General features: G+C 37.7%; 1 protein-coding gene and 1 pseudogene across 1 annotated transcript; one reads left to right on the forward strand and one right to left on the reverse strand.

Moving 5' to 3' along the window:
- Positions 1–24,831: 24,831 nt before the first annotated feature.
- On the forward strand, positions 24,832–25,866 carry LOC111522527 (annotated as a pseudogene).
- A 14,877-nt stretch (positions 25,867–40,743) lies between these two features.
- On the reverse strand, positions 40,744–42,511 carry LOC111522532 (olfactory receptor 4F3/4F16/4F29). The gene has a single exon (XM_023186626.1). The coding sequence runs from the start codon at positions 41,707–41,709 to the stop codon at positions 40,774–40,776; it is 936 nt and encodes a 311-aa protein (XP_023042394.1). The 5' UTR covers positions 41,710–42,511; the 3' UTR covers positions 40,744–40,773.
- Between the last annotated feature and the right edge of the window lie 29,578 nt (positions 42,512–72,089).

A 72,089-nucleotide genomic window follows, 5' to 3' on the forward strand; every position in this document is an offset into this window, starting at 1 on the left:
GGGTGTCCTTTCTGTTTGTTAGTTTTCCTTCTAACAGTCAGGACCCTCAGCTCTAGGTCCATTGGAGTTTGTTTGAAGTCCACTCCAGACCCTGTGTGCCTGAGTATCAGCAGCAGAAGCTGCAGAAGAGAGAATATTGCTGAACAGCAAGTGTTGCTGTCTGATTCTTGCTCTGGAAGCTTCGTCTCAGAGGTGTACCCAGCTGTGTGAGGTGTGAGGTGTCGGTCTGCACCTAGTGGGGGATGTCTCCCAGTTAGGCTACTCAGGGGTCTGGGACCCATGTGAGCAGGCAGTCTGTCCGTTCTCAGATCTCAACTTCCATGCTGGGAGAACCACTGCTCTCTTCAAAGCTGTCAGACAGGGACATTTACATCTGCAGAGGTTTCTGCTGCTTTTGGTTTAGCTATGCCCTGTCCCCAGAGGAGGAGTCTACAGAGGCAGGCAGGCCTCCTTGAGCTGCGGTGGGCTCCACCCAATTCAATCCTCCAGGCAGCTTTGTTTACCTACTTAATCCTCAGCAATTGCAGGAGCCCCTCCCCAGCCTTGCTGCTGCCTTGCAGTTAGATCTCAGACTGCTGTGCTAGCAATGAGGGAGGCTCCATGGGCATGGGACCCTCCAGGCCAAGTGTGGGATATAATCTCCTGGTATGCCATTTGCTAAGACCCTTGGTAAAGCGCAGTATTAAGGCGGAAGTTACCCGATTTTCCAGGCGTTGTGTGTCTCAGTTTCCCTCGGCTAGGAAAAGGAATTCCCTTCCCCCTTGCACTTCCCAGGTGAGGCAATGCCTCGCCCTGCTTCAGTTCTCGCTGGTTGGGCTGCACCTGCTGACCATCACTGACTGTCCGACATGCCCCAGTAAGATGAACCCGGTACCTCAGTTGAAAATGCAGAAATCACCCGTCTTCTGTGTCGCTCATGCTGGGAGCTGGAGGCTGGAGCTGTTCCTATTCAGTCATCTTGGGCGCCCCCTCAAAAATACTTTTTCATAAGGTAATAACACTAGCAGTTAAAAGAAAAGGAATTGGGAACCACAGGGCCCTTTCATTCGGAAATTTTTCAACTTGCTTTTAAGTAACACAAGGATGATAGTGGAAGTACAAAACTGAGACATAAATATTCTGAATGGTGATAATAAAACAGTGCATACCAGAATACAAACTGTTTCCAAGTTACAATGGTTCAACCATTTTTCAGTTTTATGATGATGTGAAAGTGATATGCATGCATTAGAAACCATGCTCCAGGATGGGTGCAGTGGCTCACGCCTGTAATCCCAGCACTTTGGGAGGCCGTGGGAGGCAGATAACAAGGTCAAGAGATCAAGACCATCCTGGCCAACATGGTGAAACATCATCTCTACTAAAAACACAAAAATTAGCTGGGCATTGTAGCGCGTGTCTGTAATCCCAGCTACTCAGGAAGCTGTGGCAGGAGAATCACTTGAACCAGGGAGTTGGAGTCGAAGGTGTTGCAGTGAGCCAAGATCGCACCACTGCCTCCAGCCTGGCAACAGAGACAGACTCCATCTCAAAACAAAAGAAAGAAACCCTAATCCAAATTCTGAATTTTGTGAATGCTCTCTCACAATGTTGTGCAACAGCGGTGAGCTGCAGCTTCCAGTCAGTCAAATGATAACAAAGGCAGATAATCCAATTTGATATCTTCCTGAAGAACATAATGCTAACTAACCATCAACAAGCATCAGTAGTTTCTACCAGCTATTCTCAACCCTCATCACTGGAAGAGAGAGAAACTGACTGTGTCAAAGTATTAGTCCCATCTTTCAGCAATTAACTTTAGCTCAATGTTTCAAAAATTTTTCAGGCCCTGTGCGATTTCAGCTATGTACATTAATGGTGAGTACCCATAAAACCATTCTGTTTCTTATTTTCAGTACCATATTTAATAAATATCAGTTATTCAATACTTTATTATAAAATAGACATTTTGTTAGATTATTTTGATCAATTGAAGTCTAATCTAAATGTTCTGAGCATGTTCAAAGTAAGCCAGGCTAACCTATAATTTTAGGTATAGTAAGTGCATTTTTAACTTATGATATTTTCAGTTTACAGGGGTTTTATTGAGACATAACTTCATCATACATCAAGAGGCATCTGTGTATGGGATATAGTTAAAGCAGTGTTCAGAGGAAAATCTACAGCCTTAACACATTTATTAATAAAAGTGTAGGAATTAAATTGATTATCAACTCAAAACTGTAAAAGGTATCTAAAAGAGTAAGCAGAAAGTACAAGAAAGAACCCAAACTAAATAAAAGTGAAAATTAATAAAATAAGAAGCCAAAAAACAGTAGATCAAATCAGTAAACCAAAAATCTTGCTCTTTAAACAAATCAACAAAGTAGACAAACAATTAGTTCATTAATCATGAATTAAAAAAAAGAGAAAGCACAGAAATGAATAAGGAATGGTGAGAGAAATAACTATTGATAATCGGCAAATACAAAATCATTAGAAACAATGTTGTTCACATCTATGAAAAACATTTAAAGTTAGAGGGAATGGGTAATTTTCTAGAAAAATACAATTCACCACAATTAACTTAAAAAAAAAAAAGAAGTGCAGCACTTATGTGAACAATTTCCATAGAAAAATATAGTTGTCATGGAATTATAACACACACACGCACACACACACACTAGGTTTAGATGTTTTCATGGAGAATTCCACCAAACCTTTAGAAATCAGATCATCCAAAGGCAAATTAACAACCCTCAGCCATTTGAGGCAAAATATTACAATTGAGGCAAGATATACTGTACTGAAACCTTGAGGAAAAAGCAGGAGAGAAAGTTTCTTTGGGAAATTTGAACATTCAAAAGTGCTTACATATAATGAAAAATTTGGAAATCCATGAGCATGACCAAGGTGGGACAATGCTCAGAAAAGGCCTGAGAAGACACTAAAAATTTACCTTTAGTAATTCCTAGGCTGTGGCAAGAAAAAATAAAGGCTAAGGGAGATTTATATATTGCTTGGCTAAGTGTTGAAAGAGCCCCATTGCAGAGTCAGTCAGCAAAGTCTGGGAGAGGTTTTTCATATTTTTTTTCTTTTTTGGCTCCTTGCAGTCAAGGAAATCTTTTTTAAATCACTAAATGCTAAATGAACACAAGCTAAAGGAACTGAGCCTTCAAACATCAAACATAAAAAAGAATATAGATATTACAAAAGCAGTTTACAAAAGTTACTAAATAAAAACTACATTCCACAGTGAGTAACAAAAATAACCCTGAAAAAGGGGAAAATTTGGTTTCCTGAATAAACACATTATAATATCCAAAATGTCCAGTTTTCAACAAAAATTAAGAAGCATGCAAATAAACACAAAAGTATGGCCCATTTACAGAAGAAATAAATGATCTCCCTAAGCATAGATGTTGGAAATATTAGACAAAAACTTTATATAACTGTCTTAAATAAACTTAAAGAGCTAAAGAAACCCAAGAGAATGACAGATGAATAAATAAGAAATATGATTTTTTTAGAGCCCGCATTGCCAAGGCAATCCTAAGTCAAAAGGACAAAGCCGGAGGCGTCACGCTACCTGACTTCAAACTATACTACAAGGCTACAGTAACCAAAACAGCATGGTACTGGTACCAAAACAGAGATATAGACCAATGGAACAGAACGGAGTCCTCAGAAATAATACCACACATCTACAACCATCTGATCTTTGACAAACCTGACAAAAACAAGAAATGGGGAAGGGATTCCCTATTTAATAAATGGTGCTGGGAAAATTGGCTAGCCATAAGTAGAAAGCTGAAACTGGATCCTTTCCTTACTCCTTATACGAAGATTAATTCAAGATGGATTAGAGACTTAAATGTTAGACCTGATACCATCAAAACCCTAGAAGAAAATCTAGGTAGTACCATTCAGGACATAGGCATGGGCAAGGACTTCATGTCTAAAACACCAAAAGCAACGGCATCAAAAGCCAAAATTGACAAATGGGATCTCATTAAACTAAAGAGCTTCTGCACAGCAAAAGAAACTACCATCAGAGTGAACAGGCAACCTACAGAATGGGAGAAAATTTTGGCAATCTACTCATCTGACAAAGGGCTAATTTCCAGAATCTACAAAGAACTCAAACAAATATACAAGAAAAAAACAAACAACCCCATCAAAAAGTGGGGAAAGGATATGAACCAACATTTCTCAAAAGAAGACATTCATACAGCCAACAGACACATGAAAAAATGCTCATCATCACTGGCCATCAGAGAAATGCAAATCAAAACCACAATGAGATACCATCTCACACCAGTTAGAATGGCAATCATTAAAAAATCAGGAAACGACAGGTGTTGGAGAGGATGTGGAGAAATAGGAACACTTTTACACTGTTGGTGGGATTGTAAACTAGTTCAACCATTATGGAAAACAGTATGGCAATTCCTCAAGGATCTAGAACTAGATGTACCATATGACCCAGCCATCCCACTACTGGGTATATACCCAAAGGATTATAAATTATGCTACTACAAAGACACATGCACACGTATGTTTATTGCGGCACTATTCACAATAGCAAAGACTTGGAATCAACCCAAATGTCCATCTGTGACAGACTGGATTAAGAAAATGTGGCACATATACACCATGGAATACTATGCAGCCATAAAAAAGGATGAGTTTGCGTCCTTTGTAGGGACATGGATGCAGCTGGAAACCATCATTCTTAGCAAACTATCACAAGAAGAGAAAACCAAACACCGCATGTTCTCACTCATAGGTGGGAACTGAACAATGAGCTCACTTGGACTCGGGAAGGGGAACATCACACACTGGGGCCTATCATGGGGAGGGGGGAGGGGGGAGGGATTGCACTGGGGAGTTATACCTGATATAAATGATGAATTGATGGGTGCTGACAAGTTGATGGGTGCAGCACACCAACATGGCACATGTATACATATGTAACAAACCTGCACGTTATGCACATGTACCCTAGAACTTAAAGTATAATAATAAAAAAAAAAATATGATTTTTTTAAAGGTACAAATTCTGAGGCTGAGAAGTACAATAACTAAGTAAAAAGTTATTTTTTACTTAGGGTTCCAATAGAAGATTTGAGGAGGTGGAAAAAAGAATCAGTGAACTTGATATATCAAATGAAATGACTCAGTTTGAAGAGCAGGAAAACAAAAGAATGACAACAAAGAAGAATAGAGCCTAAAGACCTGTGTAACAACATCAAGAATGCCTACATAGAGAATCCTGGTGAGGAATGAGGGGCAGGAAGACTATTTGAAGAAATATGTTTGAAAACTTCCCAAATTTTACTAAAGACAAATATACACATTCAAAAAGCTCAGTGAACTTCATCAAGGAAATATACAAAGATATTCACACCAAGATACACTATGATTCAAATTGTCAAAAGGCAAAGTGAATGTTTGAAAGCAGCAAGAGAAAGGCAATTCATCATTTACAAGGGATCCTCAATAAGTTTGACAGTGGATAGCTCATTATAAACCATGGATGTCAGAAGAACTTAGGATGCATTTCAAAGTTCTGAAAGAAAAAAACACTGTCAACCAAAAATTCTATAACTTGGAATATTCCCTTCAAGTATTAAGGATAAATTACACATTCCCAAATTTAAAAAAAAAAAAAAGAAAGAAAGAAAGCTTTAAAAGTTCATGTTTGGTAAACTGTACTTCAAGATACACTTTTAAAACAAGACACCTTCAGATACAAACTAAAAAACAGTAGAAAGTAACTCAAAACCACATAAAGAAGTAACTCCAGTAAAGGTAACTACATAGGTAAATATAAAAGCAAGTATCACATTTTTGCAAGTCTTTTTTAATATTCTATGTAATTTTTAAAACAAATGCATAAAATAATGACTATAAATCTGTTAATGGGACATGATGTATAAAGATGTGGTTTGTGAAATTAACAACATAAAGAAATGAATAGGAAACTAAAAAATAATAGAGATTTTGTATACTATTGAAGTTGTTTCAATTTACACTAAGTTGTTCTAAATTAAGAATGTTAATTGTAATTCCCCATGGTAACCACTAAGTTAGTATCTTTTTAAAATACAGAAAAGGAAAACAGAGGGTAAACACAGTGATATGCTACAAAATAGCAACTAAACACAAAAGATGGTGATAATTCAGGAAACTAGAAACAAAGGAGATATAAGACATACAGAAAACAAAAGCAAAATGGTAGGAGTAAGCCCCTCTGTATCAGTAATTACATTAAATACAAATGAATTAAACTCTCCAATCCAAAGAAAGAGATTGGCAGAATGGACTTTTTTTTAAATGATCCAACTATATTGTTGGATCACTTTAGATCACAAGACACTCATTTCAGATCAAAATACACAATAAGTTGAAACTGAAAGGATGGGAGAAAACATTCCATGTAAGTAATAACCAAAGGAGATCTGAGGTAAATATACTTATATAAGACAAAACGGACTTTAAGTGAAAAACTGTTACAAAATAGAAAGAACAGTATACATTGATTTAAAAATTAAACAAGAAGATATAACAATTATAAATATATGTACACCAACCAACAGAGCTCCAAAATACATAATGCAACCACTGAGAGAACTAAAGGGAGACAATTCCACAAAAATTGTTGGGCATGTTAAAACCCAACTTTAAATAAAGGATAAAACATCTAGAGCAAATATCAAGGAAGGAAATAGAGGATTTGAACAAAAGTGTAAGCAAAAACTACAGAGAACTCTTCTCTCAAAAATTGCAGAATACACATTCTTCTCAAGTAAACACGGAACATTCTCCAGCATAGATGATATGTTAGTCCGTAAGATAGCTCAATAAACTTACAAAGATTGAAATCATGCAAAGTATCTTCACTGACCACAATGGAATGAAGTAAGATATCAGCAATAAAAATAACTAGAAATTTTACAAATATTTGGAAATTAAACAACACAGTATTTACCAACCAGTGAATCAAAGAACAAATCATGAGGAAAATTAGAAAATGTTTAGAGACGAATGAAAACAAAAAATATAACAAGATGGATGTGATATATCAACAGCAGTGCTCAGAGTTGTAACACATTTTAAAAAACAAATTTGTGAAATCAATAACCAAATTTTACTCAATAAACTATAAAAGGAAGAGCAAATAAAATCCAGAGCTAGCAGAAGGAAGGAAATAAAGATTAGAGCAGAGATAAATGAAATTGAGAATTAAAAATTTATACAGAGATCAACAAATCTAAAAGTTGGTTCTTCCAAAATATCAACAAAATTAATATACTTTCACATAGACTAAGGAAAACATCTCTATTCAGCTGATATTTTACAAGGGAGCCAACATTATTCAATGGGGAATAATAGCTTTTTCAACAAAAAGTGCTGGGAATGCTGAATATTCATATGCAAAAAATATGAAGTTGGACCCCTACCTCACATTATATACAAAATCTAGATTGGATCAATAATGTAAATATAAGAGTGAAAACCATACATACTTCGAAGAAAAACATGGAAATAAAACATTGCTGTGGATTGACAATGAGTTCTTAGATAATACACCAAAAATGCAAGCATGAAACAAACAGATGTAGCCAAAATGTACCCGAATCTGAAAACAAAGAATTAGAGGGGTTGTAATCCCAGCACTTTGGGAGGCCAAGATGGGCAGATCACGAGGTCAGGAGATCAAGACCATCCTGGCTAACATGGTGAAACCCCATCTCTACTAAAAAAATACAAAAAACTAGCCGGGCGAGGTGGCGGGTGCCTGTAGTCCCAGCTACTCCCTACTCGGGAGGCTGAGGCAGGAGAATGGCGTAAACCCGGGAGGCGGAGCTTGCAGTGAGCTGAGATCCAGCCACTGCACTCCAGCCCGGGTGACAGAGCAAGACTCTGTCTCAAAAAAAAAAAAAAAGAATTAGAGGGGAATCTGGTGAAAAAAATATGGGAGAATGGGACATTCCTCTATGAATGCTTTTGTGCATAATTGTACATTTTTAATTAAGTTAATCTTTTACACTTTCAAAGTGTGATATTAAGCAAACAGAGATAAGTTATTACAAGACTCTAAAACTGAATGCAATGAGAAACAAGTGAATCCAAATATATTTCAAATGAATGAATGATATAATCAAACTTAAGGGGAAAATAATAATCTGATGTTTTTTGACTGTTCTTTCTTTCATTTCAAATTGACTTTTGAACACACTTTGACTACATACCATCGCTTGAAAAAATAAAATATCTGCCAAAAATTATTAAATCTTCTTGATAGGCTTTTTTCTTTTTATATTAGTATAAATATAAGAGTTCTGAAACAAATGTATGTGCATTGTAAGATTAAGCTAATGAGTAAATATTAATATATTTATATTGCTAGAACCTCAGATTCTCACTGTGAAAGGACAGAGATACAGATATGGAATAAGATAAGGAAAGAGCCAGGCACGGTGGCTCACACCTGTAATCCCAGCACTTTGGGAGGCTGAGGTGGGCGGATCATGAGGTCAGGAGATCGAGACCAACCTGGCTAACACAGTGAAACCCCGTCTCTACTAAAAATACAAAAATTAGCCGGGCATGGTGGCAGGCACCTGTAGTCCCAGCTACTCGGGAGGCTGAGACAGGAGCATGGCATGAACCCGGGAGGCGGAACTTGCAGTGAGCCGAGTTGGCGCTACTGCACTCCAGCCTACTCCAGCCTGGGCGACAGAGCAAGACTCCGTCTCAAAAAACAAAAAAAGAGAAAGAAGAAGCCCACTGAGTTACATTAGTATCAGTATTATCAATATAAATATGCAATGTGCTCTCTCACATGCTCTTACCCTCTCTTAAAAATATATATATATATATAATGTGTGCATATTATATAATACATTATATGCATAGACACACGTGTGTCTATACATATACGTATATAATATCTATACATATTGAGGATTAACAGGTGCTAGTAGAAAATATTAGCTTTCTTTGTATTAACAGGTGTTAGTAGAAAGTAGTAGTAGGTGCTAGGATAAAAGTCATAATTAAACCATCCTGGTGAATGAACACACCATCACGTATAATCTTACTAAAAATAGAATCAAACACATGTCCTAGTCAAACCTCCGGATTCAACTATCATTTGGATAAAATGCAGAGGGTGGTGGAAATGTTGATCTTCACTGAGAGTCTAATCAACAAAATTCAGAGCGTGGAAATCAAGTGACAAAAATCCCAAATTTTTCAACAGATGTATGCAGAAGAAAACTTTGGAAAGAAACCTGTATGTTAGAAGAGATTTTGAAAACATGACAAATGAAGAAAATGGGCAAGACTAAATCATAGTGTCTTGTAATACGTACATGAAAGATAAAGCCGTGAAAATGCAAGGAAGTCTCTATTGTAACAGTCGTGATTATCGTTACTTTTCAGGAGAAAGGCGGCTGCAACTGAGGAGAGTCACATACAGGACTTCAGGACTGGCAAAGTTCTGTATCTTGACTTATGTGATGATTACAGGGATGTTAACAAAAATCAAACTATAAGTTTGTTTTGTGCCATGTTTTGTATTGTGTGTTTTGTTTTCAACTTAAAAATAAATAAAATCAAAATCAAGTCTTTATTATCAAGTAGCACAAAGTCTCCAATCTATAACCACCTTTGTCTGGAAACCTACATTTAACTACCATTGCCAGAATCAATACTGACAACGCATTCATATTTTTAACACTGAAACACAATAAACAGGGAAAATTTTGCTTCTCTAAAACAGGGCATCTTCAGGCAGTCAGAACTCAGAAAGTTTCTGTCAGTTGCATAAAACTCCCCTGTGCAAAGAGTTACACAAAATGCTGCCATAGGAAAGGTAGTTAACTAACGACACTAATTGTGCTTGGGCAGTGACCAAGTGGAACTTCAGAGACCTGGCATTGCCAGCCAGAAATCACTTGTCACGGGAATTGTCTCCTGGAATCACTTTGGTTTTCCCAGGGTAACTTAGGGGAAAAGTAGTTAATGGGTCACTTGGGGGTGGCATCTTCATCAGTAAATTACACTTACTTTCTCCTACTAAGAATTTTATTTTTGGCCATGAAGCCAAAAATCAGCTCTTAAATAACAAGGGAAGCAAATAATCATTGAATAAAAATAGCAAAAAGAAAAAGCAAAGAAATTTATGCTTTTAAAATTCATTCTACATTATGAATTCTACATTAGAAATATAAACCATAGCCTCGTCACAGGCACTTAAATACACTGAAGCTGCCAAAACAAACTCCTGTTTTGCCCATCTACTTATCAACTTCTTCATAGCAAACTGGGGGGAAAAAGGCAATGGAATGAATAAAGTGAAAGCCACAAAAATCTAGCTGGGAGAAATATTTATGACATGCCCATAAAAAATTTTAATTAATGCAAAGTATTAACACCAATGATTGCAGTAATACAGATCTTACAAATGATACTTTCAGTTTGAACAGGACTATCCAAAAATTAATTTTCTATAGTAACAGTTTTTAAATAAAATATCAGTTCCTGAAATACATAAAATGGTCCATGAGAATACAATGAGTGAAAAAAACAAATTCAGAGCAAACATAAATTAAGAAGTATCTAATATTCAAACATAGGCAAAGAGAGGCAGATTTCTGGATAATCACTTAAGCCCATGGTTAAAAATAAATGCGAATGTGTTAATGTTTACTGAATAATTTATCTGTGCCAAGCAGTGTATTAATGATTCATTTTTATTTTTCACTAAATCATTCCTCTAAACTATAAAGTTGGTGTTGCCTACAAGTGAATGCAGGAAATCTGACCTAGAACCTGCACTTCTTAACATTTTGCTCATATTTATTCCCTGTGCATTTTTGTAACATATATATGTTATATTTACAGAAAGAGAGAGAGGCAGAGATAGAAAGTATATAAAAATAATTTATGGAGTTTGATGTTATGTCAGGGTAATTACATGATTATATAATTAACAGAGGTTTCTTTTTAAATCAGCTATATCAAATAGAAAAATAAATGTAGGGATCAAGAGACTCATTCTGTCCATCTGTGATAGTTCCATCATGATACTGCATTCTCAAGTCATTGCCCCAAAAATATGGGTTAGCTCAACAAATGCTTATTGAGTGACACTGGGTGCTAAAGATGCGAAGATGAATAAGACATCATCTCTGCAGTCCAAAAGCTTACTATCTAGTGGGAGAGTTATATATGTAAAAACAGTAATCTAATAAGAGCTAATAAGTGAAAACTAAGATAAATTAATAATACAAGATTACAGGGAAGGTTTCCAAAGTCAATTAGGCCTCAAGTGAATCTTTGATTCATTATATTTAAATGAAAATTTAATTTCATATTTAAATGAAAATATAATTTCATTAAATTTAAATGAAATATAGTTTCATTATATTTAAATGAAATATAGTTTAGAGGAAAGTATGCAAGGATTAACCAAATGAAGACATGTGAAAGTTTTTCAAACAAAAAGGAACAGCAGGAGCAAATGCAAGGAGGCCTAAAATAAAGAGATGTGTAAAGAGGTATAAGCAGCTTTGTACTACTTCCTGATAATAAGAAGAATATTGGGAGCAACAAGAGCTAGAGAAAAGAGTCATAATCATGGGAAAATATTTATTAAATTATAAGAAATTTATAAAATAAGGAATAGGAAGACCATGAAATGTTTTAATAAAGATGATGCTTTAAATTGACCACTCTAGCTGCATTGTGGGGGGAGAAATTTGAGAACAAGACTAGAAACAAAGAGAATAATTAGAAAAATGCAACTACAACGCAGCTGAGTGATGATCAAGGTCTGAACTGAATGGTGGAAATAGAGATAAGGAGGCAAATTCAAGAAATGTGTGTGAAAGTAAAATTAACATGACCTGGTGTTTGATTGACTGTGTAAAGTGAAGGGAAAGGATGAATAATCAATGAATAATATTTATTCTACCAAATGCCTTCATGCCGCTCTGATGACAGGTTAATATGTAAGCTTTCCTATATTTCAGAACCTATATGACATGAGAAAAAGTAAAAAGGGGATGGGGGTAAGGAAGTATCCTGAATTGACTGAGAAATAAGGAAGTATTCCACAGATAATATAAAAAACATATATTTAGTGTTCACGGAATAATAACAAAGTAAACACCTATGTATCCACCACACAGGATATGAAATAGAACATTGGCCAGCCATGGTGGCTCACACCTATAATCGCAGCACTTTGGGAGGCCGCGGTAAGAGGATCACTTAAGCCTGGGACACAGGTTGCAGTGAGCTAAGATCACACCATTGTACTCCAGCCTGGGCCACAGAGTGAGACCGTGTTTCAGAAAAGAAAAATTAAAAAACTAGATGTCTTGGAGGATTGGAAAAAAATAGGACCTTACTAGTGCCTTACATGCCCATTGGGCGCTCCCTGCCAATTGTGTTCCCCTTTATTTCCTACTGGATATGACCACTATCCTTCCATTCCATTGTATTCTTTTTTTAATAGACTTTAATGGATCTCAAATGATGCGTTAGTTTTTTTCTTTGAAACTTATATAAATGAAATTATTTTATAGTTCTTTCACCTTTATCAGAAGGTACTTTCACCTTGATTCAAAAATAAGTTTGCATATTACAACCTTGTTGATGAATGTTGCTATAGTTCATCCATTCATGTTGCTAAATGATATTCTACTACATGAATATGTTGGACTTCATTCATCAAATCTATTGTTGATGAACACTTGAAATTTTTCCAGTTTTTAACCATTACAAACAATGCTGCTATGAACATTCTTTTGTATATCACCTGGTTCATATGTGCAAGATATCCTCTGGAGTATATATTTAAAAGTAAAATTATTGAGTTATTCAACATTACCACGAAATGCTATAGTATTTTTAAAAATAATCCTACAAATTTACACTTCTACCATGAACAGATAAGCATTACCATTGCTCTTCATCCTTAGGCATGATATTTGTCTTTTGTTCTGGGGCCTTTGTTTTGTTTTGCTTTGTTTTTTGCTTAGAAGTTCTTTGGCTATTTGGGATATTTTTTTGGCTCCATATGAACTTCAGGATTTTTTTTAATTTTGTGAAAAATAATGTTGGCAATTTGACGGGAATTGCATTAACTCTATAGATTGCTTTGGGTGATATGGTAATTTTAGCTATTGATTTTTCTAACCCATGAGCACGGGATGTTTTTCCATTTATTTATGGCATCTGTAATTTCTTTCATTAGTATTTTGTAGTTCTCCTTGTAGAGATCTTTCATTTATATAGTTATGTATTCCTAGGTATTTTTCATTGCTATTGTAAATTCAGTTGAGTTCTTAATTTTGTTCTCAACAAATTAATCTCAACAAACATTCAAACAGCTTGAATGTTTTTGGTGTATAGAAATACAACTGATTTTGGTGGCTTGATTTTTTATCCCGAGACTTTACTGAAGTCACTTATCAAGTCTGGGAGTCCTCTGCAAGTCTTTAGGGTTTTCTAGGCATACAATCACGTCATCAGTGAACAGAGATAATTTGACTTCTTTTTTTCTAATTGGTATACCTTTTATTTATTTCTCCTACCTGATAGTTCTGGCTAGCACTTCCAGCACTGTGTTGAATAGGAATGATGAAAGTAAACATCCTTGCTTTTTTCCAGTTTCTTGAAGCAACATTTCCAACTTTTGCCCATCCAGGATAATGTTGTCTGTGGCTTTGTCATAGAGGACTCATTTTTTGAGGTATATTCCATCTACACCTATATTGTAGAGGGTTTTTATCATAAACAGATGTTGAATTTTATCAAATGCTTATTCTGCATCTAATGAGTTGATCATAGGGTTTTTTGTTCTCAGTTCTGTTTATGTGGTGAATCATGCTTATTGATTTGTGTATTTTGAACCTTTCAAGCATCCCAGGAATAAAGCCCACTTGATCATGATGAATTATCTTTTTGATGTGCTGTTGGCTTCAGTTTGCTAGAATTTTGTTGAGTATTTTTATATCTGTGTTCATCAGGGATAAGGATTTGTAGTTTTCTTTTGTGTTTTTAAATGTTTCCTTGTTAATTTTACTGAACAGTATTATCATTTTAGTGATGAATAGTGTTGAGCTGGACATGTGTACCTTGTTGCTCATGTTAGAATGAAACTGTTTAATATGTCATGATTATTTATAATGTTGAGAGTAGTTTTTGTGTATATATATTGATATTTATATCAGTTCTATTCCTAGTTTATTATTACAAATAGTTTCAAATGTGAACAAATGTTTTTTCCACAGCTATTGAAATAACCATATTTTTTCTCTTATTCAGTTAATGTGGTTAATTTCATTGTTTGGTTTTTTAATTTTAAACCATACATTCTTGAAATTACTCCATTTAGTCACGATGTATTTTTCTTTGGAGTATATTGCTGGATTTCATTTGCAAACACTTTTGTTTAGAATTATTATGTAGTATATTAGTCTTTAATTTCATTTAATATCCTTGTATGGTTTTATTATCAGGGATGTACCACCATATAAAACAAGTTGAAAGTGTTATGTCTTCCCAATTCTCTAAAAATATTATGTAACATTGGCATAAATATTTGATAGAAATCATTATTGCATCCATCTGGCCCCGGAGTTCTTTCTACAGGAAAAAAAATTTTATAAATAAACTTTCTACAATGAAAAAAAAAAAAAAACTAATCATGTTTTCTAGTTTTTTTCCTGATCATTTCATAAAGATAGGTGTATTTCATAGGAACTTGATCATTCCTTATGACTTGTCAAATTTATTAATATAAAGTTTCATATTTTATATTTATCAGATAAAATTATACATATTTGTTTTGAAATGTATATGCATTTGAAATATATATTCATTCATACATATGCATTACCTTACATGCTTATCTTTTTTTATGAGAACACTTAAAAATCTACTCTTAGCAATTTTGAAGAATACAAGTACAACCCCTGTGGAGAACAGTTTGAAGACTCCTCAGAAAACTAAAAATAGAGCTACCATATGGTCCAGTAATCCCACTGCTGCATATACACTCCCCAAAAAAGAAATTAATATATCAAAAAGATATCTGCACTCCCATATTTGTTGCAGCACTATTCACAATAGCCAAGTTATGGAGTCAACCTAAGTGTCCATCAATAGATGAATGAATAAAGAAAATATGGTACTTATATACAATGGAGTGCTATTCAGCCATAAAAAAGAATGAGACTCTGTCATTTGCAACAACATGGATGAAACTGGAGGTCATTATGTTAAGTAAAATAAGCCAGGCATAAAAAAGACAAATACTACGTCTCATCACTTATTTGTGGAATCTAAAAAACAAACAATTGAACTCATGGAGATAGAGAGTAGAAGGAAGTTTACCAGAGGCTGTGAAGGGTAGTGGGGGTTGGGAGAGTGGAGATGGTTAATGGGTACAAAAAATAGAAAGATTTAATAAGACCTAGTATTTGATAGCACAACAGGAGGACTGGAGTCTAAAATTCTATTGTACATTTTAAAATAACTGAAAGAGTATAATTAGATTGTTTGTAACACAAAGAATAAATGCTTGAGGGGATGGATATCCAATTGTCCATGATGTACTTATTGTACATTGCATGCCTCTACCAAAATACTTCATGTACCCCATAAATGTATACACCTGCTACGTACCCACAAAAATTAAATGTAAAAATGTAACACATTGTTATCCACTACAGTCACCATATTGCACAATACATCTGTTGAATTCATTCCTTCTGTACAGTGCAATTTTATACCCTTTGACCAATATCTACCCAATCCTCTGGTAACCATCGTTCTACTCTGTACTTCTATGTGTTCAGCCTTCTTAGACCTCCACATGCAAGTGAGATTATGCAGTATTTGGCTTTCTGTGCCTGGATTATTTTACTCAGTATGATGCCCTCCCGGTTCATTCATGTTGTCACAAATGATACTTTTTTTATTTTTTAAGGCTGTATACTATTCTATTGCATATGTGTACATTTTCTTCATCCACTCATGTGTTGATGGATGCTTAATGCCACATCTTCGTTGTTGTGAATAATACTAGAATAAATATGGGAGTATGGATAACTCGTTGACACACTGATATCTTTTTAATAAATGCCCAGAAATAGCATTACTGGATCATATGGCAATTCTAGAGAAACACTTGTACTGTCTTTTACAACATCTGAAATAATTTACATTCTCAACAATTACAAGGTTTTCCTTTTCTCCACATCCTTTCCAACACTTGGTATCTTCTGCCTTTTTTGTAATAGCCATTCTAACAATTGTGAAGTGGCATTTTATTGTAGTCTTAATATGCATTTCTCTGATGATCAGTGATAATGAGCAATTTTTATATTTCTGTTGGCCATTCGTATGTCTTCTTTTGAGAAATGTCTATTTAGATCCTTTGTCAATTTTTCATTAGGATTACTTGTTTCCTTACTATTGAGTTGTTTGAGTTCCTAAGATATTTTAGATATTAACCTCTTATCAAATGTATAGTTTGCAGATAATTTCTCCCATTTTGTAGGTTATCACTCCACTCTGTTGACTTTCTTTTGCTGTGCAGAATCTTTTTAGGTTGATGCTATTCCATTTGTGTTTTGTTGCTTTTCTTACCTGTGCTTTAGAGTCATATCATAAAATATTATTGCCCAGACAAATGTCTTGGAGTTATTCCCCTGTTTTCTTCTAGGAGTTCTATAGCACTAGGTCTTACATTTAAGTCTTTAACTTATTTCAAGTTGATATTTTTGTATGGTATGAAATAAGGGCCTACTGTGAATCTTGTGGACATTCAGTTTTCTCAACACCATTTATTGAAGAGAGTATTCTTTCCCCATGTGCGTTCCTGGAACCTTTCTTGAAAGTCAATTGACTACAATATGTAGATTTATTTATGAGCTCTTTATTCTGTTTAATTAGTCTATGTGTCTGCGTTTATGCCAGTACCATGGTGTTTTGATTGCTATAGCTATGTAGTATAATTTGAAGTCAGGTCATGATATCTGCTGTCTTTTTTTTGATCAAGATTACTTTGACTTTTCAGAGTTTTTTGTGGTTCCATACAGATTTGAGAGTTGTTTTTCTATTTTTGTGGAAAAATGTCATAGGAATTTTGATAGAGATTGCATTCAATATGTACATCACTTTGGATCATATGAACATTTCAAGCATATTACTTTTTCCAATCCATGAACATGAAATATCTTTCCATTTATTTGTGGCTTCTTCAATTGCTTTCATCAATGTTTTATAGTTTTCAGTGTAAAGATCTTTTACCTCTTTGTTTAAATTTACATCTAAGTATTTTAATTTTTGTTGCTATTGTAAATAGGACTGTTTTCTTGATTTCTTTTTTGTATAGTTTGTTGTTGATGTGTAGAAACGCTACTGAGTTTTGTATGTTCACATTGTATCCTGCAACTTTACTACATTTATTTATGAATTCTAAATTTTTTGGCAGACTTATTGGTGTTTTCTATATATAAGATCATGTCAACTGCAAACAAACAATTTAACTTCTTCCTTTCCAATTTTCTCATGCCTTTTACTTCTTTCTCTTGCCTAATTGCTCTGGCTAGGACATCCAGTACTATGTTGGATAGAAATTCTGAGAGTGGACACCCTTGTATGAAATTTTCCATAACATCTCTTGTTATCTTTTTATTAGCCATATATTAATACAGATTTTTCTCTTTCATTAAGAGTTTGAAAAATATGTCTTTTCTCTATATTGTTAATCAGTCTTCCTAGAAGTATTTCAATGTCAAAAAATAACAACAACTGTGGGAGTTCAGTCAGGCTGGTGGGAAAAAAATTTGAAGATAGTTATAAGAAATAGACACAAACCTTCATGGAAGGCTGAGGGTGTTGCATAGCTTCAGTAATAGATCTGACTGAAGGCAGCCTAATCCTTACCTTGTGTAAACAGCTTAAAGTAGGTGTGAAGGAATGTAAGGGAGTTTATCTACATAACTTGTTTACTCACGTGGTCCTAAAACTAATCTTTGATCATTGACAGGCAGGATGGCTCTCTGGGGGGAGGGTGACCAGGTTAATTACCCTCCAGTGGTGTTGACTCGAAGTCTTTGTCATTTAATGTGTTTTAAATAAATGCTAGAGGGGCCATCTAGTCAGGGCTTGTGGCTGCCACAACTCTTTCTGCGCAAGGCCCAGCCCCCTAGCTGCTCTTTCACTGAATAATCAGCATCTGAGTACAACATTCATCCCTTGTGCAGCTGGGGTCTGCAGGACAGACCCCTACAAACAACAATTTGCAAAGGCAAACTTCCCGGTTTTTTTTTTTTTTTCCAAGATGGCAAATTAGAGGCTTTTAGTGCGCCTCAGCCACTTAGAAATAGCAAGAGAGTGCACAAAGATCAACTCTGTGAGCTCTAAGTCAAGAAGGAAAACGGGAATCTACCAGAATCAGGAAGGACATCATAGATCCCAAGGAGGAGAATGTGGGCAGTCAACAAGACAGCAACCAGTTTATAAAAGTAAGTGAAGTCCTAGTACATGAGACAGACAGAGAGCCTCCCTCTGTAACTGACATTTTCACTGTGATTCTGAGCAACCCCAGTCAAGTGAGAGCATTTTGCTTCTCCCAAGGCCTGGAGTCAACATGGGAAGAGGCTTGGAGATGCTGTGAAGCAAAGACACTGGGAACAGTTGCAGACATTTTCCCAGACCGGGAACTAAGAGCAAGATGCCATTTTTAATCTGAATGCATGCAAAGTCAGCTTTTTAAAATTTATTTTTTATTTTTATTTTTATTTTATTTTTTTTGTGACCCAGCAGAATGCCTGCACAGGCATTTTAGTCTCAGGTCAAAGATTGGAGCAACTGCTTCAGGGCTTGGTAGGGACCTTCACAGCCATATTGTGTAAAACACCTCAGCAGTATGTGCTGGAATTGTGCTTTCCCCCATCACAGTCATGGGGTGAGAAGAGCTGCTACAGCTGTAATTTCTCCTGGGTGATGAAACTTGCAGCCAGTGCCAGCTTGGAGACCTACAACCAGTCTATAGGTGTCACTGCTGGGTGCCCCAGCCTGTTCTCCTGAGATTGTGATACAGCAGGGCCTTCTCTGCTTCACTCCCTGGCAGAAATTCAGGCATTGGAGCACCTGTCTACCTGGACCAGCATCCTGAGCCACCCCACCATTTATAAACATAGGTTATAGTACCCACTTGACCGGCCAGATCAGCAGCCTGAGCTGCTGAGACACTTCTCAAAAGTAGACATTGTGATTATTAAAAACTCCAGAAACAACAGTTGCTGGTAAGGCTGTGAAGAAATAGGAATGCTTCTACACTGTTGGTGGGAGTGTAAATTAGTTCATTCACTGTGGAAGACAGTGTGGCAATTCCTCAAAGATCTAGAACCAGAAATACCATTTGACCCAGTAATTCCTTTACTGGGTATATACCCCAAGGAATATAAATCATTCTATTATAAAGATACATACACGCTGCTGGATGCAGTGGCTCACACCCGTAATCCCAGCACTTTCGGAGGCCAAGGCAGGTGGATCACCTGAGGGCAGGAGTTCAAGACCAGCCTAGCCAACATGGGGAAACTCCATCTCTACTAAAAATACAAAAATTAGCCGGGCATGGTTTTGCACACCTGTAATCCCAGCTACTTTGGAGACTGAGGCAAAAGTGAGCCAAGATAATATCATTGCACTCCAGCCTGGGCGACAAGAGCAAAACTCCATCTCAAAAAAAAAAAAAAAGTGTGTGTGTGTGTGTATATATATATATATATATATATATATATATGCACATACATGTTTATTGCAGCACTATTTACTATAGAAAAGACACGGAATCAACCCAAATGTCCATCAATGATAGATTGGATAAAGAAAATGTGATATATATTCACCATGGAAAACTATGCAGCCATTAAAATAAATGAGATCATGTTCTTTGTAGGGACATTGATGAATCTGGAAGCCATCATCCTCAGCAAACTGACACAGGAACAGAAAACCAAACACCACATGTTCTCGTTCGTAAGACGGAGTTGAACAATGAGAACAAACACAGGGACACATGGAGGGGTACAACACACACCGGGGCCTCTCGGGGGGACAGGGAGTAGGAGACCATCAGGACAAATAGCTAATGCATGCAGGGCCTCACACCTAGGTGATGGGGTTGATAGATGCAGCAAACCACCATGGCACACGCCTACCTATGTATCAAACCTGCACTTTCTGCACAAGTATCCCAGAACATAAAATAAAATTTAAAAAATATATAAACTGATTCATTATCTCCTTCCTCTCCTTCTGAAACACACTTTAAAATTTTTTAGTGTTTCCCCCTCTATCTTCCATGTCTCCTAACTACATGTTTCTTATTTTCCACTTCTTTATTCCTGTGTTCATTTTGGATAGCCCTTTCTGATCTATATTAGAGTTTACTAATTCACTTTTCAACTGCTTCTAACATACTAATATTCTGTTAAATCCATTCATTTGGGTTTAAATTTCAATTATGTTATTTTCTGTGGACATTCTATTTGTTTTTTTTTTTTTTTTTTTTTTAATCTTCTTGGCCATTATCTAGAGTTTCCTATTCCATTTAGATATTTTTAATGTTTTTGTTTTACTTTAAACATACTTAGTTATTTTATTTTCTGTATCTGATACTTTCAATAACTGCAGTCTTTGCTAATCTTTTTTCTGTTTTCTTGCTCACAGTTTTTGTTTGTTTGTTTTCATGATTAGAAAAACAGAGAGAGAGAAGAAGAGTAAAGGGAGGAAGAGGAGGAGGAGAAAAGAAGAAAGCGGAGAAGGGACAGAGATAAAAAGGAAGTTGGGTCTAATGTTTCTCTAACAACTGGCTTCAGTGAAACACTCCCACTTTGTGGATTTTTAGGTTATTGAAATTAACCTAATTCCTAGATTACCACCTCTTGATTCAAATGCTTTAAATCTAGGCTTTTCATCTGAACCTTTCTTTTTAGTTATTCTGTATATCTTCAAAACACTACTGCTTTGAATCATTCAAAATCTACCTCCCTCCCTCTGTTTGACTACCAGCAATTTTTTTGCTCATTCCGAATGCATTAATCTATTAGCTGTGAATATCCAAAAACCCTCATTTCACTGAATGTTTGACAGACCCCTTTGCATCCTCTTGTTCTTCTAATTCTTTCTTCAGAAACTTTATGTTCTCTTTTCTTTACAAGCATGTCATATTATATATATGTGTGTGTGTATTATGTTTTCATATATACCTATATAGAGCCTCTTTTTAAAAGCACTGTACACCATGCTTTGAAATATATTCTAAAATCAGGTAGTATGAAAATGGAAACAGAATATACTAAAACATATGGGATGCAATAAAAGAAGTTATAAGAGGAACATTTATGGCAATAAATGCCTGCATCAAAAAAGAAAAACAGATATCAAATAAGCAACCTATTATTATAACTAAAGGAGCAAGAAAATGAGAGAACAATCCAAGCCCAAAATTAGCAGAAGGAAACAAATAGCAAAAATCAGAGCAGAAATAAATATAATAGAAACTGAAAATTTCAATAAAAATAAGAATTGGTTTTTTGAAAAGATAAACAAAATGAATAAATTCTTACATAGACTAAGAAAAAAGAAAACAACTTCAGAAATGAAAGAAGAGACATTACAACCATTTCCACAGAAGTTAAAAATTGTAACATACTACTATAAACACTTATTCACCAGCAAATTAGATACCTAGAAGAAATTGATAAACTCATACCAAAACTGAATCATGAAGAATTCAAAATTTAGAATAAATAATAAATAAGGAAATTAAATCACCAATGAAAAGTCTCTCATAAAAGAAAAACCCAGGATTGAATGGCTTGGTGGCTAAATTCTAACAAACATTTAAATAACTAACACCAATCCTTCTCAAATGCTTCCAAAAAATTGAAGAAGAGGAATACTTCCAAATTCATTTTTCAAAGCCAGCATTACCCTGATACCAAAACCAGACAAGGACACTACAATAAAAATAAATTTCAATCATTAAAAAATCAGGAAACAACAGGTGTTGGAGAGGATGTGGAGAAATAGGAACACTTTTACACTGTTGGTGGGATTGTAAACTAGTTCAACCATTATGAAAAACAGTATGGCAATTCCTCAAGGATCTAGAACTAGATGTACCATATGACCCAGCCATCCCACTACTGGGTATATATCCAAAGGATTATAAATTATGCTACTACAAAGACACATGCACACGTATGTTTATTGCGGCACTATTCACAATAGCAAAGACTTGGAATCAACCCAAATGTCCATCTGTGACAGACTGGATTAAGAAAATGTGGCACATGTACACCATGGAATACTATGCAGCCATAAAAAAGGATGAGTTTGCGTCCTTTGTAGGGACATGGATGCAGCTGGAAACCATCATTCTTAGCAAACTATCACAAGAAGAGTAAACCAAACACCGCATGTTCTCACTCATAGGTGGGAACTGAACAATGAGATCACTTGGACTCGGGAAGGGGAACATCACACACTGGGGCCTATCATGGGGAGGGGGAGGGAGGAGGGATTGCATTGGGGAGTTATACATGATATAAATGACGAATTGATGGGTGCTGACGAGTTGATGGGTGCAGCACACCAACATGGCACAAGTATACATATGTAACAAACCTGCACGTTATGCACATGTACCCTAGAACTTAAAGTATAATAAAAAAAAAAAAAAAATCTGCTTGCAAAGTTACCAAGGAAGCTCTGCTAGTTAACTTTATTCTCATACTCTATTATTTTTCATTAATTAAAATGTGAACTTCTTTTAAAAAAAATAAAAATAAAAATAAAAATAAATTTCAGACCAATGCTCCTGATGAACATAGATGGAAAAATCCTCAGTCAAATATTAGCAAATATTATTTTTTAAAAAACACAGTAAAAAAAAATTCACCATGCTCAAGTGAAATTCATCCCTAGGAAGCTTATTAGTCTTACTTGATTTTTGTAATCAGAACATTTCTATGTCTAGTGAAGAGAAATGAGAATAGAGACCCATAGTACCTCAACAAATTTCCAGACTTGAGCCAGTTAACAAATACAGAGTCCTTCGAATACAAAAAAGACTGAGAAAGAAAATAGAACAGATCAATGAAACTGAGAATTTGTTCTTTGAAAAGATAAACAAAACTGACAAACCATTAGCTACATTAGATAAATGAGAGAATACTCAAAGCAATAAAATTAGAAATGAAAGAGGAAATACTGCAAACTAATACCACAGAAATACAAAGGATCACAAGAGGCCACTATAAACAATTACAAGCCAACAAATTGGATAACCTAGAAAAAGTAGATAAATTTCTAGAAAAATACTACTCACCTAGAGAAAATCAAGAAGAAAGATAAAATCTGAACAGAACAATACTGAGTACGGAGAGTACATCAATAATAAAACATCTCCCATCAAAGAACATCCCAGGACCAGAAAATTTCATTGCTGAATTCTAACGTTTTAAAAAATAATAATACCAATCCTTCTGAAATTCTTCCAAAATCTTGAAGGAGAAGGAATATTTCCAAACTTATTTTACAAGATCAGCATTTTTTTTTTTAAAGGCAGACAAGGACACTATAAGAAAAGTATGGGCCAACCAATATCCCTGATGAACACAGATACAAAAGTCCTCAAAAAAAAAGTACTAGTATACAGAATTTAACAACACATTAGGAGAACATTTACCATGATAAAGTAGATTTATCCTCCAGATGTTTCAACATACACAAATCAAATGTGATAAACCACATTACCAGAATAAAGGATAAAACACATAGTTATCTCTATATATGCAGAAAAAGCATTTGACAAAATTCAAAATCCTCTCATGACAAACCCTCTCAACAAATTGGGCATAAAAGGCATGTACCTTAACACAAAACAGGACATATATAACAAGCTCACAGCTCACATCATACCCCACAACGAAAAAGTGAAGCTTTTCCTCTAAGATCAATAACAAGACAAGGATATTTATTCTCGCCACTTCTATTCAACTTATTTCCGGAAGTCCTAGCCGAGCAATTAAGCCAAATAAAGAAATAAAAGATATTAAAATTGAAAAGGAAGAAGTAAAGTCATCTCTGTTTGATAACATATTATATATAGGAAACCCTAAAAACTCCACCAAAAAGCTATTAGAAATGATAAATGAATTCAATAAAATTGCGGAATTCAAAATCAACGTACAAAACTCAGTAGTTTCTTTATACTGACAACAAACTATATGACAAAAATAAAGAAATAAATCTCATTCATGATAGCATAAAAAAAAAACAGTATTGTTTGTTTAGGAGAACATTTAGGATTGTATTTAGGAGTACATTTAACCTAGGAGGTGACAGATCTGTATACTGAACACTATAAAACATTGATGAAAAAATGGTAGATGACACACATACACGGAGAGAGATTTTATGTTCATGGGTAGGAAGAATTAATATTCTTAAAATGTCCTTACTGCCCAAAGTGATTTATAGGTTTAATGCAATATTTATCAAAATTCCAATGTCATTCTTCACAGAAATAGAAAAAACAATTTAAAAGTTTACATGGAACCACAAAAGACCCTGAATAGCTAAAAGACTCTTGAGCAATAAGAACAAAGCCGAAGGCCTCACAATCTGACTTCAAAATGTATTTCAGGAAAAGAACAAAAGAAGGAAGAAGAGGGTAGAGGAGAAATGCAGCAAGGGTGGAGGGAGGTGCCCATGCTGTGTCAGAGGAACAGGAGGAGTATGGAGAGGAGGAACCTTCCGGGTGGCACGGAGCTCTTGCTCCTCTAGTCACTGCCAAGCCCCCTGAACCCCCACAGGATAAAGAAGCCTGTGTGTGTACCAACAATCAAAGCTACATTTGTGACACAACAGGACATTGCTGTGAGCAGTCTCAGTGTCATAACTACTGCTATGAACATTGGTGGTTCTGGCTGGTGTGGACCATCACCAGCATCCTGAGCTGCTGCCAGCACAGCCAAGCACAGCCCTCAAGTCCAGCAGTAGCAACATGAAATCAACCTGACTGCCTATTCAGAAGCCCACAATTACTCAGTGCTACCATTTTATTTCACCAAACTATTTATTACCTTCTTATGAGGAAGTGGTGAACTAACCTCCACCTCCTCCCCTCCCATACAGTGCCTTCCAGCTACAGGAGCAGCAGCAGCAGCTGCCTTCACAATGTGGCACTGTGGGTGACACTTGGAAGAGCAACCACTAGTCTGGGGCCAGCAGAAGCAGCACAAGACCCCAAGCATCACTGACCCTGACCCCTCTGACCTACCAGCTGACTGAGAAACAGCCAGCCACCAAAGCCCCAGGAGTAGAACCCAGTGGCTCTGTGGCCAGCCTGGGAAGCTGAACCCAGGGGTGTTCCTGGATAAGGATTCAGAATGTGAGGAGGAGCTGCTGAGAGATGACAGCTCTAAGCATGGCAGCACACCTTCTGACAGCAAAGACAAGACACCCGGGAGACATCACCACTTCACAGAGGACTCAGGCATCGAAATGTGTGGGTGCAGCCAGGGGCAACTTCACAATGACCTCAGAGTTCAGCACATTCATAGATGATGCTCTGGATGGGCCTCTGGACTTCTGTGACAGCTGCCATTTGCAGTCCCCTAGAGATGAAGTGTAAGTCCTCTACCCTATCTGAGGAGCAGGCTTGAGAGCCTGGGCATCCCCATCTGACATGGTCACCTGTGTGCCTGCTGGTGAACACAAATCAATGAGCAGGACTCTCCAAACTCCCAGAGCAGCAGTTCCTCCAGGTAGAGCAGGTCCTGTTAGCTCCCAAGAACTTGGCAAAGCAACCAGGATAGGGGAAAACCACGAGAAAATAATTAAATGACTTTCACAGAAAATAATACAGACACTTTGTTTTCTTTTTTTCCCCTCCTTAAGTCCTCTCCTGCATTTTCCTACATCTCCAGGTACGGTTCAAAGAGAGAAGCCCACTAAGGCTCAGGGTTTGTCATCTGTGGCTGCCAGTGTCTGCAGAGCCAGAATTAGGCTAATCCTATGGGAGGATGAGAGCTGATGGGCAGTTGTGTGGTAGGTTTGTAGGGAGCATGTTGCTCTCTCGAATTCCGGGTGAAAAGATCTATGCACCCTGTACATCAGGACAACCTAAAGCATCCTTGAAAGGTCCCTTCCCAGCAGGCTCTGGCTGGCTGCAGACTGGTTTGGGTGTGGATTATACTGCCTTCTCTTTGGTTTTTCTTTTAAAAACAAATAACAAAAGACAGCTAGAAAAAAGAACTTTACCAGTTGGCAGGTTTGGCTGTGTCCCCACCCAAATCTCATCTCAAATTGTAATTCCCATAATGCCCACGTGTCAAGGGTGGGACCCAGTGGAGGTGATTGGATCATGGGTGCAGTTTTCCCCATGATGTTCTCATGATAGTGAGTGCTCACAAGATCTTATGGTTTTATAAGTGTTTGACAGTTCCTTCTACACACACACACACACACACACACGCTTTTTCACCTGCCACCATGTAAGACATACCTGCTTCCCCTTCAACCATGACTGTAAGTTTCCTGAGGGCTCCCACCACAGCCATGTGAGTCATTTAAACCTATTTCCTTTGTAAATTACCCAGTCTCAGGCAGCGGTATCCTTATAGCAACGTGAAAATGGACTAATACAGTAAATGGGTACCACAAAGAGTAGGGTACTGCTATAAAGATACTTGAAAATGTGGAAGCGACTCTGAAACTGGGTAACAGGCAGAGGTTGGAACAGTTTGGGGGGCTCAAAAGAAGACAGGACTATGTGGGAAAGTTTGGAACTTCCTAGAGACTTGTTGAATGCTTTTGACCAAAATGATGTGGGCAATGAAGTCCAGGTTAAGTTGGTCCCAGTTGGAGATGAGGAACTTCTTGGGAACTGGAGCAAAGGCCACTCTAGCTATGCTTTAGCAAAGAGACTGGCAGTACTTTTCTGCCACCCTAGAGATCTGGAAATTTGACCTTGAAAGAGATTATCTGAAATTGGAACTTACGTGTGAAAGGAAAGCAGAGCATAAGTTTGGAAAATTTGCAGCCTGACAATGCAATAGAAAATAAAAACCCATTTTCTGGGGAGAAATTCAAGCAGCTACAGGAATTTAGATAAGCAACAAGGATCCAAATATAAATAGCCAAGACAATGGGGAAAATGTCTCTAGGACATGTCAGAGATCTTGACAGTAACCCCTCTCATCATAGGCCCTGAGACATAGGAGAAATGGTTTCATGGACTGGGCCCAGGGCCCCCCGCTCGTGCAGCCTCCTTGGGACTTGATCCCAATTACTCCAACCCCAGTAGTGTCTAAAAGCGGTCAAGGTACAGCTTGGGCCATTGCTTCAGAGGGTGCAAGCCCGAAGTCTTAGAGGTTTCCACATGGTGTTGGGCCTGTAGGTGCACCGAATTCAAGAACTGAGGTTTGGGAACCTCCACCTAGATTTCAGAGGATGTATAAAAATGCTTGGATGTTTAGGCAGAAGTCTACTGTAGGTGTGAAGCCCTCATGGACAACCTCTGCTAGGGCAGTGCAAAGGAGAAATGTGGGGTTGGAGCCACCATACAGAGTCCCCACCGGGGCACTCGCTAGTGGAGCTGTGGGAAGTGACCCATCATCCTCCAGACCCCAGAAATGTCGATCCACTGAAAGCCTGCACTGTGCCTGGGAAAGCTGCAGATACTCAATGCCAGCTGTGAAAGCAGCTGGGATTGGGGGCTGTACCCTGCAAAGCCAATGAAGTCAGGCTTCCCAAGGACATGGGAGCCCACCCTTTGCATTAGTGTTCCCTGGATGTGAGACCTGGAGTCAAAGAAGTTTTATTTTGGAGCTCTAATATTTAATGACTGCACTGCTAGATTTCAGACTTGCATGGGGCCTATACCCTCTTTATTTTGGTCAATTTCTCCCATTTTGAATGGGAGCATTTATCCAATGCTGTATCCCAATTGTGTCTTGGAAGGAAATAATTTGCTTTTGATTTTACAGGCTCCTAGGCAGAAGGGACTTGCCTTGTCTCCCATAAGACTTTGGACTTGGACTCTTGGGTTAATGCTGGAATTAGTTCAGACTTTGGGGGACTGTTGGGAAGGTATGAATGGTTTTGAAATGTGAGGACATGAGATTTGAGAGGGGCTAAGTGCTGAATGATATGGTTTGACTGTGTCCCCACCCAAATGTCATCTCGAATTGTAATCCCTGTAATCCCCGTGTATCTAAGGCAGGACCTAGTGGGAGGTGATTGGATCATGGGGGCGATGTTCCCCATACTGTTCTCATAATAGTGAGTTCTCATGAGATACGATGGTTTTATAAGTGTGTGACAGTTCCTCCTAGGCAGGAACACAGAGAGTTACAATACACACATGCTTTCTCGCCTGCCACCATCTAAGGCATGCCTGCTTCCCCTTCCGTCATGATTTTAAGTTTCCTGAGGCCTTCCCAGACATGTAGAACTGTGAGTCACTTAAACCTGCTTCCTTCATAAGTTACCCAGTCTCCGGTACCATCTTTATAGCAGTGTGAGAATGAATTATTATAGCAGGCAAGAATTCTCTTCTTGAAAAGGGATGTTTATGGCTTTTTCCCAAGTTGGGCTTTAAAGAGCCTGGCTGCAGTTGAACCAGAAGGAGATGTTTTGTGTGAAGGCTGGTGTGGGGGTTATCTTTGGAACCTCTGAGCAGGAGGTGCTAGGTCATACAATAGATACAGGTGCAGCTTTGTGCATCTCTGCTATTTGGTCTGTGCCTACAGGAGACCAGTGTCAGCCTCCACGCCAAGTACAATCTCTGCAGGCCTTTATGTCTTATTGTTCCATATGAGGAAATGGACTGAGGAAGCCCTGGGTCCTGAAAAGGGGCAACCCCATAGCCTGATGCTCACACAGTAATTTGTCTTTGATTCTGAATGAGTATTGTGTGTGTGTGTGTGTGTGTGTGTGTGTGTGTGTGTGTGTGTAGATGGGGGTGGGATCTTTGGTTGTTTAACAGTGACACCTTGGAAGAAATACCTTCAATGTCTATGGTTTTCATGCAGATATGCTCACAGAGGTAGATATCTCACCAAAACCAAACAAATCCAAGGTTGTGAAGTGAATTAATGTCTTCATTTGGATTCCACAAAACTAAATCCATGTTGAATAAAGTGAAGCCTATACACAATGATTGTTTGGGTAACCTTTGTCTGCTCTGAGCCCTGTTTTCCTGTGAAGATTCTTTGAATTGTGGCCATTCTATTCACATGAACTCACACATTTGGAGCACAGAGGTTCCTCTCAAGGTAACTTATTGTATGCATTTACTGTTTACCGAACAAATGTCTTACTATGTACTCAGGTATATTCAGCAGCATTGTTGACTGCGGTCCCCTGTGCTTGCCAGAGATACTGAGCTCAAAGTCGAGGTTTCACAGTCATGAGTAATCACAGCAATTTGAACATTGCTCCATGGACACTTGGAGGCCTGTGTTCTGTTCCCTGTAAATAGAGACGTACTCTGAACCTTTCTGCCTCCCTCAGCTGTTCCTGGTCCTCAGTATCAGCCCCTGGGGATATCCACAACCCCCCTTAGGACAAAAGGCAAAAGTGGAATTTCAGACAAAAGTTTGATTGGATCTTCAGTGATAAACTTGGACTAACTGTGGCCCAGATATCGGCACTGCCAAGAATTGACAGGAGGAAGCTTTGGCAGACACCACAGGTATGGCAAGGCCTGTCTCCCTCTGCTGAATCCAACAGGGGCAAGCAAGCTGGCGTGTGGCTAGAGACTATGTCAGCACCCCTCAGATGTCTTTCCTTGCATTTTTAAAAAAAATCTCAGAATTTGCCAGCAAGATGGCCACATAGGAACAGCTTCAGTCTGCAGCTCCCGGTGAGATCAATGCAGAATGCAGGTGATTTCTGCATTTCCAACTGAGGTACCTGGTTCATCTCATTGGGACTGGTTGGACAGTGGGTGCAACCCATGGAGGGTGAGCCAAAGCAGAATGGGGTGTCGCCTCACCCGGGAAGTGCAAGGGGTCGAGGGAATTCCCTTCCCTAGCCAAAGTAAGCCCTGAGGGACTGTACCATGAGGAATGGTGCACTCCACCCGGAAACTGTGCTTTTCTCATGGTCTTCACAATCTACAGACCAGGAGATTCCTTCCAGTGCCTATGCCACAAGGGTCCTAGGTTTTAAGCACAAAACTAGGCAGTTGTTTGGGCAGACACCAAGCTAGCTGCAGGTTTTTTTTTTTCATGCTGCAGTGGCAACTGGAGGTGATTGGATCTTGGGGGCAATGGGGTCAGCAAGACAGAACCGTTCACTCTCCTGGAAACGGGGCTGAAGCCAGGGAGCCAAGTGGTCTGGCTCGGTGGGTCCCACCCCTACAGAGCCCAGCAAGCCAAGATCCACTGGGCTTGAAATTCTCGCACAGCAGTCTGAGATCGACCTGGGACACTTGAGCTTGGTGGGGCAGGGGCATACACCTTTGCTGAGGCTTGAGTAGGCAGTTTTACCCTCACAGTGTAAACAAAGCCACCAGAAAGTGAACTGGGCGGAGCCCACCACAACTCAGCAAGGCCACAGCAGCCAGACTGCCTCTCTAGATTTCTACTCTCTGGGCAGGGCATCTCTGAAAAAAGGGCAGCAGCCCCAGTCAGGGACTTATAGATAAAACCCCCATCTCCCTGAGACAAAGCACCTGCAGTAAGGGGCAGCTGTGGGCACAGCTTCAGCAGACTTAAAGTATCCTTGAAAGGACTGATGGCTCTGAAGAGAGCAGCAGATCTCCCAGCACAGTATTTGAGCTCTGATAATGGTCAGACTGCCTCCTCAAGTGGGTCCCTAACCCCCGTGTACCCTGACTGGGAGACAACTCCCACTAGGTGCCACCTGCACCTCATACAAGAGAGATCTGTCTGGCATCTGGTGGGTGCCCCTCTGGGACAAAGCTTCCAGAGGAAAGAACTGACAGCAGTCTTTGCTGTTCTCCAGCCTCTGCTGGTGAAACCCAGGCAAACAGGGTCTGGAGTATAGCGAGGGCAAACACCAACAGACCTGCAGCAGAGGGGCCTGACTGTTAGAAGGAAAACTAACAAACAGAAAGGAATAGCATCAACATCAACAAAAAGGACATCCACTCAGAGACCCCATCAGAAGGTCACCAACATCAGAAACCAAAGGTAGATAAATCCATGAAGATGGAGAGAAACCAGAGCAAAAAGGCTGAAAATTCCAAAAACCAGAACTCCTCTTCTCCTTCAAAGGATCACAACTCCTCACCAGCAAGGGAACAAAACAAAACTGGATGGAGAGTGAGTTTGACGAATCGACAGAAGTAGGCTTCAGAAGGTGAGTAATAACAAACTCCTCCAAACTAAAGGAGCATGTTCTAACCCAATGTAAGGAAGCTGAGAACCTTGAAAAAAGGTTAGAGGAATTGCTAACTAGAATAACCAGTTTAGAGAAGAACATAAATGACCTGATGGAGCTGAAAAACACACCACGAGAACTTCATGCAGCATACACAAGTATCAAGAGCTGAATTGATCAAGCAGAAGAAAAGATATCAGAGATTGAAGATCAACTTAATGAAATAAATCCAAAAGACAAGATTAGAGAAAAAAGAATGAAAAGAAATGAACAAAGCCTCCAAGAAATATGGAACTATGTGAAAAGACCAAATCTACGTCTGATTGCTATACCTGAAAGTGACGGGGAGAATGGAACCAAGTTAGAAAACATTCTTCAGGATATTGTCCAGGAGAACTTCCCCAGCCTAGCAAAGCAGGCCAACATTCAAATTCAGGAAATACAGAGAACACTACAAAGATACTCCTCAAGAAAAGCAACCCCAAGACACAGAATCATCAGACTGAGCAAGGTTGAAATGAAGGAAAAAATGTTAAGGGCAGCCAGAGAGAAAAGTTGGGTTACACACAAAGGGAAGCCCATCAGACTAACGGCAGATTTCTCAGCAGAAACTCTACAGCCAGAAGAGAGTGGGGGCCAATATTAAAATATATATGTATATATATATTTATATATATATATATGTGTGTGTGTGTGTATATATATATATATATATATATATTCAACATTCTTAAAGATTTTTCAACCCAGGATTTCATATCCAGCCAAACTAAACTTCATAAGTGAAGGAGAAATAATATCCTTTACAGACAAGCAAATGCTGAAAGAATTTGTCACCACCAGGCCTGCCTTAAAGGAGCTCCTGAAGGAAGCACTAAACATGGAAAGGAACTGGTACCAGCCACTACAAAAACATACCAAATCGTAAAGACCATTGACACTATGAAGAAACTGTATCAACGGCAAAATAACCAGCTAGCATTGTAATGACAGGATCAAATTCACACATAAAAATATTAACCTTAAATGGAAACAGGCTGAATGCCCCAATTAGAAGACACAGACTGGTAAATTGGCTAAAGAGTCAAGACCTATCAGTGTTCTGTATTCAGGAGACCCATCTCACATGCAAAGACACACATAGACTCAAAATAAAGGGATGGAGGAATATTTACCAAGCAAATTGAAAGCAAAAAAAAGCAGGGGTTGCCATCCTAACCTCTGATAAAACAGACTTTAAACCAACAAAGATCAAAAGAAACAAAGAAGGGCATTACATAATGGTAAAAGGATCAATGCAACAAGAAGAGCTAATTATCCTAAATATATAAGCACTCAATACAGGAGCACCCAGATGCATAAAGTAAGCTCTTAGAGACTTACGAAGAGACTTAGATCCCCGCCCCCCCACAGTAATAGTGGGAGGCTTTAACACCCCATTGTCAATATTAGACAGATCAACGAGACAGAAAGTTAACAAGGATATCCAGGACTTGAACTCAGCTCTGGACCAAGTGGAGCCAATAGACATCTACAGACCTCTCCACCCCAAATCAACAGAATATACATTCTTCACAGCACCACATTGCACTTATTCTAAAATTGACCATATAGTTGGAAGTAAAACACTCCTCAGCGAATGCAAAAAAAAAAAAAAAAAAAAAAAATGGAAATCATAACAGTCTCTCAGACCACAGTGCAATTAAATTAGAACTCAGGATTAAGAAACTGACTCAAGCCCACACGATTACATGGATACTGAACAACCTGCTCCTGAACAACTACTGGGTAAATAAAGAAATAAAGGCAGAAATAAATAAGTTATTTGAAACCAATGAGAACAAAGACATAACATACCAGAATCTCTGGGACACAATTATAGCAGTGTGTAGTGGGAAATTTATAGCAGTAAATGCCCACAAGAGAAAGCAGGAAAGATCTAAAATCGACACCCTAACATCTCAAAAGAACTAAAGAGGCAGGAGCATACAAAAAGCTAGCAGAAGACAATAAATAACTAAGATCAGAGCAGAACTGAAAGAGATAGAGACACAAAAAAACCTTCAAAAAAAAAAATCAATGAATCTAGGAACTGGTTTTTTGAAAAGATCAAAAAATAGACCACTAGCCAGACTAATAAAGAAGAAAAAAGAGAAGAATCAAAGAGATGCAATAAAAAATGATAAAGGGGATATCACCACTGATCCCACAGAAATACAAGCTACCATCAGAGAATACTATAAACACCTCTATGCAAATAAACTAGAAAATCTAGAAGAAATGGATGAATTCCTGGACACATACACCCTCCCAAGACTAAACCAGGAAGAAGTTGAATCCCTGAATAGACCAATAACAAGGTCTAAAATTGAGGCAGTAATTAATAGCCTACCAACCCAAAACCAATCCAGGACCAGATGGATTCACAGCCAAATTCAACCAGAGGTACAAAGAGGAGCTGGTAGCATTCCTTCTGAAACTATTCTAAACAACAGAAAAAGAGAGAATCCTACCTAACTCATTTTATGAGGCCAGCATCATCCTGATACCAAATCTTGGCAGAGACACAACAAAAAAAGAAAATTTCAGGCCAATATCCCTGATGAACATCGATGCAAAAATCCTCAATAAAATACTGGCAAACCAAATCCAGCAGCACATCAAAAGCTTGTCCACCACGATCAAGTCAGCTTCATCCCTGGGATGCAAGGCTGGTTCAACATATACAAGTCAATAAACGTAATTCATCATATAAATAGAACCAATGACAAAAACCACATGATTATCTCAATAGATGCAGAAAAGGCCGTTGACAAAATTCAACAGCCCTTCATGCTAAAAACTCTCAATAAACTAGGTACTGATGGAACGTATCTCGAAATAAGAAGACCTATTTATGAAAAACCCACAGCCAATACTGAATGGCGAAAAACTGGAAGCATTCCCTTTGAAAACCGGCACAAGACAAGGATGCCCTCTCTCACCACTCCTACTCAACATAGTATTGGAAGTTCTGGCCAGGGCAATCAGGCAAGAGAAAGAAATTGTCTCTGTTTGCAGATAACATGATTATATGTTTAGAAAACCCCATTGTCTCAGTCCAAAACCTCCTTAAGCTAATAAGCAACTTCAGAAAAGTCTCAGGATACAAAATCAATGTGCAAAAATCAAGCATTCCTATATGCCAAAAACAGACAAACAGAGAAACAAGTCATGAGTGAACTCTTATTAACAACTCCTACTAAGAGAATAAAATACCAAGGAATCTAACTTACAAGGGATGTGAAGGACCTCTTCAAGGAGAACTACAAACCACTGCTCAAGGAAGTAAGAGAGGACACAAACAAATGGAAAAACATTCCCTGCTCAAGGATAGGAAGAATCAATATCATGAAAATGGACATACTGCCCAAAGTTTTTATAGACTCAATGCTATCCCCATCAAGCTACCATTGACTTTGTTCACATAATTGGCAAAAACTACTTTAAAATTCATGCAGAACCAAAAATGAGCCCACAGAGCCAGGACAATCCTAAGCAAATAGAACAAAGCTGGAGGCGTCACACTACCTGACTTCAAACTATACTACAAGGCTACAGTAACCAAAACAATATGGTACTGGTACCAAAACAGATATGGAACAGAAATGAGGCCTCAGAAATAACACCACACATCTACAACCATCTAATATTTGACAAACCTGACAAAAACAAGCAATGAGGAAAGGATTCCCTATTTAATAAATGGTGTTGGGAAAACTGGCTAGCCATATGCACAAAACTGAAACTGGATCTCTTCCTTACACCTTATACAAAAATTAACTCAAGATGAATTAAAGACTTAAACATAAGACCTAACACCATAAAAAACCCTAGAAGAAAACCTAGGCAATATCATTTAGTCCATAGGCATGGGCAAAGACTTCATGACTGAAACACCAAAAACAATTGCTACAAAAGTCAAAATAGACAAATGGGATCTAATTAAACTAAAGAGCTCCTGCACAGCAAAAGAAATTATCATCAGAGTGAACAGGCAACCTACAGAATGGGAGAAAATTTTTACAATCTATCCATCTGACAAAGGTCTAACATCCAGAATCTACAAAGAACTTAAACAAATTTACAAGAAAATAACAAACAAACCCATCAGTAGGTGAAGGATATGAACTGACACTTCTCTAAAGAAGACATTTATGCAGCCAACAAACATGAAAAAAAAGCTTGTCATCACCGGTCATTAGAGAAATGCATATCAATACCACAATGAGATACCATCTCACACCAGTTAGAATGGTGATCATTAAAAAGTAAGGAAACAACAGATGCTGGAAAGGATGTGGAGAATTAAGAACACTTTTACACTATTGGTGGGAGTGTAAATTAGTCCAACCATTGTGGAAGACAGTGTGGCAATTCCTCAAGGATCTAGAACTAGAAATACCATTTGACCCAGCCATCCCATTACTGGGTATACACCCAAAGGATTATAAATCATTCTACCATAAAGACACATGCACATATATGTTTACTGCAGCACCATTCACAATAGCAAAGACTTGGAACCAACCAAAATGCTCATCAATGATAGACTGGATAAAGAAAATGTGGCACATATACACCATGGAATACTATGCAGCCATAAAGAAGGATGAGTTCATGTCCTTTGCAGGGACATGCATGAAGCTGGAAACCATCATTCTCAGCAAACTAATCCAAGAACAGAAAACCAAACACCCAACGTTCTCACTCATAAATGGGAATTGAACAGTGAGAACACATGGACACAGAGAGGGGAACACCACACACTGAGGCCTGTCTAAGGGTAGGGGCTGGGGGAAGGTTAGCATTGGGTGAAATACCTAATGTAGATGACATGTTGATGTGTGCAGTAAACCACCATGGCACGTGTATACCTATGTAACAATCCTGCACGTTCTGCACATGCACCCTAGAACTTAAAGTATAATTTTAAAAAAAACTCAAACAACTCACTGAAGTGTCTCAAAGCTGAACAAGTTTTACCAAAATGAATCCTTCTCAGTTAACTGATCAAATGGATGAATCCTGATCCTTTGAAGTCTCTTTCCCGAGTTAAAGCAAGGAACTGCTCTGAGTGTTAACTGTTGGATTCACTGCAGTGTCCTACCAGATTTTACAAGAAGATCAAAATGCAAACTGCAGACCTAGGCTTGATTCCCAAGTCACAGTCTGACCCCTGCTACAGGAGGTTACCACCCTCAGGAAGAGAAAGAAATAGGGAATTTGAAGGAATAGTGAGGGGACCAGCGAGATTTGATTAAGTCTGGTTTCCACATGAATTAAAAGGAAGGATGTCATCAAGAGTTTGGTGCTACAGTCAAAAGAATAAATAAGTCAATGAAGAAATACCTTCATTGTCTGTGGTTTTCATGCAGATATAACTCATGGAGGTAGATATCTCTCCAAAACAAACAAATCCAAGGCTGTGAAGTGAATGAGCACCTGCATTTGAATTCCACAAAACCAAAATCTATGTTGAACGAAGTGAAATCTGTACATGGCATTGCAAATGCAAACACATTCCTGTGTGAGGCACATCACCATTTGTCAGTTATTGTGAATATGTGTATTTTTAAGCAATAGGATTCAGCGCGTCAGTTTTCTGGGCAATCTTGGAGATGTATTTCCTGTGCTGTGATTGTTCTCTAACCACTGTGAGAAACCCAAATAAAAATTGATTCCCCCTGCTCCAAAAAAGTATGTATCACAAAATCATGTTAATCGAAACAATGTGATACTTGCACAAAAACAGACACATTGACCAGGGGAACAGAATAGGAGCCCAGAAACAAACCCATGCATTTATGGCCAATAGAGTTTTAACAAATGTTCCCAGAACATGTAATAAAGAATAGACTGTTGTTTCAATAAATGGTGTTAAGAAAACTAGATATCCACATGCAGAAGAACATGAATGTGTATGGTGTGTACCTCTATCTCATACCATACACAAAAATCAATTCAAAATGGATTAAAGGTTTAAACATAAAACTGTAAAGCTACTAGAAGAAAACATAGGGGAAAAGTTCCACAATGTTGGTTTGGTCAAAGATTTCTTGGATATAATCCCCAAAACACAGGCAACAAAAGCAAAAATATATGGGATTGCATCAAACTAAAAAGCTTCTGCAGAGCAAAGGAAACAATATGGTGAAGAGACAACCTACAAGTTGTGAGAAAATATTTACAAAGCATACATCTGATGAAAGGCTAATCTCCAAATGTATAAGGAACTCAATTCAATACCAAGAAAACAAATAACCAAGTCAAAAAATGGGCAAGGTCCTAAATAGACATTTCTCAAAAAAGTACATAAAAATGGCTAACATAAAAAAGTTCGTCATGCTAATTATCAGGGAAATGCAAATTAAAATGACAGTGAGATGCTACTTCATACCTGTTAGAATGGCTACTATCAAAATGATAAAAGATAACAAGTGTTGAAGAGGATACAGAGAAAAGGGTACCCCTGTACACTGTTGGTGAAAATGTAAATTAATACTATTATGAAAAACAGATGAAAGTTACTCATAAAACTAAAAATAGAATTACTATATGATCCAGCAATCCCATTTCCTTATATATTTCCAAAGGAATTGAAATCAGTATGCTGAAGAGATATCTCCAGGCTCATGTTCATTGCAGCATTATTCACAACACCCAAATATGCAATCAACACAGGTGTCTATCAACAGACAAATGGATGAAGAAAATGTAGTGTATATAGACAATGGAATACTACTCAGTCTTAATAGGAAGGAAAACCTGATATTTGTGACAACATGAATGAACCCAGAAGACATCATGCTAAGTGAAATAAGCCAGGCATGAAAAGACAAATATCACATGATCTCACTGATATGTGGAATCTAAAAAAGTTGAATTCATAGAAGTAGAGAATGGAATGGTGATTATTAGAGGCTAGGAGTTGGGGGTAGATATGGAAAAGGTAGATGTTGATAAAAGGGTTCAAAGTTTCAGTTAGACAAAGTTTCAGTGAACTATTGCACAAAATGGTGACTGTAATAAACAACAAGGTATTGTATGTTTCAAAATGATGAACAGAGTAGATTTTAAATGTTTTCACCACAAAAAAAGATATGAATGTCAATGAGATCAACCTAATCATTCCACAATTTAAACATGTATCAAAACATTACATTGTACCCCATAAATATATACAATTATTATTTGTCAATTTAAATTTTTTCACTAATTTATATTGTTATTGTCTCACCAACTTCTTTCCATCAGGCAGATCCTCATAAAGACTATTTTCTCTCTTACATAAAGCATTTCTTACACACCTCTTAATCATGGTAGCATTGACATTATTCCACCAGATTCTATCACCAGTGTTAAAATAATCAAGAACTCAGAAATCTCCACCAGGGGGCCACCAATGCATATCAAAGTTTCCCACTTTCCTTTAGATTTACTTGAGGGTAGCTTACGGGAAAAAATACTTAAGTACTTCCCTTTTTAAAGAAAAATATTATATGAATTCTACAAAATTATGGCAGAAATTTTAAGAAGAGCACATGCTTCCCAACTCATTCTAAAGGGCCAGCATTACCCTGATTCTAAAACAAAAAAAAAATTTACAAAATCCAAGATCCATTCCTGACTAAAGATAAAAGAAATTTTCAGCAAACTGAATAAAAAAAAACTTTCTCAGCCTGTTAAAGAGTACCTATGAAAAAATTACAGCTATCATTATACTTAATGATGAAATATTGAATATATTATAATAGGAACAAGTCAAAGATGTCTGCTATAACTAATTCTACTCAGCATTCAGCAAAATGAATGTAATAAATTCATACTAGAAGTTTAAAAGTAAATTTCTTTATTCACTGACAACATAATCATCTATAAAGAAAATCCTACATAATCTATAGAAAACTGATAGAACTAATAAGTTTTGCAATTTACAGGTTATAATGTCAAACAAAGATTATGTGCCCATAAGCTAAGAATAAACAATTGTAAATTGAAATAAAAACCAGTGTCACTTAAAAGATCATCAGAAATACGAAATTTAAGAGATAAATACAAAGTACATATGCAAAACCTGTTCACCAAAAACTACAAAACTGAAGGGGTGGCCTGCCCCGCCACACCTGTTGGTGTTTCTCGTTAGGTGGAATGAGACACTTGAGAAAAGAAATGAGACACAGAGACAAAGTATAGAGAAAGAGAAAGTGGACCCAGGGGACCAGCTCTCAGCATACAGAGGACCTGCGCACGGTCTCTGAGTTCCCTCAGTATTTATTGATCATTATCTTTACCACCTCGGAAAAAGGGAAGTAGCAGGACAATAGGATCATAGTAGGGAGAAGGTCAGTAGAAAGAAACATGAATAAAGATCTCTGTGACATAAGTTTAAGGAAAAGTGCTGTGCCTTGATATGCATATGCAAATATCTCCATAAACCTTTTTAGTGCATAAAAAGCAGCATTGCCGCTAGCACATCGCACCTTCAGCCCTAAGGCAGTTTTCTCCCATCTCAGTAAATAGAACATACAATTGGGTTTTACACCAAGACGTTCCATTGCCCAGGGACCAGCAGGAGACAAATGCCTTTCTCTATCTCAACTGCCAAGAGGCCTTCTTTCCTCTTATACTAATCCCCCTCAGCATAGACCCTTCATGGGTGTCAGGCTGGGGGACGATCAGGTCTTTCCCTTCCCACGAGGCCATATTTCAGACTATCACATGGGGAGAAACCTTGGACAATACCTAGCTTTCCTAGGCAGGGGTCCCCTCGACCTTCCGCAGTGTATGTGTCCCTGGGTACTTAACATTAAGAGAATGGTGATGACTTTTAACAAGCACTCTGCCTTCAGGCACTTGTTTAACAAAGCACATCCTGCACAGCCCCAAATCCATTAAACCTTGAGTCACCACAGCACATATCTCTCACAAGGACAGGGTTGGAGGTAGGGTTACAGATTAACAGCATCTCAAACACAAAACAAAATGGAGTCTGTTATGTCTGCTTCTTTCTATATAGACACAGTAACAGTCTGATCTCTCTTTCTTTTCCCTACACAAAACATTGCTGAAAGAAATTAAATGGGCATAACATAGATGTAGAGATGTATTGAATTTATGACTCATTTTGAACAAGGAATACATACATTCATGAGATAAGAATTCTGTTACAGGTCTAATAACATTCAAATCAATATGTGATGTCTCATAGTTCCTGAATCTAAAATATCAAAGAAAGAAACATAAAGTCATATCATGTTTAATGAGAAGGGCTTATTGTATCATTTATGAGATCTTCTTGTAAATCACCAGCTGTTTGCATACTCTCTTTATTGCTGCCTTCATCTCCTTATTCCTGAATGTAGAGACGACTGGATTCAGAAAAGGAGTGAGAACTGCATCAAAAATAGCCAGAAACTTGTCCATCTGTGAATTAAGGTGTGGCCATGTATACACAAACATGGGTGGGCCAAAGAACAAAAGGACCACTGTGATGTGAGCTGAAAGAGTGGAAAGGGCCTTGGATGAACCACCTGAGGAATGTTTCCTAACAGTAAACAGGATGAAGATATAGGAGATTAGAAGTACGAAGAAAGTACCCACACAGATAAACCCACTGTTGACAGTGACCATGAACAGCAATCTGTAGGTGTCAGTGCAGGCTAGTCTGAGAAGTCGAGGAAGATCACAGTAGAAGCTGTCCAATACATTAGGGCCACAGAAGGGTAAATTAACAAGAAATGCCAGTTGGAACAGGGAGTGACTGACACCAAGGGTCCAGGCAACAGCCAGAAATAAAATGCACATTCTTGGGCTCATAACGGTCAGATAGTGGAGGGGCTTACATATGGCCACATATCTGTCAAAGGCCATGGCTATGAGCAGCACCATCTCCACACCACCAATGATGTGGATGAAGATTTGAGCAATGCAGCCTGAAAAGGAGATGACTTTGCACTCTCTGAACAGATCATGAATCATCTTGGGAGAAGTAACAGAGCAGGCTCCTAAGTCAATGAAGGAGAGACTGGCCAGTAGAAAGTACATGGGGGAGTGTAAGTGAGGGTCAGTGGTCACAGAAAACACAATGAGGATGTTTCCAGTAATGCTTGCCATGTAGAGCACAGAGGAAAACACTAGGAGGAGGAGCTGGATCTCCCATGAATGAGTGAGTCCCAGAAACACAAACTCAGATACCACTGAGTGATTCTTACCATCCATTGGTCCAGCAAACTGGGCTGTGGCTAAAATTATGAGAACTAAGAAAATGGGGAGGAAATTGTGATTATGAAGATAATAATATGTACTAAAATCATTAATATTGCAACGTTCTCACTATGAATAAATAGTATAGTTATTCAGTTCCTCACATATAAAAAATAACAAAAAATCAACATATTATAACAACATGTGAGCTGCAACCTGATTTAAACCCTTCATCAATACTTTCAGTGTAATGTCTGCTCTCAAATTAACAGGTTAGGTAAAAACAAAAGATTCCTGACTATCCATGAAATTCATCAGGTGTTTAAATCACCTGTGATATTGACTATTCCTCATTTCCAACATATTCCATTTGCATTTATACATATTCTCATAATTTCCTTCCCTTCCCAGTTTGCACTCACAATTCTCTGACAGAAAGTAGACATAAGAGGAAAACATGATTAACAAATGAATTATCACCTGCAGTAAGAGGTGCCTAGGACAGACTTAGTTGAGATAGGCTGTGGATTGAGACAAAATAGAGAGACTGGGGTATGTGAAATCGGAAAGCCCACAACTGTAGAAGAACAGAGTAAGTAGACTTTCACAAGAAATAGAATCACCACCGTTATCCACTACATTTTCTCATGCTCACTGCTATTTAAGTGCCTCGGTTTCAATACAATCTTTCACAATTACAAAGCCCTAAATAGCTTCCCATCCTGCAATGATTTCAGAAGAAGCCTATGCCACCTGTCTTGTAAGGCTTTTTCCATGCCTAAGAAATATGTTTTGGAGGGATTTCACCAGAGTTTCTGCTAAGATACGTCCATAAAATGGCCACAGAAGTTGTGAGAAATCTCTGCAGTTTCTCTTTGTCTGTACACATGAAGGTATTGAGGACCATCACTCGGACTAGTTAAGATAATGTTTTAATTATTCTCTGTCTCTTCCTCCCCTTGGTACCAGCTTTTATGTTCATTGCATCCCCCACCCTTTCAAGTACACAGTACCCCCTGCATGGTAACCTATTCTGATATTTGATATTATCATGCTTAATTTGACTGAATCCATTTGGATATTTTATCTTTAAGAAATCTGTAGTTTTATACTTTTAATTCATGATAAAATTAATTAATATCAAACATTAATAAGTCACTTTTTAGAAGGTATATGAGCTTTCTTATTGACCTCAAACTATAAAGTACAAACTGTGACACTAGAAATTTAGTCCTTTAACACATATTGTGTTTATATGTGAAGTGGAGGGTGAGCAGAAAACAGTGTTATATTTCTCTGTGTCCAGATGGATACTCACCTCAATCATTTTCCTATAGTAGAAAGTAGTTCCTGAAAACAATAGAGGTTAATTATTTTAGAAGTTGCTGAGGTACAAATAAAACTGCTATGCTGGCATCATACATTTTTGCACCTACAGCTCCAGTTCTTCTGACACAAAGGGCCATCTTCCTGGTGCCATAATTTATCCTAGACCCCAAAACTCACAGAGGCACACATGTCATCTCTCTAATACTTGCTCACCACCACCGGCATGAGTCTCTATCCTCTTCTACACGGAGTGATTATACTGTCACCTCTGGAGCTAATAGTCCACAGTCTCAAGATGCGCACTTTTTACAACCAGAAGCCTATGGACTGGGTGAAAGAGCAGAAACAGCCACAGGTACTGCCTATCAGGATAATGTAAGTCAGCATGCAAAGAACTGATCAGATGAACCTGAATAGCAAGGTGATGAGGCACTGGGAAGAGGGGCATGAAATCAAATAATTGCTGAAAAAGACTCAAGGCCTTCGGGAGGGAAAGCACGTGTTCCCAGTGTGACAGGATAAAAATGCATATGGAATAATATAAAGACCATTTTATCCAAGTTGGTCATCATTCAGATGAAAAACAAGAGGCCTAGAAAAGTAAACTGAGTTTCCAAAATTCACACAAGTGATAGAATAGGAACCAGAACCCAGGCCTCTTGATTCCTATTCCAGAAAGACAAGTTGCAGTAATAATCAAATAATATGAGCAATCAAGTAAAAAATAATCTAGTAAAAACAGCAAAACTCAAAAAAGTGATTTTTCTTGGTTAAGACCAAAACTAACCATAGATTGCTATACATAGTATCTATTATAAATACTGAATTATATAGCAGCCTGACAATAAATACATAAAGTGTGTACACAGTTAAAGATTACTGAACTAGTACAATACAATAGTAAATAGCAACTTTATATTTGCAAAGTGATTGATCATTACTATTAGAATTTGTTTACCCATTCTTCATATTTTGTTGGTTATATAACCAGTTACAACAATTGTAAAAACAACTTAAGTTCATGTTTCTGTGAAGTCCATCCTTTTGGTCTTAAAATTTTATTATCCTCAAAGGTCAATTACAATCTTAATCTTTTCTTGTAATTTTACCAACAATTCTCTTTCACACTGATTTGTTCTTTCTCTAATTCCTGTAAATAGAACGAAAAAAAGTTGAAAAAATATGTATTGTACATATAACAAACACTCATATGTGATATACAATATATATCAAATGAGTGTTAAGATAAACATTTGATGAGTTTTAAAGAAGAAACTGTTATAGATATTGGAGGGCAGAAGATACAATTGCCATTAAGAACAGGTGGAGGAGGTTTGCCAAGGACATTGACCTGACCCTTTAGGAATTAGTGAAAATTTAATAGGAGAAGAATGAGGTGTACAATGTGTGAAAAATACCTAAATCAATATAAGAGGAGGAGACTTTTTCATATCAATTGTCATTACTTCCATATATATAACCATATTAGATACCCACATACAAATAGAAAGTGGATAGATAGTTCTTGATTGACAAGTTGGATTAATAATCCCAGATCATAGTAAGACCATACCTTCAAGTCAATAATCTTTATTACTTATGGTTCATTCCTCTCCCTCATGTTTTCCAACAATTTTAACATGCATAATAAAAACAATTCTCATTTAAAAACTTACAATAGCCATGACTAATAATCTTCCAGTGAGAAGGTACCTAAGACTTTGCAACATATTTCTTGCTGGGGATAAGATAGAATAGCATCCCAAACCTACAGCCAGCATTCAACTCATTTTTCTAAAGTCTATGGAACAATTTGAAATACAGAAAAAGTAGAACAGAGATAAAGTTTAAAAAAGAAGGTTAAAAATATGGGAAGAATGGGAGAAAGGGGAAATTAGAAGATATGAACCATTATTTAAAAATAAAAGAGATAGCTCAAAGGAGAAGAGAAACCACTAATCAACATTAAGGTAGGATGAAGTATAGTAGTCTCTGTTTCTGAGAACACAGGTTAAAGAGAACATACATAAAATAAATTTCTCACCTTTAATACACTGATTCGGGGATGCTACTGACTTTGACATTGGGTTGCATTTAAAGGGGGAGAGAAAGGGCAGTTGCTTCTATTACCTGTCCTGTTGGACTCACAGAGTTTCTGTGAAAAGCACAGATGATAATAAATGAAAATATTGCCTTTTATACTATACAATAACATACACATGCAATTCACTGTAAAAAGTATACTTGTTATTATGATTTGAGGATCTAACATGTACTAAACAAGAGAAAGACATGTACAGAGCAAAGACAGCAGGCACATGAAATTTTTACTAGTGTGTGTTTTCCTTGTGTTCTACCATCCCAGGAGCAGCTTCTGCTACTGAAGGTCACAGTAGAGTTATTTCCAAAAGTTTTGGGTCTAAAGGGTAGACTTAACACGTAGCTGTTTGTTAACATTCAAAAGTCCAGAAACCATTTCCAAATTTTCACCTCTTTTATCTTCAAATTCTAAAAATACAAAAATTCACAAACTTACTTCCATACATTACAGTAAAGGTTAATAATTTGGACTTTGAGGTTGACCAGGCCTGATTTTGAATCCAGGCTCCACCAGTCACTTGCTATGTTAACATAACAAATTTCCTAGACCTTTCTGAGCTTCAGTTTCCTTATTATTGAATTAGGGATATAGGGTTAGAAGGAAGATGTTCTAGTATTTGATTGTACAGCAGAGAAATTATAGTTATTGATCAGGGGATATGTAGTTAGAAGTAATAAGTTCTAGTATTCAATTGTACCATGGAGAAATCATAGCAAACAATACTTTATTATATATTCTAAAATAGCTAGCAGAGAAAAATTACAAAGTTCCCAACACAAAGAAAAGATAAATATTTGAGGTGATGAATATCCCAATTACCCTGATTTGATCATTACACATTGTACACATGTATCAAAATATCACATGTACCCCAAAACATATACAACTATGATATATCAATAAAAAACCAAAAAACCAAAAAGAATAGAAATCAAAAATAAATACATAAATGCATAAAATGGGGATAATAAACCTCCCTTGCTTGCTTGAGCCCTTGCTCCATTTGTAAGAAATAAATGATATAATATAGGTAAAAATACTTAACCTCTTATCTACCACATAGTATAGCACAATAAATGTTATTTATTATAAACCGAGGACTATCTACATAAGTGACTTTCAAGTATAGAAAATTATTTCTCAAATTTTAAATACTCCCTGATTCTCAGGTACGGTCATTAGACCTGGCTTTAGGTAAAACTTTCATGTCTGCACTTGCATTTAATCACTTAAGTATATCCCCCCCTCTCCCCGCCCAAAAAAAAGTTGCCCCGAGGTGGACACACTAATCAAAGACTGCCTGAAGAATGCAGGAAGAAGCTTTGTCCTCTGACCAGGCTACACCCTTTCCTTAATGGTAAGCCCTATAATCCAAAGCCATATATTTCAATTCCTCACATAAAAAGAAAAAAAATGTTTTATGACTAATTCAGATAACACTGGGTATTTCCCCTGTCATTAGGAATAAGAAATGGGAGAAAGGTAAACGTGTAGACAGGAGAATTGGTAGATGCTTGAAAGGATTTCTGAAAACTGTTCCCATCCAGGTATACAAATGTGTTGACCAGCCAAGGCAAAGCAGTCAAACCATACAATACCTTATCCTCAGGAAAACTTGACTTTTCTCCCAAATTGCCTTTTTCATGAAAAATATAAAATTCTGCAGTTTCAACCTCACGTTAAATTTTACAAGTGAAGAAAACAGATAGTTATGCACATCAAAAAATTAAATGGTGAGTCAAGACCAAATTCCTAGTCACAGTTATGTTCTGTTTCCAATATTACCTTCTCACTTATTCATTTTGTTGAAGTGGATTTACTTACTATGTGTCACATATCAAGAAAGACTGAAGTTGTACAAAGCTGATCCTTATGCAATGTGCATACAAATATACATCAGGCATGTGTGATGCATATAGAAGTGGAACAAATCAGACCAGGTGCAGTGGCTCATACCTGTCATCCCAGCACTTTGGGAGGCCAAAGCAATCAAGTCGCTTGAGCTCAGGAGTTCAAGAAGTGTAACAAATCCTCTGCAATGTAAGTAGAGTGAAAAGAGCTACAGTGATGAAGGAAGTCCTTATAGTGATGTGGCATTTGAGTATAGCCATAAAAAAGGATAAATATTATAATACATGAATATAGAGTCTAAAGAAGTCTTTTCAAGTAGATTGTAAAATATTTCAAAAATGGTAAGTTTGGTGTATGTTGAAGCATACAGAGTGTCTACATCCTAAAAATCATTTTGGTGAAGAAGGGAAAATAAAATAAGAAAGGTAGTCAAGATTCATCTGTTGCCTATCATTAGAAACTTCTCAAAGGTATATGTGAATTATCAAATACATTTAGGGAGCCAGTGAAGGTATGGGTCCAGTGAACTGAGGATGAGGCCAGTAATTAGGGAAGATGCCCCATCTATAAGTGTGATGGGTCAAATGGAGGAAAAGAAAAACAGAGGGAAGGAGTTCACTTAGGAGAAGATTGAAATAGAGCAGACTTGGGGAGCTACACAGAGGAAATGGGACTACACAGTTCTAGCTGTAAGGCTGTAGAAACAGAAATAGAAATAACTGATAAGTAAAAACCCAAAGGATTGGTGACTTATTATAGCTGGAGTGAATATAAAGGAGCATGAACTCAAAGAAAATATCAAGATTTCAGCATGAATAAATAGGACAATGGTAGGTCAATTTTTAGAGATTAGAAAGTTGAACATAAAATATGACAGGGTGGAGAAAATAGTCACATGCATTTTAAGCAAATAAGAGTATTAGATATTGAGATGCTCAGATGAAAACGTAAGACAGGATATATTTGTATATTACTATACAAATACAACATGTAATTGTATAGTAATCCATATAAAAATAATAGATGGATGCATAAGAGTGCATAAGGTCCGTGAAGGAAATAATACACAGGAAAAAAAAAAAGGTTAAAAAGCAAAGACCCAACTATAGAAACTATCCACACTGATTATGTAAGGTAGGAAAAAGACCCAATAAACTAGACAGAACATCACAGAGGTAGGAGGACAACCGGTGCTGGCCTCAAGGAGCCAAAATAGAAGTAGGTATCAAGAATAAAGGAAGAGAAGAGAGAACAAAGAGAGAGAAGAGAACTTCTGTGGCAGAAGATAAAGTGGGATGGTAGAATAAAGGAGAAGAAATACAAGAAAATTGAAACAAAATTTACAGAAATGTTCTACATTGTAAGTGGGCAGTTCTGACCTGGCACCTTGTTGGTACACATTGTAAATGTCAAATGTATTAATGAATGAATGAATGGATAATATAATGAATGTAATAGAGTTGTCAAAAGTTGAATTAATTGAAAGTCTCCACTAGAGGTTAGATGACAAAATTTTCAGAAATCTTCCATGCCACTCTGATGTGACATGAATGGTGCTGGACACCTTGAAATCAAACCCAAAGGATTCCATGATGAGAATGAAAGGGCTAAGAAGGGGAATGCTGGGTGACCCAGAAGGTAACAAGGGGTGAAAGGTTTGGATAGACTGATGGATGTCCAAGCTGACCATAAGGCATAGGCCACAGAGGAAGGAAAAATGAGACCCAAAGTGAAACAAAAGTAGGGCTAAACAGTTGGGAAAATGTGGGAAGAAGGATGAATAGTCATAAGATTAACTCTGATTCTTCCCTGACAGTCTTTTACAGCTTTATTCTCATTCTTTGGGAGCTGAGATGTTCATTTTCCCTGCCTGTATTCTTAGCTGCCTATACACAGCAACTTTTCTTCACAGTGCCTGATTCCTGCTGCATCCTCCTTCTCTAGTGGCAACAGCAAATGGTCACACAGAAGGCTGACATTGCACCCAATTGAGGAGAATGTAATTCACTCATTGCCAGTCATAGACCTTGGCTCACTGATTTACTGAGTATAGATTTTATTTCTATCCCTCACGTACCTGTTTTGCCAAGGGAACTAAGAAAACAGCATCATTAAAAATTCAGATAGGTACAGTTCTCACAAGATTAACCAGTTGCAGTATGAGATCACTGCAGACAGTTCTCACAAGATTAACCAGATGCAGTACGGGATCACTGCAGACATACATACATAGCTGTATAAAACAGGAAGAGGGCTGCTAATTACAGCCCCAGAGGGTACTGGTCAAAGTGATTCCTTAGAGATCCGAGAATGCCAGACTGAGATCACATGGCCTGGGGAATCATCACCTATGGTCGTTTTGGTTTTCCCAGGGTAGCCAAGCACAGAAATTGTTAATTGGGTGAAATAAGGCATATTTGATTTTCTTATGACAAAAAAAGGCCTTTTGCCCTTGTCTAGGGATACTTTAAATCTTTATTTTGTGACTAAAGGCTAATTCCAGAGCAACATTAAATGTTGTCCATTTAAATTTTTAATCATTTACATAATGATTACCATAATGTTCAATTTAAACATAAAACGTAATTGAAAGTATGAAACCAATATATGGACATAAAATCATATAACATTCCTTGGAAAAGACAGAATGTACAAGGCAAAGAGGTTTAAAGTAACATCAAAACTAACACTCACTATACAAATTCTATTAAATCCTCACAACTACACTGTGAAGCAGGTGTTGTTAGTGCCACATAATCTCAAACAAATTATTTATTATTTAAAATTACATAGATATTAAAAGGTTAGGCCATATATGAATTTAGGATTCTCTCAAAAAAATTTTCCCTTTCTCTTACATCAAACTTCCCTAAATTATAGAAAACTCATAATGCTACCCAACATATTCACAAAACACATATAATCTTGGATACAAATTTCAAGCAATTACAGCAGAAAAAATAAAACTCTAGATCAATCTCAATTGTGTAAATAAATTCAAATTTCGAAGATGGCCGAATAGGAGCAGCTCCAGGCTCCATCTCCCAGCACGAGCGACACAGAAGACCAGTGATTTCTGCATTTTCAACTGAGGTACTGGGGTCATCTCACTTGGGAGTGCCAGACAATCAGTGCTGGTCAGCTGCTGCAGCCTGACCAGCGAGAGCTGAAGCAGGGAGAGGCATCGCCTCACCTGGGAAGCGCAAGGGGGAAGGGAGTCCCTTTTCCTAGCCAGGGGAACTGAGACACACAACACCTGGAAAATCGGGTAACTCCCACCCCAATACTGCGCTATAAGCACACCGGCACACCAGGAAAATATATCCCACACCTGGCCGGGAGGGTCCCACGCCCACGGAGTCTCCCTCCGTGCTAACACAGCAGTCTGCGGCAATCTAACCACAAGGCAGCAGCGAGGCTGGGGGAGGGGCGCCTGCCATCCCTGAGGCTTAAGTAGGTAAACAAAGCTGCTGGGAAGCTCGAACTGGGTGGAGCTCACAGCAGCTCAAGGAAACCTGCCTGTCTCTGTAGACTCCGCCTCTGGGGACAGGGCACAGCTAAAGCAGCAGAGGCCTGTCCAGATGCGAATGACTCTGTCTGACAGCTTTGAAGAGAGCAGTGGATCTCCCAACACGGAGGTTGAGATCTGAGAAGGGGCAGTCTGCCTGCTCAAGTGGGTCCCTGACCCCTGAGTAGCCTAACTGGGAGACATCCCCCACTAGGGGCAGTCTGACACCCCACACCTCACAGGGTGGAGTACACCCCTGAGAGGAAGCTTCCAAAGCAAGAATCAGACAGGTGCACTCGCTGTTCAGCAATATTCTATCTTCTGCAACCTCTGCTGCTGATACCCAGGCAAACAGGGTCTGGAGTGGACCTCAAGCAATCTCCAACAGACCTATAGCTGAGGGTCCTGACTGTCAGAAGGAAAACTATCAAACAGGAAGGACACCTATATCAAAACCCCATCAGTACGTCACCATCATCAAAGACCAGAGACAGATAAAACCACAAAGATGGGGGAAAAAGCAGGGCAGAAAAGCTGGAAATTCAAAAAATAAGAGCGCATCTCCCCCTGCAAAGGAGCACAGCCCATCGCCAGCAATGGATCAAAGCTGGTCAGAGAATGACTTTGACGAGATGAGAGAAGAAGGCTTCAGTCCATCAAACCTCTCAGAGCTAAAGGAGGAATTACGTACCCAGTGCAAAGAAACTAAAAATCTTGAAAAAACAGTGGAAGAATTGATAGCTAGAATAATTAATGCAGAGAAGGTCATAAACGAAATGACAGAGATGAAAACCATGACACGAGAAATACGTGACAAATGCACAAGCTTCAGTAACCAACTCGATCAACTGGAAGAAAGAGTATCAGCGATTGAGGATCAAATGAATGAAATGAAGTGAGAAGAGAAACCAAAAGAAAAAAGAAGAAAAAGAAATGAACAAAGCCTGCAAGAAGTATGGGATTATGTAAAAAGACCAAATATACGTCTGAGTGGGGTGCCTGAAAGTGAGGGGGAAAATGGAACCAAATTGGAAAACACTCTTCAGGATATCATCCAGGAGAACTTCCCCAACCTAGCAGGGCAGGCCAACATTCAAATTCAGGAAATACAGAGAACGCCACAAAGATACTCCTCCAGAAGAGCAACTCCAAGACACATAATTGCCAGATTCACCAAAGTTGAAATGAAGGAAAAAATCTTAAGGGCAGCCAGAGAGAAAGGTTGGGTTACCGACAAAGGGAAGCCCATCAGACTGACAGCAGATCTCTCGGCAGAAACTCTACAAGCCAGAAGAGAGTGGGGGCCAATATTCAACGTTCTTAAAGAAAAGAATTTTAAACCCAGAATTTCATATCCAGCCAAACTAAGTTTCATAAGTGAAGGAGAAATAAAATTCTTTACAGATAAGCAAATGCTTAGAGATTTTGTCACCACCAGGCCTGCCTTACAAGAGACCCTGAAGGAAGCCCTAAACATGGAAAGGAACAACCAGTACCAGCCATTGCAAAAACATGCCAAAATGTAAAGACCATCAAGGCTAGGAAGAACCTGCATCAACTAATGAGCAAAATAACCAGTTAATATCATAATGGGAGGATCAAGTTCACACAAAACAATATTAACCTTAAATGTAAATGGACTAAATGCTCCAATTAAAAGACACAGACTGGCAAACTGGATAAAGAGTCAAGACCCATCAGTCTGCTGTCTTCAGGAGACCCATCTCACATGCAGAGACATACATAGGCTCAAAATAAAGGGATGGAGGAAGATCTACCAAGCAAATGGAGAACAAAAAAAAGCAGGGGTTGCAATCCTAGTCTCTGATAAAACAGACTTTAAACCATAAAGATCTAAAGAGACAAAAAAGGCCATTACATAATGGTAAAGGGATCAATTCAACAGGAAGAGCTAACTATCCTAAATATATATGCACCCAATACAGGAGCACCCAGATTCATAAAGCAAGTCCTTAGAGACTTACAAAGAGACTTAGACTCCAATACAATAATAATGGGAGACTTCAACACTCCACTGTCAACATTAGACAGATCAACGAGACAGAAAGTTAACAAGAATATCCAGGAATTGAACTCATCTCTGCACCAAGCGGACCTAATAGACATCTATAGAACTCTCCACCCCAAGTCAACAGAATATACATTCTTCTCAGCACCACATCACACTTATTCCAAAATTGACCACATACTTGGAAGTAAAGCACTCCTCAGCAAATGTACAAGAACAGAAATTATAACAAACTGTCTCTCTGACCACAGTGCAATCAAACTAGAACTCAGGACTAAGAAACTCAATCAAAACTGCTCAACTACATGGAAACTGAACAACCTGCTCCTGAATGACTGCTGGGTACATAACGAAATGAAAGCAGAAATAAAGATGTTCTTTGAAACCAATGAGAACAAAGATACAACATATCAGAATCTCTGGGACACATTTAAATCAGTGTGTAGAGGGAAATTTATAGCACTAAATGCCCACAAGAGAAAGCAGGAAAGATCTAAAATTGACACTCTAACATCACAATTAAAAGAACTAGAGAGGCAAGAGCAAACACATTCAAAAGCTAGCAGAAGGCAAGAAATAACTAAGATCAGAGCAGAACTGAAGGAGATAGAGACACAAAAAACCCTCCAAAAAATCAATGAATCCAGGAGTTGGTTTTTTGAAAAGATCAACAAAATTGACAGACCACTAGCAAGACTAATAAAGAAGAAAAGAGAGAGGAATCAAATAGACACAATAAAAAATGGTAAAGGGGATATCACCACCGACCCCACAGAAATACAAACTACCATCAGAGAATACTATAAACACCTCTACGCAAATAAACTAGAAAATCCAGAAGAAATGGATAATTTCCTGGACACTTACACTCTCCCAAGACTAAACCAGGAAGAAGTTGAATCCCTGAATAGACCAATAGCAGGCTCTGAAATTGAGGCAACAATTAATAGCCTACCCACCAAAAAAGGCCCAGGACCAGATGGATTCACAGCTGAATTCTACCAGAGGTACAAGGAGGACCTGGTACCATTCCTTCTGAAACTATTCCAATCAATAGAAAAAGAGGGAATCCTCCCTAACTCATTTTATGAGGCCAACATCATCCTGATACCAAAGCCTGGCAGAGACACAACAAAAAAAGAGAATTTTAGACCAATCTCCCTGATGAACATCGATGCAAAAATCCTCAATAAAATACTGGCAAACCGGATTCAGCAGCACATCAAAAAGCTTATCCACCATGATCAAGTGGGCTTCATCCCTGGGTTGCCCTCTCTCACCACTCCTATTCAACATAGTGTTGGAAGTTCTGGCTAGGGCAATCAGGCAAGAGAAAGAAATCAAGGGTATTCAGTTAGGAAAAGAAGAAGTCAAATTGTCCCTGTTTGCAGATGACATGATTGTATATTTAGAAAACCCCATTGTCTCAGCCCAAAATCTTCTTAAGCTGATAAGCAACTTCAGCAGAGTGTCAGGATACAAAATTAATGTGCAAAAATCACAAGCATTCTTATACACCAGTAACAGACAAGCAGAGAGCCAAATCAGGAATGAACTTCCATTCACAATTGCTTCAAAGAGAATAAAATACCTAGGAATCCAACTTACAAGGGATGTAAAGGACCTCTTCAAGGAGAACTACAAACCACTGCTCAGTGAAATCAAAGAGGACACAAACAAATGGAAGAACATACCATGCTCATGGATAGGAAGAATCAATGTCGTGAAAATGGCCATACTGCCCAAGGTTATTTATAGATTCAATGCCATCCCCATCAAGCTACCAATGAGTTTCTTCACCAAATTGGAAAAAACTGCTTTAAAGTTCATATGGAACCAAAAAAGAGCCTGCATTGCCAAGACAACCCTAAGTCAAAAGGACAAAGCTGGAGGTGTCATGCTACCTGACTTCAAACTATACTACAAGTCTACAGTAACCAAAACAGCATGGTACTGGTACCAAAACAGAGATATAGACCAATGGAACAGAACAGAGTCCTCAGAAATAATACCACACATCTACAGCCATCTGATATTTGACAAACCTGAGAGAAACAAGAAATGGGGAAAGGATTCCCTATTTAATAAATGGTGCTGGGAAAATTGGCTAGCCATAAGTAGAAAGCTGAAACTGGATCCTTTCCTTACTCCTTGTACGAAGACTAATTCAAGATGGATTAGAGACTTAAATGTTAGACCTAATACCATAAAAACTCTAGAAGAAAATCTAGGTGGTACCATTCAGGACATAGGCATGGGCTACGACTTCATGTCTAAAACACCAAAAGCAATGGCAGCAAAAGCCAAAATTGACAAATGGGATCTCATTAAACTAAAGAGCTTCTGCACAGCAAAAGAAACTACCATCAGAGTGAACAGGCAACCTACAGAATGGGAGAAAATTTTTGCAATCTACTCATCTGACAAAGGGCTAATATCCAGAATCTACAAAGAACTCAAACAAATATACAAGAAAAAAACAAACAACCCCATCAAAAAGTGGGGAAACGATATGAACAGACATTTCTCAAAAGAAGACATTCATGCAGCCAACAGACACATGAAAAAATGCTTGTCATCACTCGCCATCAGAGAAATGCAAATCAAAACCACAATGAGATACCATCTCACACCAGTTAGAATGGCAATCATTAAACAGTCAGGAAACAACAGGTGTTGGAGAGGATGTGGAGAAATAGGAACACTTTTACACTGTTGGTGGGATTGTAAACTAGTTCAACCATTATGAAAAACAGTATGGCAATTCCTCAAGGATCTAGAACTAGATGTACCATATGACCCAGTCATCCCACTACTGGGTATATACCCAAAGGATTATAAATTAGTCTACTACAAAGACACATGCACACGTATGTTTATTGCGGCATTATTCACAATAGCAAAGACTTGGAATCAACCCAAATGTCCATCAGTGACAGACTGGATTAAGAAAATGTGGCACATATACCCCATGGAATACTATGCAGCCATAAAAAAGGATGAGTTTGCGTCCTTTGTAGGGACATGGATGCAGCTGGAAACCATCATTCTTAGCAAACTATCACAAGAAGAGAAAACCAAACACCACATGTTCTCACTCATAGGTGGGAACTGAACAATGAGCTCACTTGGACGCAGGAAGGGGAACATCACACACTGGGGCCTATCATGGGGAGGGGGGAGGGATTGCATTGGGGAGTTATACCTGATATAAATGATGAATTGATGGGTGCTGACGAGTTGATGAGTGCAGCACACCAACATGGCACATGTATACATATGTAATAAACCTGCACGTTATGCACATGTACCCTAGAACTTAAAGTATAATAAAAAAAAAAAAAAGAAAAAAGAAAATGTGGCATATATACACCATGGAATACTATGCAGCCATAAAAAAGGATGAGTTTGCGTCCTTTGTAGGGACATGGATGCAGCTGGAAACCATCATTCTTAGCAAAGTATCACAAGAAGAGAAAACCAAACACCGCATGTTCTCACTCTTAGGTGGGAACTGAACAATGAGTTCACTTGGACTCGGGAAGGGGAACATCACACACTGGGGCCTATCATGGGGAGGGGGGAGTGGGGAGGGATTGCATTGGGGAGTTATACCTGATACAAATGATGAATTGATGGGTGCTGACGAGTTGATGGGTGCAGCACACCAACATGGCACAAGTATACATATGTAACAAACCTGCACGTTATGCACATGTACCCTAGAACTTAAAGTATAATAAAATAAAATAAAATAAAATAAAATAAACTTTCCTTTAAAAAAAATAAATAAATAAATTCAAATTTCCAATCTAAGAGCCTCAACTTGAGATACTTCTTTCTCTCTCTTCTTTTAAACCAGGAGAAATATAAATATGAGCCACAACCTTACAAAAGCTAGAAAATATTTACAATTCCACACCACAATGTATGAAGAAAACCTTCTGGACATCGAAAGTTTAAACCAGTCAAGACTGAACACCAAGATAAAGTACATGCCTCTAAAGATCTTGAGCTAGTCAAGAAGCCCAGAAATCCCTAAAAGAGATATGTATACTGAGGACTGAGGATCAAAACCTGTGATCTTTACTTGGAATAGAAATATTGCAGCATGTGAACCCTCCACGAGTGACAGAGAAAGGAATTTAAAGGGAAACATGCAAATTTGTCACCTTTGTAATAATTAGTACACGTGTGTGGTGTGTGGGGTAATGAAAGAAGGCAAGACAATGGGAAAGAAGCCAGACAGATGGCAATTTTCATTCTAGTATGAAAGGAAAGGATAAGTCACAAGACTCATGATGAAATTAGCAACTATGTATCCACTCTAAGCCAGTAGTTAACCCTACAGCCCAGGAGTCATTCTGACAGATGAGAGGTGTTTTGGAGACAGCATTCCAAAACTCATCTGCCTTCTATGATACCTACTACCCCAGCTCCTCCTCCGCAATATTCTTTCACAAATATCTAGAATATTCAAAGATTAATAATATTATATAATTATTTATAATAATTGTATTACAAAAATAAAACATGATAACCTTTATAAAAATACTAGAAGAAAAAGGGAAAATTACATAAGGAAAAGAACATACAGATAAATTATACCATGAAGCAGCAAAAAATATGATCAAACATTCTAAGTTTTTTAAAAATATGCCTTCTCTAAAATGTATTCTCTCTGAAATGATATTTAGAAGACAGAATTGAAAATAAATAATAGAAAATATAAAGTGATAAAAAATAATCTGGCAAAATTCAGGGTATAATGAATAAAGACAACCATGATAGAAATGAAGATCAATAAAAACAGGAAAAAAAGTGGGAAGTGGAGAGAACAATGCTGCTAAAAACACAGAAAAGAATATAAATGACAGGCTTAAATATCCTGAGCAAAATGAAATAGAAAACCCAAGAAGGCGAAATATAACATTAAAGTCAGGTCCAACAAATGAAAAATTAGTGTGAAAGGTCTCACGATACTTGGTTAAAAAGTTCAAAGATAAAAGAAAACTTTTCTGAAATGAAGAAAACATTGAATCTAATGGTTAAAGGACTTATCTTTACCAAGAAAAAAATGTGTTATAGCATGCCCATATCAAGGCAGATGCAACTGAATTTACCAGACTTCACAAACACAGAATAAACAACCCACAAAAATTAAAACAAACAAGAGTCCCCATGAGGCTTTAATAAAGAAAACTACTAGAGGCCAGGTACAGTGGCTAACACCTATAAACCCAACACTTTGAAAGGACAAGGCAGGAGAGTCACTTGAGCCCAGGAGTTCAAGACCAGCCTGGGCAGCACAGCAAGACCCCCATCTCTATCAGAAAAACTTAAAAAAGAAAACTATTAAAGTATAAACTCCACTAATCCACCAGAAATGAATAGAGATAACATGATACAGGTGAGCATTCTGAAGCCTAATATCAAAATGTTCTGGGGATTGTGGTTAAAGAACAGAATGCAGATGTTACAAACCATAACTGTATAAAGATTAATTATATTCATAACAAAAAGAAGAAGAGAAAGATAGTAGAAATATATTCTGGTCCATTCAACTTTCACAGTGGGAGAGAATCAACAAATTATGTTATGGGTGATTAAATACCATTTTAAAAGATAAAGGTCATTATTAGAAAAATTAAATATAACAAAATCAAATAAAGTTGAATGATGAAGGCAGGAGAGGAAATCGGGTTAAAGGGGTAAAGTGGAAATATATTAAAAGAGTCAATGGAGAGTACCCTTGGAAATAACACAAAAATTAAAGAATTAAATATAACACATACAGCAAATAACTAAAAAAACTATAAATCTTCAAAATTATTAAAAATATGTACATATAAAATATATACAGAGAAATATTAATACAATGAAAATATTAAAACAAAAGCACAAAATTAATTCATTTATTTACCCTATTAGTATTTTTTGAACACCTATGTGCCAGGTATTGTGCTGAATTCTAGTAAGATATAGTTCCTGCATCTTAGAGTTTTTGTGGAGGAGACAGAGATTAATCAAACAATCACACAAATGTAAAATTGCAACCACAAAAATTACTCTGAAATAAAGTGAAAATTACTGTAAGAGAGGGATTTGATGTGAGTCAGACAAGTTTCCCCTAAGAAAGTAACACTGGAGCTGAGATCTAAAGGGTAAACAGAAGTTAACTGTTGAGTGGAGAACAAAGGTTTTCCTGCAGAGGGAATTCTGCTCCCGGTAAGGCCAGAGTGGGACCTTGGAAGGTGTGCCTGAAACCACATTATGAGGAAGTGAGGGTAAGCATTGTGCAGGATAATGCTGAAATAAGTAGTGGAAGTAGAGAATAAGAAATCAAAGACTATTAAGCAGAAGAATGATTTGACCAGACTTCACATTTGTAAATATCACTATGGTGTAAATATCACTACAATGTATAGAATGGATTTTAAGGAATTCAGATTGGATACAGGTGAGTCAATTATAAAGCAACATGCTTGCCAAGGCAGGAAATTTGATTACTTAAACTAGGTATGGGAGTTTTGGCAATGAGATAAGTAGATAAATGTGTCATATATTTGAGATAATAAATCACCAAGACTTGATGGTAGACTTAGTTGGAGATGCACTCACTAATGCACCATCTAATGCTTCAAGTCTAATAATCATTCAACTCCTCCAGAGCCACCAATCCAATGGTTCTATCATATTTATGCTGCCATTCATTTTACTGATATCCTTCTTACCTTACCTCTTTTCCCAGCTTATATTCCATGATCAATACCTTGCTCCCTCATAATGATTGTACTCACTTTTCCAAACAACAATCCTGATAAATCCAACTCTCTGCCTACTACATCTTGATATCACACAGCTGTGGCTAGATAAAACACAACCACACTGGCAATCATCCTATACTTTCTGCATCCTATACATCCTATACTTTCCTATACATCCATTACTCTTCTACTTTTTCTGACCTTTCCTTTCTCCCTCATCCTTACCATGTAATGATCTCATTTTACATGTCAGGGCTAAAAGTTGAATTAAAAAATGTTCTTATTTTCCCACTGCTATATAAACCAACAAATATCTTGAGTCTGCATTCACAAATAACATAACAAATGAGCTCTTCATATTTCTATCTGTGGTGAATTAAGATGACTAGAAATTTTGTGGCACCATCCCGTTGAAAACATGGGTATATGTTCTTTCTCCTTGAATCTGGGGAGGCTCTTTGACTGCTTTGACCAATAGAATACAGTGAAAGTAAAACTTTCTGTTTTGATGTTCAGATGTTAAAATCCTTGAAGCTTCCATTTCTCCATCTTGGAACCAACGCGTGTGGAGTACTGAGTCAGTATTGAAGAATTCTGCTTATTCTGCTTGCATTAGTCCATTTTCATGCTGCTGGTAAAGACATATCTGAGACAGGGTAATTTATGAATAAAAAGACTTTTATGGAATCACAGTTCCACGTCGATGGGGAGACCTCATAATCATGGCAGAAGGTGAAAAGCATGCATTACATGGAGCAGACAAGAGAGAATGAAAGCCAAGTGAAAGGGGAAACCCCTTATAAAACCATCAGCTCTCATGAGACTTATTCACTACCACAAGAACAGTATGGGAGAAACCACCCCATCATTCAATTATCTCCCACCAGGTCCCTCCACAACACATGGGAATTATGGGAGCTACAATTCAAGATGAGATTTGGGTAAGGACACAGCCAAACCATATCATTCTGCCTCTGGCCCCTCCCAAATCTCATGTCCTCACGTTTCAAAACCAATTGTGCCTTCCCAGTAGTCCCCCAGAGTCTTAACTCACTTCAACATTAACTCAAAAGTTGACAGTCCAAAGTCTCACCTGAGATAAAGCAAGTCACTTCCACCTATAAGCCTGCAAAATCAAAAGCAATTTAGTTATTTTCTAGATACGATAGGAGTACAGGCATTGGGTAAATACAGCCATTCCAAATGGTAAAATTTAGCCAAAACAAAGGGACTAAAGGCTCCATGCAAGTCTGAAATCCAGTGGGGCAGTCAAATCTTAAAGCTCCAAAATGATCTCCTTTGACTCTGTATCTCATATCCAGGTCATACTGATGCAAGTGGTGGGTTCCCATGGTCTTGGCCAGCTCCACCCCTGTGGTTTTGCAGGGAAGAGCCTCCTTCCCAGTTGCTTTCATAGGCTGGCATTGTATGCAGCTTTTCCAGGCACACAGTGCAAGCTGTCGGTGGATCTACCATTCCGGGGTCTGGAGGACAGCAGCCCTCTTCTCATAGCTCTACTAGGCAGTACCCCAGTGAGGACTCTGTGTTGGGGACTTCAACCCCACATTTACATTCCACACTGCCTTAGCAGAGGTTCTGCATGAGGACCCCACTCCTGCAGCAAACTTCTACCTGGAGATCCAGGCATTTCCATACATTCTCTGAAATCTAGGTGGAGGTTCCCATACCTCAATTCTAGACTTCCGTGAATCCACAGGCTCAACACCACATGGAAGCTGCCAAGGCTTGAGCCTTGCACCCTCTGAAGCCATGGCCTGAGCTGTACCTTGGCCCCTTTTAGCCATGGCTGGAGCAGCTGGGACACAGGGCACTAAATCCCTGGACTGTACACAGGCAAACAGCAGAGGGGCCCTGGTCCCAGCCTATGAACCATTTTTTCCTCCTAGGCCTCTGGGTGTGTGATGGAAGGGGCTGCCACAAAGATCTCTGACATGCCCTGAAGACTTAGTGATTAATATTTGGCTCATTGTTATTTATGCAAATTTCTGCAGCCAGCTTGAATTTTTCCTCAGAAAATGGATTTTTCTTTTCTACCACACTGTCATGCTGCAAATTTTCTGAACGTTTGTGCTCTGTTTTCCCACTAAAACTGAGAGCTTTTAACACACACAAGTCACCTCTTGAATGCTTTGCTACTTAGAAATTTCTTCTGCCAGATACCCTAACTCGTCTCCCTTAAGTTCAAAGTTCCACAGATCTCTAGGGCAGGTACAAAAAGCTGCCAGTCTCTTTGCTTAAACATAGCAAGAGACACCTTTACTCCAGTTCCCAAGGAGTTCCTCATCTCCATCTGAGACCGTCTCAGCCTGGATTTCATTGTCTATATCATTATCAACATTTTAGTCAAAGCCATTCAACAAGTCTCTAGGAAGTTCCAAACTTTCCCACGCTTTTCTGTTGTTTTCTGAGCCCTCCAAAGTGTTTCAACCCCTGCCTGTTACCCAGTTCCAAAGTCGCTTCCACATTTTTGGGTATCTTTAAAACAGCACCCCACTCTACCAGTACCAATGTACTGTATTAGTTTGTTTCCATCCTGCTGATACATACCTGAGACTGGGTAATTTATGAAGAAAAAGACACTTAACAGACTCACAGTTCCAGGTGGATAGGGAGGCCTCACAATCATGGTAGAAGGCAACAGGCACATCTTACATGATGGCAGACAAGAAAGAATGAGAGCTAAGTGAAAGGGGAAACCCCTTATAAAATCATCAGATCTTGTAAGACTTATTCACTACCATGAGAACAGTATGGGGGAAAATACCCTATGATTCAATTATCTCCCACTGGATCCCTCCCACAAGACACAGAAATTATGGGAGCTACAATTCAAGATGAGATTTCAGTGGGGACACAACCAAACCATATCACTGCTGAATAGATCATGTAGACAGGCTCTCAAACTACACAGAGAGCAATAAAGGCCCACCTTACCACAACATTTCATTCAATCAACTAATAAAACAGGCACATTGGTGAAGCCACCTTCAACTCTCCAGACTACCCAGCTGCCAAGTGAATACCACAGATGGCTACAGTCAACAACACCACATGGAGCAGAATCATGGAGCTAAGCCCTGCTTGTGCTAATACAAGTCCACAGGTTTTTCAGTTCATTGTTTTAAGCTGCTAAGTTTTGAGGTTGTTTGTGGTACCTGGAATAAGATGTCACTCTAACACAATATAAATGTAAACTATGTGGCATTTGGCTTTGGAATCAGACAATGGATAGAAGCCAGAATGATTTCACAAAGACCGTTAGTGAAAGGTGAACAGACTTCAAGGAAAATGATACCAAAGCCTGGAAAAGCATTCTGGAAACTGATAGTAATGAACTGAATGAGCCTTAAGGAGATTGAAAACTTGAAAGAGCTTAAGAAGTCTACTGGAAAGGGCTTTAAGGATAATGAGAACAAATCATCAGTGGAGGTTGAGGAAAAGGCACCAAAGTCATATTCTGATGGGAGAGTTAGAAAACGCTTGCCTAGAATGATATTAAAAATAGGAAAAATACCTAAAAAGTTTGTGGATCTGACTGGTGAGATTTTTGGTGTCAACTAAAGAAAAAAATTAAGCTTTTAAGAAATTAAAGTTAGATTTATTTAGGGGTCTTACTGAGAACAAGAGACTGAGGATTGCAGCCTAGGAGAAGTCTTTCAGAAAGGTTCTGTCAGACTGCTCTGGTACAGGTGTTTAGCCCACAGCTTATATACAAGCTATGAAGATCCAGTAAGTATAGAATCATATAGAATCATACTGCTCAGAAGTGACATTAAAGCAGAATCACATCAATGTTTGGGTGTAGAGTATATCTGGTTACAAATTACAGGGGCATACTCACTAACCCTGTCAGAAATTATCTTTTGTGTAGAAAAGGGTAAGGATTAGGATCATTTATATTTTAAGGAATATAGAGGCTCAGACGAGAGATATGGGGACATATTCTCTATCCTGTTTTGTCTTCAAAGCATTTTTGGAGAGCTGCACTTCATCACAGAGTCAGAGAATTTTTGACATTATGCTGACAATCATAAACAGCAAATATGGCTTCTTACATTTGCTATGCTGTCTCAAAACTTGCCCCTTTTGGTCATAAATCAGTTGACATAAACCAGGTCTGGTGGCATTTAGAAGACCACATTGATTGTCCTATGCTTGACTGGTGTGCCTGAAAGTGATAGGGAAAATGGAACCAAGTTGGAAAACACTCTGCAGGATATCATCCAGGAGAACTTCACCAACCTAGTAAGGCAGGCCAACGTTCAAATTCAGGAAATACAGAGAACACCACAAAGATACTGCTCAAGAAGAGCAATTCCAAGACACATAATTGTCAGATTCGCCAAAGTTGAAATGAAGGAAAAAATGTTAAGGGCAACCAGAGAGAAACGTCTGGTTACACACAAAGGGAAACCCATCAGACTAACAGCAGATCTCTCAGCAGAAACGCTCCAAGCCAGAAGAGAGTGGGGGCCAATATTCAACATTCTTAAAGAAAAGAATTTTAAACCCAGAATTTCATATCCAGCCAAACTAAGTTTCATAAGTGAAGGAGAAATAAAATCCTTTACAGACAAGCAAATGCTTAGAGATCTTGTCACCACCAGTCCTGCCCTACAAGAGATACTGGAGGAAGCACTAAACATGGAAAGGAAAAACTGGTACCAGCCATTGCAAAAACATGCCAAAATGTAAAGTCCATCGATGCTAGGAAGAAACTGCATCAACTAGCGAGCAAAATAACCAGTTAATATCACAATGACAGGATCAAGTTCACACATAACAATATTAACCTTAAATGTAAATGGACTAAATGGTCCAATTAAAAGACACAGACTGGCAAACTGGATAAAGAGTCAAGACCCATCAGTTTCCGTATTCAGGAGACCCATCTCATATGCAGAGACACACATAGGCTCAAAATAAAGGAATGGAGGAAGATCTACCAAGCAAATGGAGAACAAAAAAAAAGCAGGGGCTGCAATCCTAGTCTCTGATAAAACAGACTTTAAACCATTAAAGATCAAAAGAGACAAAGAAGGCCATTACATAATGGTAAAGGGATCAATTCAACAGGAAAAGCTAACTATCCTAAATATATAGACAACCAATACAGGAGCACCCAGATTCATGAAGCAAGTCCTTAGAGACTAGCAAAGAGACTTAGACTCCCATACAATAATAATGGGAGACTTTAACACTCCACTGTCAACATTAGACAGATCAACGAGACAGAAAGTTAACAAGGATATCCAGGAATTGAACTCAACTCTGCACCAAGTGGACCTAATAGACATCTACAGAACTCTCCATCCCAAATCAACAGAATATACATTCTTCTCAGTACCACATTGCACTTATTCCAAAATTGACCACATACTTGGAAGTAAAGCACTCCTCAGCAAATGTACAAGAACAGAAATTATAACAAACTGTCTCTCAGACCACAGTGCAATCAAACTAGAACTCAGGACTAAGACAGTCAATGAAAACCACTCAACTACATGGAAACTGAACAACATGCTCCTGAATGACTACTGGGTACATAACGAAATGAAGGCAGAAATAAAGATGTTCTTTGAAACCAATGAGAACAAAGATACAACATACCAGAATCTCTGGGACACATTTAAAGCAGTGTGTAGGGGGAAATTTATAGCACTAAATGCCCACAAGAGAAAGCAGGAAGGTTCTAAAATTGACACCCTAACATCACAATTAAAAGAACTAGAGAAGCAATAGCAAACACATTCAAAACTAGTAGAAGGCAAGAAATAACTAAGATCAGAGCAGAACTGAAGGAGATAGAGACACAAAAAACCCTCCAAAAAATCAATGAATGCAGGAGCTGGTTTTTTGAAAAGATCAACAAAATTAATCAACCGCTAGCAAGACTAATAAAGAAGAAAAGAGAGAAGAATCAAATAGATGCAATAAAAAATGATAAAGGGGATATCACCACTGACCCCACAGAAATACAAACTACCATCAGAGAATACTATAAACACCTCTACGCAAATAAACTAGAAAACCTAGAAGAAATGGATAATTTCCTGGACACTTACACTCTCCCAAGACTAAACCAGGAAGAAGTTGAATCCCTGAATACACCAATAGCAGGCTCTGAAATTGAGGCAATAATTAATAGCCTACTAACCAAAAAAGTCCAGGACCAGACAGATTCACAGCCGAATTCTATCAGAGGTACAAGGAGGAGTTGGTAGCATTCCTTCTGAAACTATTCCAATCAATAGAAAAAGAGGGAATCCTCCCTAACTCATTTTATAAGGCCAACATCATCCTGATACCAAAGCCTGGCAGAGACACAACAAAAAAAGAGAATTTTAGACCAATCTCCCTGATGAACATCGATGCAAAAATCCTCAATAAAATACTGGCAAACCGGATTCAGCAGCACATCAAAAAGCTTATCCACCATGATCAAGTGGGCTTCATCCCTGGGTTGCAAGGCTGATTCAACATTCGCAAATCAATAAACGTAATCCAGCAGATAAACAGAACCAAAGACAAACACCACCTGATTATCTCAACAGATGCAGAAAAGGCCTTCCACAAAATTCAACAGCCCTTCATGCTAAAAATGCTCAGTAAATTCGGTACTGATGGAACGTATCTCAAAATAATAAGAGCTATTTATGACAAACCCACAGCCAATATCATACTGAATGGGAAAAAACTGGAAGCGTTCCCTTTGAAAACTAGTACAAGACAGGGATGCCCTCTCTCACCACTCCTATTCAACATAGTGTTGGAAGTTCTGGCTAGGGCAATCAGTCAAGAGAAAGAAATCAAGAGAATTCAGTTAGGAAAAGAAGAAGTCAAATTGTTCCTGTTTGCAGATGACATGATTGTATATTTAGAAAACCCCATTGTCTCAGCCCAAAATCTCCTTAAGCTGATAAGCAACTTCAGCAAAGTCTCAGGATACAAAATCAACGTGTAAAAATCACAAGCATTCTTATACACCAATAACAGACAAACAGAGAGCCAAATCATGAATGAACTCCCATTCACAATAGCTTCAAAGAGAATAAAGTACCTAGGAATCCAACTTACAAGGGATGTAAAGGACCTCTTCAAGGAGAACTACAAACCACTGCTCAGTGAAATAAAAGAGCACACAAACAAATGGAAGAACATACCATGCTCATGGATAGGAAGAATCAATATTGTGAAAATGGTCATACTGCCCAAGGTAATTTATAGATTCAATGCCATCCCCATTAAGCTACCAATGAGTTTCTTCACAGAATTGGGAAAAACTGCTTTAAAGTTCATATGGAACCAAAAGAGAGCCTGCATTGCCAAGACAATCCTAAGTCAAAAGAACAAAGTTGGAGGTATCACGCTACCTGACTTCAAACTATACCACAAGGCTACAGTAACCAAAACAGCATGGTACTGGTACCAAAACAGAGATATAGACCAGTGGAACCAAACAGAGCCCTCAGAAATAATACCACACATCTACAGCCATCTGATCTTTGACAAATCTGAGAAAAACAAGAAATGGTGAAAGGATTCCCCATTTAATAAATGGTGCTGGGAAAATTGGCTAGCCATAAGTAGAAAGCTGAAACTGGATCCTTTCCTTACTCCTTATATGAAAATTAATTCAAGATGAATTAGAGACTTAAATGTTAGACCTAATACCATAAAAACCCTAGAAGAAAACCTAGGTAATATCATAGAGGACATAGGCATGAGCAAGGTCTTTGTGTCTAAAACACCAAAAGCAACGGCAACAAAAGCCAAAATTGACAAATGGGATCTAATTAAACTAAAGAGCTTCTGCACAGCAAAAGAAACTACCATCAGAGTGAACAGGCAACCTACAGAATGGGAGAAAATTTTTGCAATCTACTCATCTGACAAAGGGCTAATATCCAGAACCTACAAAGAACTCAAACAAATTTACAAGAAAAAAACAAACAACCCTATCAAAAAGTGGGCAAAGGATATGAACAGACATTTCTCAAAAGACATTCATACAGCCAACAGATACATGAAAAAATGCTCATCATCACTGGCCATCAGAGGAATGCAAATCAAAACCACAATGAGATACCATCTCACACCAGTTAGAATGGCAATCATTAAAAAATCAGGAAACAACAGGTGCTGGAGAGGATGTGGAGAAATAGGAACACTTTTACACTGTTGGTTGGACTGTAAAGTAGTTCCACCATTGTGGAAAACAGTATGGCGATTCCTCAAGGATCTAGAACTAGAAATACCATTTGACCCAGCCATCCCATTACTGGGGATATACCCAAATGATTATAAGTCATGCTGCTATAAAGACACATGCACACGTATGTTTATTGTGGCACTATTCACAATAGCAAAGACTTGGAATCAACCCAAATGTCCATCAGTGACAGACTGGATTAAGAAAATGTGGCACGTATACACCATGGAATACTATGCAGCCACAAAAAAGGATGAGTTCGTATCCTTTGTAGGGACATGGATGCAATTGGAAACCATCATTCTCACCAAACTATCGCAAGAACAGAAAACCAAACACTGCATGTTCTCACTTATAGGTGGGAATTGAACAATGAGATCACTTGGATACAGGAAGGGGAACACCACACACCAGGTCCTATTGTTGGGGGATGGGGGAGGGATAGCAATAGGAGATATACCTAATGTAAATGACAAGTTAATGGGTGCAGAACACCAACATGGCACATATATATATATGTAAGAAACCTGCACGTTGTGCACATGTACCCTAGAACTTAAATAAAAAAATATATATAGAGAGAGAATTAAACTGGAAACACAACATATCAAAACATATGGAAAGCATCAAAAGCAGTTCTAAGAGTGAATTTTGTAGCAATTAAATGCCTACATGAAAAAAGAGGAAAGATGTCAGCTAAACAATCTAACATTACATATCAAGGAACCAGACAAAGAAGAACAAACTAGGTCTAAAGTTAGTACAAAGAAGAAAATAATAAAGATCAGAGCAGAAATAAAATAAAGATAGGAAAAACAGAACAGATCTATAAAAACTAAGAGCTGGTGTTTTAAAAAGATAAACAAAACTGACCACTATGAACGATTATACACCAACAAATTGGATAATCAAAAGAAGTAAATGATATGTACATCCTGTCAAGGTTAAACCACAAAGAAATAGAAAATCTAAACAGAATAAAAACCATTTAGAACATTGAATCAGTAACAAACAAAAAATATCTCCCATCAAAGAAAATCTTAGGGCAAGACAAGAAAGCTCCTCTAGTAAATTCTACCAAACATTTAAGAAAGAATTAATGGGCTAGAATTAATGTGCTGGGCACAGTGGCTCATGCCTATAATCCCAGCAATTCTGGAGGCCGAAGTGGGCGGCTCACTTGAGGTCAGGACTTTGAGACAGCCTGGCCAACATGGTGAAACCCCGTCTCTACTTAAAATACAAAAATCAGCCAGGTGTGGTAGTCCCAGCTACTCGGGAGGCTGAGGCAGCAGAATCGCTTGAACCTGGGAGGAGGAGGTTGCAGTCAGCTGAGATCGTGCCACTGCACTCCAGCCTGGGTGATAGAGCAAGCCTCTGTCTCAATCAATCAATCAATCAATCAATATAATTAACCCCAATCCCTCTCAGACTCCTCCAAAAAATTCAAGAGGATAGAATGCTTCCAAACTCATTTCATAAACCCAACATTACCCCAATACCAAATCCAAACAAGAGCATTACAAGAAAGGAAAATTATAATATCCCTAATGAACAGAGATGTGAAAATCCTCAAAAACAATACCAGCAAACCTAATTCAATACCACATTAGGAAAATTATTCACCATGATCAAGTTGGACCTACCCCTGCAATCCAAGGACGGTCAACATACTCAAATCAAAAAATGTGATATGCCACATTAACAGAATAAAAAACAAAAACCATAGGATCATCTAAATAGATGCAGAAAAAGCATTTGACAATATTCACATACTTTCATGACAAAACTGACAACAATCTAGGTACAGGAAAGTACTTCAACATAAGAAAGGCAATATATGACAAACCAACTGCTACCATCATTCTTAATGGTGAAAAGCTGAAAGTTTTTTCTCTGCGATCAGGAACAAGACTGATCTCATCTCTTCTGTTCAATATAATACTGGAATTTCTAGCCAGAGCAATTATGCAACAAAATGAAATAAAAGGCATTCAAATTGGAAAAGAAGTTATATTATTTGTTTGCGATGGCATGATGTTATACATAGTAAATTCTAAAGACTCCACCAAAAAACTATTAGAACTGATTAACAATCTATTAAGTCTGAAAATATATAACACACAAAATTCAGTAATGTTTCTATATACTACTGAATTGTGTGAAAAAGAAGTCAAGAAAAGAATCCCTTTTACAATTGATACAGAAAACAAAATGCCTAGGAAAAAATTTAATTAAGGAAGTAAAAAATCTGTACACTGAGAACTGTAAAACATTTATAAAGGAAATTGAACAAGACATAAATGACAAAATATCCTGTGTCAATGGATTGGAAGAATTCGCTATTGTTAAGATGTTCATACTACCCAAAGTGATCAACAAATTCAGTGTAATCCCTATCAAAATTCCAATGACTTTTTTTTTTTTTAACAGAAATAGAGAACACAATTCTAAAATTTATGTGGAACCACAAAAGATCCCAAATAACCAAAGCAATCTTGAGCAAAAGAACAAATCTAAAGGCATCATACTAACTTCAAAATATACTACAAAGCTATAGAAATCACAAAAGCACAAAAGTGGCATAAAAAACAGACACATAGACCAATAGACGAGCATAAAGAGACCAGAAATAAATCCATGCGTTTATTGTCAATTGATTTTTGACAAAGATGCCAAGAACACACAATGAATAAAGGATCTTCAATAAATGGTCTTGAGATAACTAGTTGGATATCCACATGTAAAGAATGAAATTAGACCCTCATCTCACACCAGATACAAACATTCACTCAAAATGTATTAAAGACTTAAGCATCAGATCCAAAACTATAAAACTACTAGAAGAAAACAGGGGGGAAAGCTCTATGACAATCAAAAGAGTGAAGAGACAACCCACAAAATGGAAGAAAATATGTGCAAACCATACATCTGATAAGGGATTAACATCCAAAATATATAAGGAACTCATGCAACTCAATAGCAAGGAAACAACCCAGTGAAAAAATAGGCAAAGGACCTGAATAGACATTTCTTGAATGAAGACATACAAATGGCCAACAAGTATATCAAAAAATCTTCAGTATCACTAATCATCAAGGAAATGCAAATTACAACCATAATGAGATTTCACCTTACATCTGTTAGACTGGCTGTTATCAAAAAGACAAAAAATAGCAAGCATTGGGGAGTATGTGAATAAAAGAAATACATAGTTAATAGAAGTATAAATTACTATAGCCATATGGATTTATGAAAAACTTATAAAACTAGCATATGCTTCAGCAATCCCACTTCTGGGCATATATCCAAGGGGAGAAAAATCAGTCTCTCAAAAAGATATCTGCTCCCCTGTATTCATTGCAGCATTATTCATAATAGCCAAGATACAAAATCAACCTTAGTATCTATCAGTGGATCAAGGGATAAAGAAACTGTGACTATATACACAATAAAACACTACTGTTAAGCCTTCAAAATCAAAAGGAAATTTAGTAATTTGTGACAATATGGATGCACCTGGAGGGCATAATATTAAGTAAAAGATGCCAGGCACAGAAAGTAAAATACAGCATGACCTCACTTACATGTGGAATCTAAGAAAGTTGAACTTGTAAAAGTGGAGAGTAGAATTGTGCTTAACATGAGGTGTGGGGAGTTTTGAGGGGAGCTTGGGTAGAAGTTGGTCACAGAATACAAATTTCAGTTAAGAGGAGTAAGTTCAAGACATCTTTTGTACAACATGGTGACTATAGTTAACACTGTATTATATTCTTGTAAATTGCTAGTATAAGTATTGTATTCTCACCACCAAAAAATGTTAAGTATATGAAGTAATGCATGTTAATTAGCTCAATTTACCATTCCACACGTGTATATACATTTTAAAATATGTTATACACAACATATAAAATTTTTATTTTTCAATAAAAAATATAATGCAAAAATAAAGTTTATAGGTAAGTATGAGACAAGAGTAAAAACCACCTATATCCTTACCCCAGAGAAATATCACTATTAACATTTTGGTGTACATACACAAATTAATTAAAAATAAATAAAATTTCAAATCTTGTTTTATTACCTCCCTTTTTACTTATTAATCTATCTTTATTAACTCTGATATTAATTATTATATAATAGCTAAACTGTATGTACATAATTCCATGGTGGGTTCATAATTCATTTAATTTAAAATTATTTTACCATCCACATGAAACTGACATAAATACAGGCAACAGAGAAAGGTATAGAAAAATTGGCCTTACATGAAGAGATATAAGCTAAAATTCCCCAGAGATCCATATTAAACCAATTTCATGAGAAGAAAAATCACACAACAATTAAGAAGTCAGCCTCTGGAGCCTTACTGTCTGGTTTAAACCTAAATCTACCACTTACATTAAACCAATTACTTGACCCATCTGTTTCTCCATCTCTCAAATTGTACAAGGAGGATGATAAAAGTGTCTATCTCAAGGACTACTGTGAGGATTAAATGAGTTAATTATGAGTGCCTAACATATAGTACGTACTCTGTAAATGTTAGCCTTTTTTTAACCAATGACCTAAAGAAG

Source organism: Piliocolobus tephrosceles, chromosome 6 (genome assembly GCF_002776525.5).
Source record: "Piliocolobus tephrosceles isolate RC106 chromosome 6, ASM277652v3, whole genome shotgun sequence".
Lineage (NCBI taxonomy): Eukaryota > Metazoa > Chordata > Mammalia > Primates > Cercopithecidae > Piliocolobus > Piliocolobus tephrosceles.

Excerpts from the sequence above, each read along its gene's own strand:
- LOC111522532 (XM_023186626.1), bottom strand. The coding sequence starts at position 41,709 with ATGGATGGTAAGAATCACTCAGTGGTATCTGAGTTTGTGTTTCTGGGA.